Source organism: Triturus cristatus, chromosome 10 (genome assembly GCF_964204655.1).
Source record: "Triturus cristatus chromosome 10, aTriCri1.1, whole genome shotgun sequence".
In the NCBI taxonomy this organism is placed as follows: Eukaryota; Metazoa; Chordata; class Amphibia; order Caudata; family Salamandridae; genus Triturus; species Triturus cristatus.
The window spans coordinates 658,726,725-658,798,813 of record NC_140593.1 but is presented as its reverse complement, the minus strand read 5'-3'; positions in this window follow the sequence as shown (position 1 = coordinate 658,798,813).

The window sequence follows — 72,089 nt, the reverse complement described above, 5'->3', positions numbered from 1 at the left end:
CACCCCACTTCAGTGTCCTTACTTTTGGAACCACAAGCAGGTGGGCGGACGCAGAACGCAGACTTCTCAAAGGGGTATACCGTTTGCAGTATTGGCCTACCTGTGACGGTCCTAACCTATGCAAACTCTTATGTAGCACACACATTGACTTAAATTGAATCCTCGCGGATATGGGTAACCAGTGTAGTTGTTCACGAGTAATTTGGCTGATTGAACTAAATCTAGGTAAATCCAGTAGCGGCCGGGCCGCCACATTCTGCAGGGTCTGGAGTTTTTGGATCACACTTTTTTTTGCTCCAATATAGAGTGAGTTGCAATAATCAGTTCTTGACAGGATCAGTGCCGTTACAACCATTTTCCTCAAGGACATCGGAATAAAAGGAAGAATTTTCCCAAGGATTTTAACAGTGTAAAAACAGGAGGAGGTGATGTTATTTACCTGGTCAGTTAAGGTGTGTTGGTCGTCGGCTGGGGACATGGTCCTGCTGTTTCAGGCCACCAATTTGAGTACCAGAGAGACATGTCCCCTCCAAACATAACTACTTCCGTCTTCCCGATATTCAATTTTAAACAATTATTCTGCATCCAGCAGATGATCTGACTCATGCAGAGCTTAAAGCGCTCCGCCACAGTCTCTGGATTTGTGGCTAAAGAGATGATAATTTGTGTGTCATCTGCATAGCAAATGGCCTTGAAACCGAAGGAGTGAATAAGTTTAGCCAGAGGGGAGACGTATATATTAAATAGGGTAGGTGAGAGTGCCGATCCCTGAGGCACCCCACATGGCATTACAAAGTGAGAGGATGTATGCTCATCTAAAGCCACAGCTTGCTTCCTATTGTTCAAATAGGAACGAAGAACATCTGCGGCTTTGTCCTTTATCCCTATATCCGCCAAACGCTGAAGGAGTATGTGATGATCCACCGTATCAAACGCGGCGGATAAATCAAGTATTACCAGTATAGCCTTTCCACCCTGGTCTAGTTGTAGTCGTAGACTTTCAGTGGCTGCAATTAATGCAGATTCAGTGCTGTGGTGTTGCCTGAAGCCATGTTGCGCTATATCTAGTTTATTATTATGTTCTATAAAGGACCGGAGTTCCTCATTTAACACCTTTTCGAGAACTTTAGATGGAAATTGTAAGCTAGCAATGGGACGATAGTTGGCCACTTCTAGAGGATCAAGAGTAGTTTTTTTTTTAAATAGGCCTAATCAAGGAATTTTTCCATTCTACTGGGAAATACCCAGATGTGAGGATATTGTTCAATAGGGGTGTTAAGGTTTTTGCTATTGTGTTGGGAACCATGTGGAGAACCATAACAGGACATGGATCCAGGGAAGAGCCTGATTTAATTTCGAGGACAGCTTTCTCAACTCTATCGTGTGTAAGGGAGGAGAAATTTCTTAACAAAATTTTTATGTCAGATTCATCCATCATGGACTCGGCTTGACTGATATCATTGCCAACAATGGAGAATTCATCATAGACTTTGACCACTTTTTCATAGACGAATTTGGCAAGTTTGTCACAAAATTGTTTGGTTTACTTTACTGACTTTACATTGCCAAAAGTGGCCAATTTAGTAACTGTCTTGAATAATTCAACAGAAATATTTTTTGCAGCCATAATTTTCTCTGCAAAGTATCTGGATTGTGCCTTAAATATGGCCTCTTTGTATACTGTTAGTGCCTCTCTGTAGCACATTTTATCGATCTCTGAGTATTCCTTCCTCCAGAGTCGTTCTTTGGCTCGACAAATTCTCTTAAAAAATTTTAGGTCGGGATTATACCAAGGGGCTGAAGTCCGCTTAGTAATTGCCCGTGTCCGAGTTTCCAAGCTTAGCCTTTGAACCGCTTGTTCAATCCATTGGTAATAAAGTGTTACTGCTTGACCCGAGTCAGAGTCAGTGTCAAAAACCATTTCGGGTTTTTGTGAAAGCAAACTGGCTTCAAGATCGGGACTATTTATTTGTTTCCAGGCACACGCGATCCCTGTTCTCTTTGGCCCTACAGTTCTGTCTTGGAGTCCTTTTTTGGAAACTTCAAAAAAGACAGCACTATGATCGGTCCAAGGCATAAATAGTGTTTTTATAAATTTTGTCTGATAGTGGTTTGTAAAAATGCCATTGAGGGTGTGATTTGCCGTATGTGTATGGCAGGAGACAATTTGCTTCAGACCTAAACTAAGGAATCGATCCAATAACTCCTTGGTATCTATGTTATCTGATGCTTCTAAGTGGAAATTGAAATCACCCAGCACCGAAAAATTGGATTGTCCCATACATGATTCCATTACCCTCATAATGGCCTCAATGAACGTATTCCTGGGCCCTGGTGGCCTATAAACTAAACGTCCGTTAAAGACATCCGGATTTGAGATTTTGAAACTGAAGAGAATGGCCTCCTCTTTGAATTGAGGTATAGCTGAGAAGGTAGCTTTGAGATGGGAGCGATACACAATAGCCACCCCTCCCCCTCTTTGACCTATCCTATCAATTCTAAATAGGTTGTAGCCCATGGGTATCGCCACATTTAGATTCGGACGCGCTGTGGGTCTAGGTCTCAGTGAGAAACATTATGTCCGGCATATGAAGATCTGAAAAATCTGCAAATTCATGGCTATGCTTAGGGAGGGATCTAACATTCAGAAGGACAGCCATCAGGGTATACATATTACCTAAATGTTTGTCAGACCGAAAGTGACCCACCTCTTTTTGCAGATGAGGAGCGTGACATCTGTTCTTCAAGACAAAATGACATGTTGGACAGCAAACATCCTGAGGCACATTGTGAGGATAGATAGGACAACATTTCTCACTATTACCATTGTTTCGGATTGTCAATAGCGTTGCTACATCATATTTGATACAGTAATTTTGGCCAGGGGGGTGGCGCACGGCGCAGGCCGGCCGCGGACGGGCGCAGTCGGGCTTGCCTTTGGTGCGCCCACTGCGCGCGTCCGCTTCGCGGTCACGAGAGCATGCCCTTTATGGTGGCGTCAAGACAGGCAGCTCAAACAACTAGAGTGCTGACCCCGACCAAAAATGGCGGCCCGCTAACAAAGCGCGGGACCGTCCCAGAACCCTAGATTACGTGGAGGTAGCGGAAAAAGGTAAATAAAACTGGTTACAACTGTCCCTTCTTTAAAGTGCAATAGTGCGTAAAAAATGAGCAATACAGTCCACACATTAAGATCGTTCCGTTCAGTTCCAAAGTGCAATAGTGTATTTGAAAAGACAATACAGTACACACATTAAAATCGTTCCGTTCAGATTTCCGTTTTACAGTAAAAAATTGGCAATTCAAACACAAAGCCCCCCAAGCTATTCGTTTTCGAAATCAAATGCAGCTTTGGCAGCGCTGCTTGGTCGCGAGAGCATGCCCTTTATGGTGGCGTCAAGACAGGCAGCTCAAACAACTAGAGTGCTGACCCCGACCAAAAATGGCGGCCCGCTAACAAAGCACGGGACCGTCCCAGAACTCTAGATTACGTGGAGGTAGCGGAAAAAGGTAAATAAAACTGGTTTCAACTGTCCCCTCTTTAAAGTGCAATAGTGCGTTCAAAATGGGCAATACAGTCCTCACATTAAAGTTGTTCCGTTCAGTTCCAAAGTGCAATAGTGTATTTAAAAAGACAATACAGTACACACATTAAAATCGTTCCGTTCAGAATTCCGTTTTACAGTAAAAAATTGGCACTTCAAACACAAAGCCCCCCAAGCTATTTGTTTCCGAAATCAAATGCAGCTTGCGAATGTAGATCGTCGAAGTTCCAGGATTCAGTATTAGAGTTTCGTCCAGGTGTAATCTAAAGTCCTGTAGCCAGGGGTTCCTTTCTTATACCCAAGGAAGGGGTGGGACAAACTCTAGGGACCCACCTATGGGAGGGTCAGGAAAGAGGGGTGGGTACACCCATTTCCTTTGTCCAGTTTCACATCAGAGCAGGGGCTGGTAGCCCCTGCAGCTGGTTTGAGCTGGACTATGCACAGGGACACCAAATGTGCCCCCAGTGCTGAACTTCAAAGCACTCATAGAGGGCACCCACCCAGCCCCAATACACTAAAGCATGTCTGGGAGGTGGTGACACCTCCCTGTGACAGGAAACCTATTGTCCAGGCCTCCCCTGCCGGAGTTTCGTCCAGCCGCAGGAGGGCAGACTTGTGTCTGTGTCTGGCAGAATTCATTTTGTGATGCCAGGGCTCTGTTAGCTGGTACCAGGTATACCGGTGCTGTCATGTTTCTCCCTCTAGAAGGGTGGGATCATACTCTCACACCAGTTACTGGTGTGGAGGTATGATTCCAAAGTGTTTGACGCCAAACACGACATGTTTCCGTGCAGTCATCCCAAAGTTAGCATTTACCGTTTGGTTATAATGCACTTAAGAGTGTATGGTTTGGCTGCATCACAAGCAACCCCGGAAGAAAGGTTCCGAAGGCTGCAGAGGGGCTCTACTCATGCATGGGCACCCTCTCACATAAAACCCAGCACCCTGCCTTCAGGATTGGTAAGACCTGCCATAGGGGTGACTGATAGGTTTATATGTGCAGTGATATGGAGAGATATAGTGAACCTATATCTCAGTAAGGGGTGGATGCACCACCTTACCCAGGCTGCAGTAGCAGACCTGTGGTGTCATTTTGGAAGGCTTCCCAGGGGTAGCACAATACATGCTGCAGCCCCTGGTAGGCCTCTGGGGTACCTATGCCCTTGGTACATAGTATACCATATACTAGGGACTTATAAGGGTACCTCAGAATCCAATCTGGAGTGTACCTATAGTACTTGTAATCAATTTAAGGGAGAAAGCAGATAGGCTGGGGTCCTGAATAGCAGGATCCCAGCCAGACTAAGTCAAAAACCAACAAAACACCAGGAAAAAAAGTGGGGGCAACCATGCAGTCAGATTCCACCTTCCTACACAGATCACAAAATGCACATAATGTAAATAAGTCAGTGGGCTACTGCTTTTGTCAGAGAGATCCTTTTGTTTCTTGCAGTTTATAAGTTAAAATCCTAACATACAACAGTGAGCTATTAGCTTTCATCTAAGAGCTGCATACAAACTGCAAGGTAAATTAGAGCGTTATTTTTTCCCCCAGTCTTTGATTATCCTAATGTTACAAAAAGTGTTCTTTTGGACAGAAATCAATTGTGATTATTAAAGAGAACCCCCAACCGTGGTATTACGTTTTAAATTCTGAGTTTGTTTCTCCAGACCAATCACTAATAAACTATACGGCCTAGTAGTATGGTTGTCATGTGACTCCTACACCTTGTAGTCCTTAGTCTTATGTAACATTTTCTATACAGTAATTTACACACATATTGATTGTCTCTGAGTAATGTGTGTGATGTAAAGTGCTCTGACACCCTACACTGGTATGAGTGGCGCTGTAAATCAAATTAAATGCATCTGAGAGAGAGTGTGGTTATGGAGACTTGAGGGGCACAGTTAAAGGGTGGTAGTGAGGGAATCCATGCCAGAGGTGGCCATTAGGGGGTAATAACAAACATTAATGCACAGGGCACCACCAGTGCTAAGACCGGCCCTGCCCTTGAGGCCAGTCTGCCTCACCCATAGTTAGCTCCATTGGCCTTGTTTCAGAAGTGGTAGCTGCATCTCACCAAGGCTGCAGCGTAATGCAGTATATTTTCTGATATTTTATCATTTTGACATGTCCATGCTAACAATCTTTGGAAAGATTTTGCCTTATTAGTACCAGTGTAACATACAAATGCCACAGTGAGAAAGGTGATCAGTCAATCTTTGCAATAAGCCATCCACTCTGCAGCAAAACAAGTCACATTTTTATTAACTTTTGATACGTTTGAGCTATAAACAATTTATTAGTTTAAATTATCAGATCATGTAGCAGAACTTGCATTAGAAGGCAAATATGGCAGAGCCATAATTATATAGAAAACATTTGCAAACTAGAATATTTTCCATTCGTGTTTGAACTGCTGTTGTGGAAAAAGGGAGAAGTGCTGATGACAAACTCCATGGCTCGGCGACAAATGGCTAGTGCTTCCACATTTTATCGTATTTGGGACATTCTGTGATTAGAAGCATATCCAACTTTGTGAATGTGTTTTAATGTCAATAACTCATTATAACCTTATATAATCATGTGTATCCATTGGTTGATTAAACTGGGCAGTGAAATGGCAAACAAATACTAAAAATTGGGTTGTTTGCCAATTCTGGCCACACCTCTGGCTCCGCCCACTGAGCCAATCCTTGGGTTATTCCCGCCCACTTATTCTCCGCCTACAGTTCCCCTACTTTTTTCCCCCACTTAGACCACTGATATGGAGGCAGTGACACAACAGCAAAATACCAGTTGAACGGCGCACTGTGCTAAGCACAGATTTTGAGCTTATGTATTTTAAGCCACGCCCTTAATTACATCAGCCATTAAGAGACCCCCTCCCCCAGCACAAATTTAAAAAAGTTAATCACAGATCCACTAATGTGCTCCACAAATATATGAATCCATTCCAACACAATACTAATAAAGAATCCCTCAAAGTTCGAGCCAATAGAGGGACGTGAGCGCAGACAGGATGTGGTCCTCAGGATGTTGAGAGCATTAAGATAGAGGTAGCTGTGTGGGTGGATTGAAATCCACGAGCAGATGTTGGAGCTGAGTGATGATGTCGAGTGAGTCAGTCACTATGCGGAGAAGTTGGAGTTGCGCAAGTCTGTTGAAGGTTATGCGGGTGAGTGAAGAACAATCCATGTAAGTTGAGCGCTAAGTTAGGAGCTGTGTAGTATAGTTGAGAGTGAGACAGTTGGATGAGAGCCGTGTATGCTCTCAGTGGGGTGGGTGACAGTGAACAGGTGTTGGGAGCTTTTCTAGAAATGTTAGCTAGAATGGGGTGAGCGGTGGGGTAGCAGCAGAGGTGAGATGTATGTAGCTGTGCTGAGAGCCATGCTCCCTTTTTAAAATCATATGAGGTCGAGTTGTCTGCTGTCACGCGAGATCAAGAGATCGATAGATAGAGTTGGAAGCCATGATGTTCTGTTGAGAGTTGAGAATCGTTAAGAGCTATGCCAGTGAGCTGAGGGCTAATGTGGCACATTGTGAGCAGTGGGAACAGCTGACACCTAGGCACGTGACCCGAGAGTTACCCAAAGAACCATGAGGGTGATTTGAGAGCTGTGTAGAGACCTGTTCACTGCTTCATGGAGAGTTGAGAGCTGTGTGGCCGGATGAGTGGCATGGAGAGTTTGGAGCGCTACCCGGAGAGTTGGAAGCTGTGCCTGGGAAGGTGCAATGAGAGCTGCCTGCCGGAGCAGAGGCTGAGGGGGGAGCTGGAGCTGTGCTTCTAAAATGAACAATGTGTGAACATTGAAAGCTGTGCTGGGACTGGAAGGAGGCTCTGGTTGATTCCTTGTGCCTGTGCGGCGCAACGCATCACCCTCACTTACAGACCACCGTCTTCGTCCCTCCGTTTTGGGCACACTTCACTTTAGAATGTCTGTTCTCTCCACTTTCTCCCTAATCGCAGGCCCCTCCCCCCGCCGGCAGGCATGTCAGCGAGATGAAGACATCTCCCTGATGTCCCCTCCAAGGCCCCGCGGGAGCTGTCAGATGGAACAGGGACCCCCCACCCCTCCCTCCTGTCAATTAGGCGTGTCTCCCCACCCTGGGGCAAGAGCCTCAGCACTGTCCAGGGAACGTGATTAAAACAAGGGATGGCATTCCAGGCGGGGGGTGTGTGTAGGCGGGGTGGCATTGATTACAGCCCACGGGGGCTTATTTCTGACAGAAGGTTTGGGTTTTAGGACAGGGAGTGGGGTGAGCGGCTCAGACACGCCGATGATGGATTCAGGAGTGGGAAAGTTATGTCCCTTTAACGTTGTGTGTTTGCCATTTTGATATTGAACCATCTATCTGCCTTTGGTGCGTCTTTACAGAGCTACGGCCTCATAGAGATATAGCGCACAATCTGACATTTGTGTGTGTTCGTAGCACTAGAGACCTCAGTCTGTCTGCTATTAACATTTCTCTGTAGAATCTAGGCGCAAAGTTTTCTGTTAGTGTGGCCTGATCATATAGCTAGAGTCCACACCCGGGAGGGACTCGGGGTGCCCCCACCCCGAGTCCCTCCCTTCTGCCATTTCGAAGTGTCTACCCCCACCTTTGCGCGGGAGCCTCGGATGATTACAGGGACCTCGATTAAAGCTAAGAATGGTATTCTAGGCAGGGGATGGCATTCATTACTGCCCTGGGGGCGTCGGTGTCCGACTGAAGGTTTGGGATTAGGACAGGGAGTGATGAGGCCTGCTCAGACCTGCTGGAGATGAAATCACGAGTGGCGAAGACATGTAGGCAAGCCATTATAGCGACCCTGAACCCCGAAAATACAGTTTTAAATCTGGGTTTAACAACTTTTATTCAGCAAGCATACCGTACTTTTATGCAAAAAGGGTCTTGCTAATAACATTTTTAGGGAAGATGAATTGAAATGATTATCATGCTCTGTACTCGGATAGGTCAAAACACTAAATTGTATTCCACAGAACACTGCCTTGTTTTTAATACGTTTGTTGTATTTTTATAGGTAGTGTAACAAAAATGTCTGAACAGCTTTTTTATTTCACTTTTTAAATGCTTGCTATTATGTCATTGAATCAGCGGCCCAAGATGTAGAAAATTTCTACTTCTATTATGGTTATTGAGCTGCTGCTCGTCTCTCTTTCTTTTTTCTGTATTTTAAAATAGTTGTTTTTTAATGTGAATTTTGTAATTTATTTTAAAGATATCTGTGTTATATCTAAATAAAGATTATTACTAAGAGTGGTGAAGTTCTCTTTGTACAGGGCACAGCCTGCCATCGGTGCCATCTCGCCGAGCAGTAGTACAGTCTGCCACATAGGGCATCACAGTTTGGGTGTGCGCAATCTGTGCTGGTAGAATTAAAGCGCACAGTCTGATATCTCCCTGTCTTTGTAGAATTATAAGAAAGGGGGTGGCCTAGTATAAAGTTTACTAGGACTGCAATATGCACAGCAAAAAATTTTTTTTAAACATTTAATTCATTTTATGTCAGAATAAACAATAATCATATTCAATTTTACACATGAATTTACACAAAATACATGATTATTCAATATATATGCATTTATACTAATAGACACAAGTGGCTATTTGCGTGACTTTTCAAACACCCAATGCATTTCGGGACATTTGTGGTCCCTTCTTCAGGGGTAAACTGTAGGAGAAGAAAGGAGAGTATATATCAAAAATCTGCACGTTGCGTGAGCAGAAGGTCGTGTTATTTGAAATTTAAATAGGTATACGATACCTTGTCACGTGAGTTACATGTTCGTGTTTCTAAGGAAAAAATTCAAAAATATTGGGAATATGAGAAATACTGATCTCACTATTGGTTAGTGATAATAAAGTAATGCCAAGAACTGGCATTACTTTATTATCACTAACCAATAGTGAGATCAGTATTTCTCATATTCCCAATATTTTTGAATTTTTTCCTTAGAAACACGAACATGTAACTCACGTGACAAGGTATCGTATACCTATTTAAATTTCAAATAACACGACCTTCTGCTCACGCAACGTGCAGATTTTTGATATATACTCTCCTTTCTTCTCCTACAGTTTACCCCTGAAGAAGGGACCACAAATGTCCCGAAATGCATTGGGTGTTTGAAAAGTCACGCAAATAGCCACTTGTGTCTATTAGTATAAATGCATATATATTGAATAATCATGTATTTTGTGTAAATTCATGTGTAAAATTGAATATGATTATTTATTCTGACATAAAATGAATTAAATGTTTAAAAACATTTTTTTGCTGTGCATATTGCAGTCCTAGTAAACTTTATACTAGGCCACCCCCTTTCTTACAACACACGTGCCACGCAAGCATAAGGCAATATTGCACGCCTATCGGTAAAATTTCGTTCATTTTTTTAAAAATTGAGTGCGCCCACCACCCATCTTCTACGTTTGTAGAATTATAGCCATGGTCAGCCGTCAGGAATGACACAAAACTCTTTCGGGAGCCTTCAGATAACATCCCGCAAATGCAACTTTTCCATCGCGTACAACGACCGATTTAGCTTGTGATGGCGTTACATCATATATTCATCGCAGGATGAAACAGCGCCACATTTCCCTACACAATGCTTTATTGTTATTGTTCATTTGCATTTGTTATTGTATTATTGTTTGGCTTTTAGAAACACTTTAAGCAACTTGCATATTCCTCAGACGAGGTGTCACTCAAAATGGAGAGGCCCAACAATCGTTATCATTTTATTCCTTTTCATCTTTTTTTAAATTTATCATTGTAACAACTGTACAAGTCAATTTTAAATTATGTTTTTATTCTTGTGTATTTCCTACTGATTTGTTTGTAATTGTGTAACTTTGATGGTCTTAGACCGAAATAAAGATTATTTGTGTGTGTGTTATCATATCCTCATATCCGCACAATTATTTGCTCAGTCAGATGTTTTAATGAAATACAGGGAGCTCTAGTTTAAAATGGTTCGATTTACAAATTTTACATGAGACTAACCAGTGGCGTAGCATGGGGGGGGGGGGGCGCCCCGGGCCTCACGAGTTTGGTGTTAGAAATTGGACTTACAGGGAATGTCCATCTGGTTGGTATATATGGACCTTGCCAACGTTTTTGAAGCCATTGATGGTCATTTGGATCATTTTCCAGATTAATTTAGACAGTTGCTCTTTTTTATTACTTTAATTTCGAGGCTCTACTCATTCATCCTTTGCTTTTCTCTCAGACAAAGTAGCTTCTACTTTTTGCATCTCATGATTTGGCAGACTATTTCTTGGTGGTGCATATACTTTGGCTGGGACATCATTGTACATTTGCATTATTCTTTACAATCTCTAGTAAGTACACTTTAGTAATTGGTACTGTTTTCGCATCGATGACTTTTCTTTGTCATTTTTATGTGACCATATTGTTTTTCTGTAGAGTGGTTTATTGAGTACTACAGAGGGTCTTTTCTGCAGTTTTCTTGTTACTATGCCTGACTTACGAATGGAAATCCTTGATAGGTTTCCTCCTTGCTCAGTTTTTACTATTATTTCTTGCATGAAGCACTTCATCCGTTATACACTGCAGACTGTGAAGGCAGTCGCATGTCTTTATAGGGCCATTAGGAGGGATACCATATTGCCACTGGACCGACTAAAGGACCAATGGGAAGGGGATATTGCCGGACCAATAGCGGATAAGGACTGGGAGAAAGCGCTGGAACGGGCGGCTAAGGTCTCCAGAAATGCCCGCTTTAACCTAATTAGTTTTTATACATTCCACCGGGCTTATCTGACCCCACCGCGTATTAATAGGTATTTTGCCAGGGAGAACGCCCAATGCCCGAGGTGTACTACGGTGGGAGCGACATACTTCCACATGGTGGGGAGATGCACTTCGTTAGCACATTACTGGACAGAAGTGACGCTGGAGACGGCTAGGATCACAGAGAGGGTAATTCCATGCACACCAACACATGTACTGCTGGGCTTGTTCCCACATACAGCCAAAAGTAGAACCACAGACAGCTTCCAAGAACTCGCCTTTGTCCTGGCGAAGCAATAAATTACCCGCAACTGGAAAGACCCGAGGGGCCCCAGTGTACAGGGGTGGAAGCGGGAACTAGTAAAATGGGCGGGCTGTGAGAGCAGGATCCTTATGAGGAATGCGCAGCGAGGGATAGGCAGGGAGGAGAGAGCCAGGGCGTGGGAGGCGTTGCTGAACGACATACAGCGGGATGGGCAGGCATCTGACGATTCTACCCTGGAGAGGCCATCACAGCAGGAGCCTCAATAGTGGCGGAGACAGGGAGAGCATACTCAGGGGATCTCGAATAGGGGTGGACATTTAATATTCTTCCAGGGATGGGTAGCTTCTGACCAGGGCATACCGGTGGCAGAATTTCTCACACGGTCTGACACAAGGAGGGATCATCCCGAGTTATGGACATATACTGAAGACAGCAGTGCGGGTTAGGGAGGGGGGGAACCAGTTAATCGTTTGGGTGGGTGGGGGGAGGAGGAGGGGTAAAAAAGGGGCATATCCAGTGGTCCACAGTTAGACACCGAGAGGAGACGACAGAAAAACGGATTATGAAGGAAGGGACCACGGGCTGGGCCATACGGTATTTTGCCTTTGGATTGTCCAGAATTTATGAGTTTCATGATGTACAATGATTCAGCTTGATATTAAATGCCAATAAAATCTGTTAAAAAAAAATACACCGCAGACTATGGATTGCATATTTTGTCTCTGGTATATTTCACTATATCTTTATTCTGTCCCTTTTTTCTGCTCACATTGTTTGGTTATTGGTACTTTTGTACACTTTTTGCTGTTCAGGGTATCTAATGTAGAACCTACAATGGTTTGGTACTTATTTCTTTTGCACTGATTCTCATCACAACTTTCTTGTGCACTTTTAAGGTGGAGTTCGGATAGAGGCTCTCCTAGTTCTCTCCCTTCTTTTTAATGTATTTAACTATTTGTTCCTTCCAGCCTTGAAGAAGTCCCTCTGACCGAACAAATGTCAGCTGTATCAAGGAATGACTTCCAAAGTAGAGGAACACAGGTATGCTGCCTAACTCAAGTTTATTCCCAGAGTGCACTTCTGGTATACAATCACTGTATAGAACAGATGATGTGCAAAATCTAAAGGCACAAAACAACAAAGAAAGAGAGCACTATACAAAGCGCACAGTGTGCACCTAATCGTCTGTGGGTACTCGGCGTTCAATATCGCTGTCATAATCAGAGGAGTTCTGCCTTAACATCATGTACTGTAGCTCGGATATGCGTTTTCCTTAAATAAATGAAAATATGAGGCGTTTGGCAAAACATGAACAAGTTGGTTTAATTAAATGCTGCAGCTGGGAGAACCTCAACAGAGTGCGTCTGCTCAAAGTCTCTTGGTGTACAACGTTTTGGCTGCTGTTATTTACAGTTCAAGAGGTGCAATGAACAATTTTCTACATTCTAAAAAAAAAGCATTTCAATTGTAAATTAAAAAGCGCGGGCATCTGATAAAGACACAGGTGGTTCTCGACCTCGAAGACAGCTAGTGTGGGCCAGTGTGTGTTTGTCCAGATGTCTGGCATAATGATAATGATGATAAAGATAATGACATTTGTAAAGCGCAACAAATACCCGGAGGTGTCCTGGCGCTATCTAGATCCTCTGAGGCTGCTGGCGGCAAAAGACGAAGTTAGAGAGACCGGCTCATTGTGAAAAAAGCCACGTTTTTAGCTTTTCTGAAAGGACAAGAGATCCAGGGTATTTCTTAAGTGGAATGGCAAATCATTCCAAGATTTTGCTGCACCGTGAATGAAGCTTTTGCCACCCCATCAGGCTTTATTTATGCGCGGCACCAAGACCAGCTTGGCTCCTTTTGACCGCAGTGTTCTTTCAGGAATATAGCATTGGAGTCGGTGCTTAAGGTAATCTGGTCCTATGCCATGGAGAGCCTTAAAGACCAGGCATAGAGACTTAAAGCGTTCTCGACTTTTGTCTGGAAGCCAATGCAATTTATTAATATCTTTGGAAACCGAGTAAAATCTCGACGTTCCTGTAAGCAGTCTGACTGCAGCATTCTGCAACATCTGCATTTTATTCAAGGATCTTTGTTGAACGCTTAGATAGAGCCCATTGCAGTAGTCCAGTCTTGCCATTCAAGAGCCGTGACCACAGTTTGTCTGCTTTCCCGGGGCAAAGAAGGCAGCACTTTCCTCAGCATTCTAATAACGAATATAGTTTTTGACACCACCGCATTCACTTGGGGCTCGAAGGTGAGTCTCTCATCGAGTATTACGCCCAAGTTTTTTACCTTTTTGTGGGAACGGGGAGAGTGCCCATCGTGTCCGGCCACCAGTTGGGTGTCCAGAAGTTGATGTTATTGCCAAACAATAACACCTCGGTTTTACCTGAGTTAAGCTTGAGGCAATTCTTTGCCATCCAGCTACCCACTGATAGCATACACTACCGGAAGCTTCCTTCACTATGTATGGTGTGCATGTAGTGTCCTGATGTGTTGAGTGCTTCTATCTACATGTGACATCTAGCTTTGTGGTATCTTGGGGAACGCAAGCCCTTGGTCAAATGAGTTTTATTGGGGCCACTTTCCTTGGACCTGTTTGTGGTTCAACTATCTATCTGTGGGATCGATCATGGTTTTCCCAGGGTGCACATTTGTCTTTAGGTTAAGAGAGACCCCACCTGTGCCTTGGTGATCGATAGGCGTGGGTGTGGGTCGTAGGGCTTGTCTAATGACTTATCTCTCACTCGAGGTTGATGGGGAGGTCACCTTGGGTGAATTTGACAGCAATGATACAAGTTCATTGGAACTCCTAAAACTAATATGGCAGTCACTTGCATCATTTTTATCGACATCCTTCACATTATGCATTCAGTTGTCGTAGCATACATTGACATTGTTCTTACTGGTATTGACACTGTTAAACAGTGGCGGCTTGCAGCGGTAACGCTGTGGGGTGGTTAGGCGGGGGAGGGACTGGGTGGGGGGGTAGTGGAGTCCGACATACGACGGCAGGTATTTATTTATTAATTTACATTCACCTTTGCTGACATAGGTCGGACTCCACTACCCCCCACCCATCCTCTCCTCTGACCCGCCTCACCACCTAAAAGCGTCACCTCTGTGAGCCACCACTGCGGTTAAAATTGCTTAAGTCATAACGTACATCAACATTGTTTTTACTAGCAACAGTATTGTCATTTGTGCATGCATTATGACATATATTGGCCTTGGTATCGGCGCCATTGTGCAGGTACAAATTATGACATTAATTAATATTATATTGATGGGTATTGGCATGGTCCTGCAGGCCCAGTTTATGGCATACATTGATATTGCCTTTATTGGTATTGCTTTTGTAAGGGCCTGCACGTATCATGGTATTCATTGGCATCGTATTTACCCATTGCAACACTCCCCCCCTCTAGTTGATTTTTCAACTACTCTATCCTCCTCATATTTCCGTAGTGTCGGTTTCCTTTGCCCTGGCTATGTGTATATTACCTAATTTGAAGACTGCTTTTTTACAGCAGGAAATCTGCAGTTGTAGTAATCCACATAACAGAAAGACAGCGATGAGAATAGGCATATATGATGTGAATAGTTTGGATACCCATAAGGGCATCCACAAAAAGATACTGTGCAACCAGTCCTTCTCTGGGGCTCTTCCCTCCTTCTTCATGTCGGTTTGCAGTTGATGTCGATTTTGCATAGCATGGGCTAATGTCCCATTATCCAGGTTATTTCTGGGTATAAAAGTACAACAGGAAGCACCAATCTTGGCACACACCCCACCCTCCATTGCGGTCATCAAGTCCAACACATACCAATGTTGCATCACCATAAGGTGGATGACTCTTAAATCCTCCTTGATAACGTTTAGGCCAAGCTCAGTACTGTTTATTAGTTTCATCATCTCCCATCTGGTTATTTGTAACCAGCGGGCGTTCGCTTTTATTTGCATGTTGAAAAAGTGTATTGACCCTCCGGTGTTTACTTGAGCTTCTGTGAGCAGTCTAAATTCTTGTGGAATGCCTTGTACTGAGCCCAGCCAAAATACTCACCAGTTCTTCTCCTTTGAGCCTGATGCAACAGAGTTGTTTTCTTCTGTAATTGATGTTGAGACAACTCAGACAGATCTTCTCCTGGGATAACCAGGGTTAGGGTGTATATGGTCATGAGGGTGTAGAGGCCACACCATCCGGGGACGAGTTGGGTGTAGGCAAGGGCCCCACCCTGCCATTAAAGATCCATCAACGTGGAGGTGCCCCATTGCAAGCCCCGTTATGTGCATTATCATGCCGCAATTCTCATTGCTGCCCAACGGTATGGTACTTTTGCCTCTGAAACAGTGGCGGCTGGTGAAGTTTGAGAGTGGTGAGGCTGAGCTCGGCCTTTGGGGGTGGGCACGTGGGAGGCACGTTATGGGGGCCCGGCACTGAATGTTTTGGGAGTCCAATCACCATTTTCTGTGAAAATGCAATAAAATGATGTAGTTTTAACTGCATAACAGTTATGGCTCTATTCTACCTCCCATACAATAGCAAGGTTCAATGTTTCTAGGTGTCATTAGGCCCCATGACATTCATATCTAAAAACGCATTTACCATAAACATGGGGACCACCTGTCGCATAGAATCTGCTAATTATTTCCCTATATGTTACAACATATGTGAATCTCCCTGATGTTTACCTTTGCAGCCCTGCACTGTAGTGCTTATTGAAGTGATAGTTTTTAAATATGAACCATTAGTGCACTAACTAAAAGGCAATATAGTTGCCACGTAGACCCAGCAAGTGGCCCAGATTATTATAGAGGAAGTTCTGAGCAACATTAGCAATACCTTCGGATCAGAATTACTAGCTGATTTGCACAAAGTGAAACTAGAAAACATGGATAAAAAAATCAGGGCTTCTCCACATTAATTATGTGATCTTAGGCAAACATTATGAAACCATTAGCTGTGTAGCTGTGTCTTTGGGTCGAGTTCAGGCAGTTACTTTATAAAACTGTGAGAAATGCACAGAGGTAAACACCAAGAGCACACACACTTGATGATACAACATTTTTTTAGGGACATATGGAGCCATAAAATACAAACCACTCACCTCGTGATTCCCAGGGTTGAGAGTCTGCAGGTCACCATGTGGACTCTGCAAGCTAGCAACGCAGGCGCGAGTCACAGACAACTGCAGTGTACACCTGCTCCATCATCCCTCCATGCCGCCACTGGGTCCAGGGGTCTGCTCCTGGCTGCCAGACAGCCCATCGCTGTGTAGTGCCATACATGTGTGATGCTCCTACAATACAGTGCAAAATGGGAAGCAGACACCTCGGGCAAGAATCCTTATGACAAACTGCGCAGACTCAATTTCTCCACTTCCCGCCTGCCTGCTGACTCTACACAACCCTTTGCCAACTTGTCACAGAGTGGGACCAACCCCCTGAGACGATTTGGAAATGGGTGGGGTTGCCATGCCTTCCACTCCCTGATTTACGCGAAGCCCCAGCACTAAGGGGCTTAAGCCTGAAGCTCCTGGGGCTAACTTTACCCCCATGTCATCAGGGGGTGGAGACTTATCATTTGGGCAATGTGTTTGCCAAGCTGATGACCTCACAGGCCTCCGGGCTGTGAGCTTTTCGGGCCGGCAAATATTTTGCCTAGCGTCACTCAGTGTCATTGACTCAGGCTGAGTGTCAGACTGGCATTGTGCATCGCTTATGGCCTCAGCACGGAAAACAATACGGATGTTATAAAGTGCAGCCTGCATTTTTAATAACATCAACAGCAACCTTTGGTTTTATTTTGGAGATGGTGATAGGGGCAAAATTAAAGGGGGCGGAGCCCCAACACTCTGGACGAGAAACCGCAGCTGCTCTGAAACATAAAGAGTACAACATAAGTTTCCATACAATTAGGGGTTGCCCCTTCCCCTCTAACCATGTGTACCTACTGATCTCGATCTCCCAGATTTCCTGGCACGGAGTGTCTATGCTGGCATTTGATCCCCTTCCATGAGACTCATCCCCCTCTTCGTGATTGAGTTGAGTGGCCCTGCACTCGAATGCCATGCCTTGGGCCCCTTTGTCATTAACGAATGTGTCCCGGATGATGTCAAGGGCTACACTGGAACTGCAGATGGAGACAGGAGCGGATGTGTTTGTGCACTGGTGCGGTGGACTTGTTACCTCTAGGAACCTCTCCTCTACAAAGTCCCAGGGCCAAACAGTACTCTCCCATATGGTGCACTTCCCGCGCACCCTGTCTACTTCCGATTGGGTATCACTTAGCTAGGTGAAGAGATATAGTGCAGTGGGCTTGGTTTCATACTGGGTGATGTTTACTAGTGTCCTACCGGGTTGTACTCTATTGTGTTGGATTTTTCCACATATTCTCCATAGGTACAAATGGACGAGGCATTTTGATTTTTTGGGGCTATCTCCTGTGACAAGTAAAGCCTGTCTACACCTACAACATGAGATATCAGTAAACAGACATAACATGACCTGTTCTTAGTTTGTGTGCCTACATCGGTCATGTGCTAATACCAGGTGTTGTGTATGAGTGCATGGTGTAGTGCGTGAGGAATACTAGTGCTTGGTTCTGTGTAGGTGAGGCGAGAGAGGTTGCTGCGCATGTGTTGCAAGAATGTAGAAGCAGAGCTCATGAGATTAGGTATACTTTTAGCCCCAGAAGGGCTCAAGAGCACCCCGGCTAGAGAGAGCATGTACAAAAATACAAACACACCTAACTTAGGAATCAATTTGTAGCTGGGGGGTTGTCTTCAAGGGGGTTGTCTGTCGTCTGGCCTGTCATCTGTTCATTGTCGCTTGTTGTTTGTTGTCCAGTGCCTTGGCACCCAGAGGTGTTTTGTCCTATTGTGGTGCAAAACATTTCTTTTAAGACGTCTGGAATTTGCGTTAGTTGAGTGATTGGCCTTGTAAACAGTCTTTGAAAGCTTTGGTAGAAGAAATGGCTGACTGCTGCTGTGTTGGTGAACTTGTAGTTTCGATCACAGACCTGTAGCATAAGAGCTGCAGGTTTTTAGGCTAGCTGGGAAGAACACATTGGTAGGCAGTTTTGGAACATCATTGCGTTTATTTGTGAATGGTATGCTCCATGGTTTCTACTGGAGGGCGAATTTCTCTCAAACGGGATGGAGGTGATCCATTTTTGGTGGAATTATGGGGTTTTAACCAAATTTTAGTGGGTGCCAGTATTTTGGGGAAAATTATATGACTTTTAAACTGGTTTAAGGCAATTCATATTCTGGGTTTTCCTCCCTCTCCTTGCCACAGCGGGGACAGTACTCCTCCCTGCGGGCCACCTCGCTTAAAGGTGTGATGTTTTACCCAACATGGTGGTGTCCTTTTGACATGCATGAGCAGAGTGCAATTGTGAGGAGAGGCGGATATTTAATTTTATGACAAGTGTTTCCGTTGACATGTGCGCATCCCTTTGGTCTCTGCATGTGGCGTGGAAGAAGGTTTCTTTCTAATTGTGCTAGGTTACTGGGTCACGCCCTTCTTCTGCAAGGGTTCAGAAGTTTTGGGTTATTGCCAGGCTGTTTAGTGTGTGTCCTAGGGGGCGGTTACCTGTGGTTTAGGGCATTGCTAACCTTAACAAGGGATGCTGGAGGCTGTGTGCCAATCGCTGTTGGTACCTGCAGGGGAAAATTCCTGCCACTATGTTGGTTTGCTGTGTTTTTTTTGGCAAGAGTCAGGGTCTCGTTGTGACTTTTATGTGTTCCGTCTGATGGAGTTGGTGCGACTGAATTCAAAGGATTTTTCCCTATGAGATACTTTGGCCGTTATGGTCTCTATGACTTGGATGTGGACGTGGCTGGGGTCACATGGTTATGGGATCCCGTGAATGTCATTTCGACCAGCTGGGCACGGTTGGTGAGCCTATCCCTGCACCCCAGGTGCAGGCTGCAAAGTCATCTGTGGAGACTATTTTGCTCCCCTCGCTTCCCTCTCCCTCAGACCCAGGATGTTCCGGTTTTGCCGCACCGGGTGGAAAACAGAGGCTTCCTACCCAGCCTATCCAATGGGTGAACAATAGATGTTTTGGAAGCTTTTAGGGGAGAGGAGGATGTCGAATGATTTGCCTATGATGGGAGTCAGGTGGGAAGCCGGGGCTTGCCGCGCTGTGAGTAAGTGGGCCAAACTGGCTACTTGCCTGTGTGGATTTTCCCACTGACTTGATGCCAGATTTGTGGAGGCCTGAAAGATGTTGGAAGATAGGACCTTTCAATCTGGGGTGTGCCCTAGTGTTTTTGGGCAAAGGGACCTAGGTGCTTGCTTTCATGCACCAGTGAGGGCACGCCCTTCTCCCTCGTCACACTGTCCTCACCCCAGGGGCATGATCAGCAAACCCTTCCCAAGGGGACCATCAGCGGAGGGGGCCCTGATCTGCCTGCGGGTACCCAGATGGCGAACTCCAGCATGAATTCCCGATCAACATAGCCTGGCTGCCTTGAGGTTTTCCTGTTGTAGAAAATAAAAGCTTGAATTTTCCCAGTGTTGTGTTGCTCCTCTTTATGTTTACAGTGAGTTTGCTCAAGTGGGTGTGTAGTGGGTGCTGGTGCTGAGGTTCTGGATTCACTGCATGTTCGGGGGGTTCTGGGGTTTGTTCTGTGTGTATGGATTCTGTGGGAGCAGCCCTAATTACCGTGTATTCCGTTCGTGGTACACGTTTAGGTGACAATAGGCAGCCTCGTGGTTTCTTTGGAGACAGTAGTGGCATTCTATGATAGTTTGAGGCCACCCACCCTTTGGCTTTCTGGTGAGAGCACTCAGTTGGGTTCCCCTGGAGTCCCGCTGCTGAGTTCTCTCCCAATCAGGTGCCACCTGTACATTCGTGGTCACCCTGACTCCTTTGGGGGTGCTTCCGCCAGTTTCTTGGTCACTCCAACCGAACCAGGGAGTGGAAGATGTAGGCGGTAGCCTGTCCACTCTAGGCCCAGGGATTTCTCCCTTGCGACCGGCAGGGACAATTCCTTGAGGCAGTGTCCTGATGGTTGGACCTGTCGACTTCCCTGCCGCGTAATTTGTCTCGGCCCTGTATCAGGTAGCAGGGATGGGGATCCCAATGTGGGAAACTTGGCCCTTGGACGGGGGATGCTTCAACTGGGTCGCCTCCTCTTTCGAGGAGGTGCCAGGGTGGTGACGTAGCCCAGAGTGAGGCTCCCCCCTAGCTTTGGGGGATGTGATGGTCCTGTGCGTGTCGTGATCCGTGGTCCCTGGTTCCCTGCATTCCCTACATGCTACTGCCTTGGCCGTTTCTACCAAGCGATGGTGTGCATGGCTGGCCAACTGTCGTGCTAGGCCATACAATTCTAAAAGATTTTCCATATAACCCCAGACTGCTCCTCTGCGGAGCGCTCAATGGTCCGGGGTTAGTCTGGCTAGCATTCCCAAGGAGAGGGCGGATGTTGTTGGTCCGCACTCAAGGGGGGAAGCTCCAGGAGAGAAGCAGGCTATAGCTCAATTTTAAGTGAACTGGATGGCATTCTTAATATAGACAATAGTTCCTGTCCCAATATATTGATCGGTTAGGAGGGATAGTACAAAAACTGTTCTCCGTTTTTGCTTCTTCCTATTTCCAGTTCGAGGGGTTCAATGTGAGGGACTTTGGCCATGGCTCCCGAAATCTCCTGTAACTCTGCTGCGGTCTTTGATATAGGGGCTGCTTCTTCCCGTAGGCATGACCTAGATGCCGCTGTATCCACCAGGAAGTTGTACGGCATTTTGCTTATGAGCATTGTGACCATGGGGCCCTCCTTAAAGCTGTCCAGGGTTGCCAGAGGGTTGAGCCTGTTCTTATGGTGGAGAAGTGTGGCTCAATGGTTAGAGCGGCAGACCCTGATGCAGAGATCTGGCCCGGGACCAGGGTTCAATTCCTGCCTCGGCGGGTCTTGGGCTCAATTTCCTTGGACCTGATATTTCTCGCCTCGGTGCCTACTCTAATCATGGGTCCCACTCTGCAACTCTGGGCAATAGCTCGCTTAATCTCCACAACGGCCCCAACAGCGCTGGGGATGCCTGGCTTCACTTTGGGGGTGCCCAGGAGTGGACATTTCACAGGGAAAGCCAGGAAGGGTTCCACAGCGGTATGAGTACAAGCGCCAGGACACCCCGTCGCTGGGGCAGCAGTGCGCTATACAAGTATAAAATTTCATTTCATGGTCCTGGATGGTCTTTGGCAAGCGCTCCCCATCTGCCTCCTTGGGTGACAGGCCCCATTCTCGGTTTTCGCCTTTGTTGTCAGACTCAGAGGAGCTGGAGCCATCCTCTTTTCTGTTGCTACCTCTGTGGTCATGTATGGTGCATGTTGGGGTGGCCCCTCGGTCAGCTCAAATTCTTACATTATTTGCATGTCTCCCTCTTGGCCCTTATGTCTGGTCTGAATGAAAGTTTTGGTAAGCTCTATGATGTTGGTATCAAATGTTCCCCCCTCTGGCCAGGGGAATGTATGTGTCCTGGTAGACGCTGTTCATTCACTCACCTGAAGACCATAGCCTTGTGATTGATACCGCAGCTGATGTGACTTATCCCCACGGCTGCAGGCATTTACTGACTCATGCTCCTGATGGAGCAGGTAGAACAACATTTTGTATACCCCCCTATTCTGCATGTTTATACTAATTAGAATAATCTATTAATTATAATATTATTAATGTGTTTGAGTGAAGTTTAACCAACATTACTAATGTACGAAATATACGTGGGATTTGTATTTTGCATGGCTAAAATAATTTGTAATTAACATATGTACGCATACGAATACTAGGAAAATAGAATATCGCATGATATATGTTGCTTTTGTGACAATATCGTATGTTGCACCAGATGACATCAATGGGTGAATATGAACGCTTTAAATGTCGCCATATGCTAGATAATTACAAGCACATAGGGGAATTAGTGAGGGTTTAACGTTTTATTTGTTATTTCTATGTTTAATTACTTTTTTGTGTTTGTTTCGCTTAAGTTGTCCTTTGGGCCTAAAATCAAGATGGCCGCCTGACATAACTCGACGCGATGGCCACCATTCCACGAGGTTTCAGACAAAGTGCGCATGCACCAACCCCATGTACCAGTGGCCTCGACATGACCCTAGACTTGCTGTGCCTTAGCAAAGTCACGATGGGATGCTTGCCAAATATTCAAACAAAGGACTTATGCAAGGAACCGGATGGATCATGCCTGACGATATGACCTCATGAACTGTGTGAAACTTCACCGGACGATCTTAACGGACCAATGGATGATGCCCAAATCTTTAAAAATGTATCTTTTATGTTTAAAACGTTTTTATTGAAACAAAACAAACCATGGGGGAGGGGGATAGGAGGTTAGGGTACATATAATACAATCAAAGAAAAAGGGGGCAACTCAAGAGGGTTGGCGATGGATAGCTCGATGGGCCAGGGGAAAAGCACAATAAATGAAAGGCTAGAAATGCAATCTGTGGAATCCCTGCGTGCATATCCAACACCCCAAATCTGAGCAATGAAAGCCAGCATCAACTCAACGAGGCACAATCCACCCCCCCCCCCATCCCCCAGCCCCCCAGTAAAGAAAGGAAGAAAGAAAAAACAATATCCCACCCCCCCCCGTCCTATGGTCCCGCGCCAGATTAGTCCTCACCAAAAAGCCCCGCACCCCCCCCCCCCCCCCCGGAGGGCCCCGTCTCCCATGTGATCTAGTCCGCCGGGGTCACCGGCGGCGTCAACCTGAGAAGCCTAAGATACCTCGGGCAGGTGAGCTCCCGGAATTCGGTGGACAGCAGCGCTAGAAAGGGTTGCCACAGCTCTTCAAATTGGTCTATCTCCCCCGCCACCGTAAGCGACAGCTTCTCCATTCCCAGCACATGCCAAAGCCTATGCAACCAGCCCGTGATGGAGGGGACAGTGGTGGTGCGCCAGCGGATAAGGATGTTCTGGACCGCAGACCCCAGCGCAATCGCGATCTGCCTGCCCCTGCGGGACTTCAGTGGGTACATTAGGTCATTGGGGAGGCCCAGCAGGACATACGCCGGGAAGCGCGGCAGCTCTATCCCAAAGTGCTTATCCACCTCGTCCAAAACTTCCTTCCAGTAAGCGGTCAGCACGGGGCAATCCCAAAGAATGTGTGAGAGGGTACCCTCCTGCCCGCCGCCCCGCCAGCACCCCTTGTCAGTGTGTTTATGCATTTCATACAGTCTCTCCGGGGTGTAGTACCAATAAGTGGACACCTTGGTAAAGGTCTCCGTAAGGCCCGTGTGATACGCAGAGTGCCGCGCCCGATACGCAATTTTGTCCCATTCCTTGTGGCTGAGTGTCCTACCCAATTCCCTGTGCCAGCGCTCCCTCCCCGGGTTGTAATAGTGAAACGGCGGGGGTTGTAGGTACTTATACAGATCGGTAATTAGCTTAGCGTCGGAGGTCCGGGTGGCCAGCCACCTCTCATACGGTGTAATTTGACGAGCAGCGGTGTCACGCACTTGGGGCTGGAGGGCCCAATGCCGAACCTGCATGTAGCGCAATCTGTCCAGCTCCGTCAGGCCGAACTCCTGGCGGAGTTGCTGAAAAGGAATCACTCCCTCCGGGCCATAGACCTGGAAGAGCGCCCTGCAGCCCGCCTGCACCCAATGGGAGAAAACTCCCGGCTCCATCCCTGGGGAAAAGTCCGGGTTGCCCACTATGGGTGTGAACGGCGAAGGGAAGGTGGTGAGGCCCCGAGCCTCACAGACTGCATCCCACACCCGCAGGGGGACCCGCGTAACGAAAGAAGCGTAAAGTTTAGGGGGGCGATGCGCGCGGCGCAAGAATGGAACCTCTTGTAAGGTGCGGCCCGCCACTGCCTGGTCTTGAAAGAGCCAGTGTTTGTCGGACTCCCACCTGCTCCACTCCACTAGATAACGCAGCTGTGCCGCCTGAAAGTACTTACGGAGGTCCGGAATGCCGAGACCCCCCGCCTCCGGAGCAAGCGTGGAGAGGACCCTCTTCATTCGTGGCTTGCGGCCCTGCCACACAAAGCGGGAGATGTCAGCCTGCATTTGTCGTATCCAGCGCACCGGGGGCTGGAGAGGGAGGGCCCGGAAAAGATACAGTATCTGGGGCAACACCGTCACCTTAACCGCCGCGATTCGCCCCAACCAGGACAGTAGGCCCTTGCTCCAGAGACCAAGCTCCTCCTTGATCTTCCTGCTGAGGGAGGCATAATTGGCCGTTACCATCTCCGGCAACGTGGGCGCCAGCAGAATCCCCAGGTATGGCACCGTGGACGAGGACCACTGCATGGGGAAGAGTCGCTGAAGGTCCCTCCTGGTGTCCGCAGCCAGGGACACGTCTAACGCCACTGACTTGCTCATATTCATTTTGAAGCCGGCCGCACAGGCAAAGGCGTCCAGTTCCCGGAGGCAAGCAGGCAGCGACCTCCTAGGGACGTCCAAAGTCAACAGGACATCGTCCGCGTAGAGACTGTCAGTGTGGACATACTGGCCCATCCGGACCCCAATAGCGTCCGGGTTATCGCGAATCCTCTGAGCAAACGGCTCCATGTAGAGGGCAAACAAGAGCGGCGAGAGGGGGCCGCCCTGCCTCGTGCCGCGTTCGATGGCAAATCCGCCGGAGCTACACCCGTTGACCCGTACCGACGCTGAAGGATGCTTATAACAGTTGAATACCATGGTGCGGAACTTATCCCCGATCCCCAATTTCTTGAGAACCAGCTCGAGATACGGCCAGTGAACTCTGTCGAAGGCCTTCTCTGCATCAACGGACAGCAACATCCGCTCCCCCGGGACCCGCGAGGCCTTCTCCAGAACATGCGTCACCCGCTTGGTATTGTCAACCGTCTGTCTGCCGGGTACAAAGCCAGCCTGGTCCGCCTCCACCAATCCGGGGAGGTGCGGACCCAGCCGGGACGCAAGAATCCCTGTATACAACTTGAGGTCGACATTTAAAAGCGAGATGGGTCGATACGAACCGCAGAGGGCCCGGTCCTTCCCAGGTTTCGGGATTACCGCGACTGTCGCCCTCAGGAGATCCGGTGGGATGGCTCCCGGTTCGGAAAAGGAATTAAATAGCCGAGTAAGGACAGGGGCCACCGCCGTGCAAAAAGTCTTGTAAAACAAAGACGTGTACCCGTCTGGGCCCGGGGCCTTACCATGCTTCAGCCGCGCGATAGCGGAAATCACTTCCTCAACATGGATATCCCGCTCCAAGTGGTCCGCCTGAACCGGATCCAGCACCGGAAGGGTCACCGACTCCAAGTAGCCTGTGGCATCCCGTGGCGAGGAGGGCTCCTCAGCATACAACGCCTCGTAGAAGCCGCGGAAAGATTCCGCTACCTCTGCGTCCCCGGAGACGGCCACCCCGTCCGTGCCCACCAGTTCCTTCACGACGCCACGCTGCTGCGTGACCCGGAGCCGGTGTGCTAGGAGCTTTCCACATCTGTCCCCCCCAGTGTAGAAGGCATGTTTCAAGCGCAGGGCGGCATACTCCGCCCTATCAAGATCCAGTGCCGACAGGAGCTTCCTCGCAGCCTTCAACTGCCTCCACACCCTTGGCGCCCCCGTGCGGCGGTGGACCTGCTCAAGCTCCCGGACCTGAACGGTCAGCTCGTCCCTCTTCCGTTGCCGCTCCCTATTTTCGGCTGCGGAGATAGAGATAAATTCCCCCCGGAGGACTGCCTTCAATGCCGCCCACTGTGTCGCCTGCGAAGTGTCGGTGTTGCTATTGTGAGTTAGGTAGTCCTGTATGACCTCTCCAATGCGCTGCACTACAGACTTTTTGTGTAAAAGGGTATCCCGGAGGCGCCACACCCCCCGAGAGGGGGAGGCCGCCGGCCACTGGAAAACGCCGGTGACTGGTGAATGGTCAGACAGGGTCAGGACCCCGATGTCCGCCGCCGTGGCAGCGGCACGCATCGGTCCACTCACCAGAAGGTAGTCCAGCCGTGAGTAGGTGCGGTGTGCGTGTGAAAAGTAAGAGTAGTCCCTATCCGTGGGGTGCATGGAGCGCCAAAGGTCGTGTAAATCCATTTCCGCAATCCGGGCCTTCACAGCCTGGGACAGTTCCCCCGTCTGCGGGAAGCGCTGCGCCGATCTGTCCATCACAGAATCGAAGACAATATTAAGGTCTCCCCCCAAAATGACGTGGCGGTCGGGAGAAGCAGTGACATCCACCAACACGGAGTCTAGGAAACGTTCTTGGTGGTCGTTTGGGCTATAAACAGAGCCGACCGTAAACGCTATGCCTCCTAAGCGCATGCGATACGCCAGAAGCCTCCCCTTCTGTTCAGCACACTTATACAAAACCTCCCCCCTAAAGGAGCTCGCTAGAAGAATGGCTACCCCCGCCGTCTTGTTCGCTGCCGAGGAGAAGAACTGGGTAGGGAACTTAGCAGAGCGCAGCCTATGGCAATCCCGGGACAATAAGTGGGTCTCCTGCAAAAGGCAAATGTCCGCCTGCGTCCCCTCCAGCAAAGATAAGATCGCTCTGCGCTTCACGGGGTTATTCAGACCCTGAACATTAAGGGTCACTACCTTTAGGGCCGACATTCCTCTCGGGGATCGGGAACGCCGTGCAATGGGCAGGGGATCAGCGGGTAGGGCGCGCGGGGCAGCCGCGCGGGACAAGCCAAAACAGACCAAGCGTGGGCATGGACAACATCGGACGGGACCTCCCCAACCCCAGAACAACCCCTACACCCCCCCAAAACACAACCCTGGCAACTAGCCAAACGCAAACTCAAACACCCCATTGTCCCAGTCAAGCCCCAAAACGGGCAAGTCCGTAGAAAAGAACGAAGTGGACGTCCAGCCACTCACCTCCATCTGCTCCCCCCGACCCCCCCGCCCCGTACCCAGCAGTTAAAGAAGCTAAAGGCATCTCCCCCCGGAGTGAGTGTTAGGCCGTCAAGGCCACGCCGGTGGAGCCGGCCGAGTCCCTGGCCGCCGCCCTCAAAGCGTCGGCCATGTCCGCCCTGATGGTAGGGGAATCAGGACGCCCTGCGCTGGCCGCTGATCGTCGCCTCGTCGACCTCCGCCGGCTCCGTCTCTCCGAGGGCCTCCACGACGGTGTAGCTCCTTCCTCCTCCGCCGCCGTAAGCCCAAGGACTCCACAAATGTCCTGCAAGGAGCGTAGCTGGTGTAGCACCCCATTCCACTGGAAGATCAGGCGGAAGGGATGTCCCCAAGAGTATGGCGTCTCGTGTTTGCGCAAAAAGTCAGTGGCAATCCTGAAGGACCTGCGTTTCTGCAGCGTGATGGCGGAGAGGTCCTGGTAAAGCGCCACCGGCCGCTCCCGGAAAGTCAGGGGCTGTTTCCTGCGGGCCTCAGTCATGATGCGTTCCTTCAGCGGGAAGTCGGGCAGGAAGGCCAAAATGTCCGGCGGAGGTGCCGATGACTGGCGCTGCCGGCCAACCCTATGTGCCCTATCAATGCTAATGGGGAAGTCCGCAGCTTCCCCCAGTATCTCTCGGAACAGGTCCCGCAGGTAGCCCCCAAGATCGGACCCCTCGTCTGCAGTCGGCACACCACGCACTCGAATGTTGTTCCTCCGCGATCTGTTCTCAAGGTCCTCAGAGTGGGCCTGGAGCTCAACACATTGCTCCCGGAGGCGGAGAACGTCCTGTTGAAGATGGACTATCTCCTCCTCTCGGCGCTGGGCCTCCGTCTCCACCGTTTCAACGCGCTCGCCAAGGCCCTCCACTTCCCTGCGCACTTCCCGGACCTCGCTGGCCACCTCCCGCTTCAGTGTCTGGAAGTCCTCCCTGAGGGAGCTAAACAGTTCCTCCATAAAGGTCCTCGTGACGGGTGGCTCCCCCCCAGTCACATCCGCCGAGGCCCGGGAGGGCCCCGGCGAAGGCTGTGTTCTGTCCCGCAGTTGCTGGGCCCTGCCAAGCATGTCCGGCAGGGTGCGGTCCCCCTTCTTCGAGCCGCCTCTTCCAGACATCGCAAGCACTGCGGTCGGGCACAGGTCCAGCCGCCCTAGGGATGCCCAGCTGCTGGCAAGCGCTCGACGTGGGTGTCCCCCCACAAGCAGAGTCGCTGCGTCACAGGTGACAAAATGGCGGTCCAGTCCGGTCCCCGCCAGCCGCGGGTGCCCATCCGAGACAGCAATGGAAGCTACAGTGGGGGGCTCCTCATCAACACATCCCCCAGAAAGTCAGCCCGGCAGCAGCGGCGATCACAGACATCCACCAGCAAGGGCTCCAGTGAAGGCCAACACCACTGATCCCTCGGGGACAAGATGGCGGCAGGGCGGGGCAGGGCAGAACGACCAGACCCGGCGACACCACCGGGGCCCCCAAAACGCACAGCAATCAAAGAGGTTCCGCCACCGGTTTCAGTCTGCCACACGCAAGGGCCCAGACGGGCCGACCCCAGCAGAAAGTCCGCCGTACTTCGGTCAAGGGACAGGGGCCCCGCAGTGCGAAGTGACGCCGACACAAGTCTGAGTGCCAAAGCGTCCGTCCTAAGGCTCCCGCACCGTCGGGTCCCCCCCCGCGGCTCCTTCACCCTCCGTCGAGCGACGGGCCAGATTCCCTCCAGATCGCAACTTTCAGCACCAGGCCCAGCCGAGGCGCACGGACAGCACTTCGATGCGCTCCGCCTCCCAGGCCTCCATCGCTCCTCGAACTCGATCGGACTTTTTGGGGACTTCCCCCGAGGCGATCCGAACCAAAGCGGCAACAATGTGCGCACCAGGTGCTCCGCCACGCTCCTCTCACACGCTGAGCCAGAAAGACATACAATGACAATGGAATCAGTATTAGAGACACAAAGGGACTCAGAACGAAGTAATGTAGAGAAACCAGTAGGTCCATCTTCAGAAGAATTGAGTGAATGGTTGAGAAGCTTTCAGAGAAAAGACAAAGAATCCCAATCAATAGATGTGGCCAAATTACGAATGGTACTGGAAGAGTTAATAGTAGGAACTATCCCCACAGAGAAATTAAAAATTTATCAGGATGAGGAGTTATTGTTTTTATGCAAAAGTGTAACATGGAGAGCAAAAAATCTGTATGAAAGACTAGAAGAAGTAGCAAATGAAATTGGTATAGCTATTGAAAAGGTGAAGGCTTTACAAAAACCATATCAAATAGATTTTACTGAAAAAGATATTGAAAATTTGAATACTAAAGGACGGATAAGTCAGATTAAGGAGATAATTATTTTGTTGAGAAAATGGGGAGATGTAGATAAATGGAGAAGCAGGTGGTGCCGAAAACGAGATGATGCCTCAGACAAAACATTTGCAGCATTCCCGGTGAGAGAAAAGGAAAAGGCAGTAACAGAATGCCCCATGAGAGAAATTCCAGGAGGAGGATATGTACATATTCAATGAACTAGACAAGATATTTTGTCATTTACAAATGATTTTCCTCGACTACGTGAAAAGCCTGTCGAGTGGTATAGGCAAGTGGACAGATTTGTGAAGTTATCTAAAGTATTATGGATTGATCTGAATAGCCTATTTGACATAATAGTACCAGCAGATTTATGAACAGAGTGCAAGCTTATGATAAATTGGCCAACACAGGAATACCCTAGGCATCCAAAGACAGGAGCCCCTGATCCAGAGGTTATAAAGAAATATGAACAGGTTATTGCCTTTCTGAAAAATAAAGTACCTCCTAAAGAAACAGATTGGGTGAAAATTGACAGAACTCATCAGGAAAGCAAGGAGTCGGTACATGCCTATTACGAAAGGCTGATTTTGGCCTTTAAACAGTTCAGTGGTGATGAAAATTTGAGTGAAAAGGATTTAAGTCATTTTGTATACAGATTTGTATATGGTCTACGTCGAGAAGTCAGTGAAATGATCAAAACAACATACTGTAGATTGGCAAAATAAGAAAATAGATGCAGTATTGAGACAAACAAAATATTTCAGTGATGAGATTGAAGCAAAACAGCGTAAATTAAAAGTGATAGCTATGTGGGCACAAGTAAAAGTGGCAGAGAGGCAGGAAGCTCAGTTAGCAGAACAAGCGAATAATACAGGCCCCAGACAAAAATTAGTTCCTGGGAAAGGTAAGGGAAATTTTAATATAGAAGAAACTAAAAAGAAATTCCCATGTCATAATTGCGGTAGAGTAGGGCATTGGAAATCCGAGTGTAAATTTCCCCCAAATACTAACAATGAAAATGTATCATTGAATCCACAGGTGCAGAATGAGGTGAGTGGTCAACCGCAGCGACAACAGCAGGTTGTTACCCAACAGAATCAGGTGCCAAAACTGCCTTTTTTTCACAAAGCAAAAACTCACAGAAATACAGTAATGAGACAGGATTCTACAACGAAGAACAGGTAACCAAGCTGCTGCGCGCTAGCGCTGTTTCGCAGCGATGAGAGCGATTCAGAAGAAGGTTATTGACGGTGCCGAGGGGAGGAAGAAGAGTGCGTACTTTGTGCAACTCTAGAAGTAGACCAGACAGGCCCATTTGTGGATGGGAAGATAAATAATGAAAATATTACTTTCCTAGTCGATACTGGTGCTACTCGGTCAACTGTTAGGTCAGCTGATGTTAAGAATCTTCCTCTCTCGGATGAAACGATCCAAGTAGTTGGTGTATCCAACAGACAGATTAGAACTTATCTTACAGAACCAGTGAGCGTTAGTATAGGGAAATTCTCAGAAATGCACCGTTTTGTCATGTGCGATACAAGTCCTGTGAATTTGTTAGGTAGGGATGTGCTGTGCAAAATGAATTGCACTATATTCTGTACCCCTGATGGGATAGCATTTGAAACTCCCGATGAAGATGTGCTGTATAAAATGACTATGGCAAACAGGGAAACTGAGATTACTGAAGCCTATGCTGTGTTTAACCCTGATGAATTACCAAAAGGATTAAAACAGACCATAAAAGCAGAAGTCTGGGATTTCACAGGAGAAGATGTGGGACTAATGAGAAATGTGGACCAATAAAAATAACCGTGAAGGAAGGAATACGCTATCCAAATGTCCCTCAATATAAATTGACACCTGAGATAATTGAAGGAGTTACTCCTGTGATTGAAAAGATGATAAAAACAAGGCCTTCTGAGAGAAATAATGAGTAGTCCATGTAATTCCCCGATTATGGGACATAACAACCCTAATGGAAAATTCCGGATAGTGCAAGATTTGAGAAAGATAAACAAAATTGTTGTATCATGTTGTCCCATTGTACCAAATCCATCTGTGATTTTGAATCAGATTCCTCCTGATGCAGAATGGTATACAGTGATTTCTATGCCATGCTTTCTTTTCCATTCCATTACACCATGACAGCCAGCAGATTTTTGCGTTTCATTTTGTCGAAGGTATTTTGGCTTGGTGCCGAATTCTACAGGGGTATACAGAAAGCCCCTCAATATTTAATCAGATATTGAAGAAATCCTTAGAGAGTCTAGAAATGCCCAAAAATTCAGTGTTAGTCCAATATATCGACGACCTTCTTGTGGCGTCGAAAACCTGTAAAGCTTGTGAAATAGACACTATAGCCTTGATGAATCATCTGGCTGATGCAGGACTTAAAGTGTCACCATCAAAATTACAATTTTGCAAGAAAGAAGTACATTATTTGGGCCATAATATTGAAAAAGGACTGAGAAAGATAACAATAGACAGAATCAGGATCATAAAAGGAATGAGAGCTCCCATGACTCAAAGAGAGGTGAGAATGTTTCTTGGAATGGTTGGATACTGTCGCCAGTGGATTAGCAATTTCTCTCTGATTGCAAAGCCTTTGGTACGTTTGACAAGAAGTGATGTGAGAGATCCCATTGATTTGAACAAAGAAGAATTGGCAGCTTTTAAGCGATTGAGAGAGTTGTGTGAAGCACCTGCATTAGGTATGCCTAATTATGAAAAGGAATTTGAGTTGTATTGCAGTGAGAGAAATGGATGTGCACTCTCTGTTCTAATACAGAAGCATGGAAAACTGAGGAGACCAATTGCATACTTCTCATCAATGCTAGACCCAGTAGCGGTAGCCTTACCTGGGTGCTTGAAAGCAGTGGCTGCTACCTGTCGGAGTTTGGAACAGAGTGAAGGAATTGTGATGGGATATCCTGTGAAAGTGTTTGTACCTCATGATGTGGCAATCCTTTTAACAAGGAGTCGCACTCAGTACATGACACATAGTCGGCTGACTAAGTATGAGAAAGTCATATTAGGTGCAACAAATGCAAGTCTTGTGAGATGCTTGAATGTGAACCCTTCAACGTTGCTGCCTGATGCTGAGAATGTGGAAGTCAGAGATGAAGCAGATCACGATTGTCTGGATGTACTCGATTTCTGTACCAAACCACGTCCTGACATAAAGGATGTACCATTACCAGAAAGTGATTTTGTGATGTTTGTAGATGTGTCTTGCTTGAGAACAGATGATGGAATGTTGAGTGCAGCATATGCAGTATGCACAGTTGCAGCAGTAATGGAAGCATCCTACCTGAAAGGAGTAAAATCGGCCCAAGTAGCTGAACTTGTCGCTTTAACTAGAGCATGTAAGATTGGGAAGAGTGTGAGAGTGACCGTGATAACTGACAGCCAGTACGGATTCGGTGTGGTGCACGATTTCAGCCAAATATGGCTACAGAGAGGGTTTTTGACATCAAGTGGAACTCCCTTTAAGAATGCTGAGGTGGTTAGAAAATTGCTTGAGGCGATACAGCTGCCTAGACAATTGGCTGTTGTGAAGTGTGCTGCCCACAGTCAGTCTGGTGATTACATCGCCATCAGCAACAAGTACGCCAATGATATGGCTCAATACTGTGCTCGTAATCAGAATTCGATAAACAGGGCGAAGGAGAAGGAAGTGATTTCTTGCACCTTGATGTTTACTAACACTTTAGGTACCTGGGAAGAAGTAAGGTAATTGCAGGAAGAGCAGGAGATGAGGAAATGAAGCAGTGGGTAAAAGCAGGATGTGCACCAAGGGAAAAGGACCATGTGTGGGTTTATCAGGATGGAAGACCAGTTATGCCTGATAGCATGATGTCTGCCATGGCACGGATATATCATGGCCAGGGACACATAGGGAGAGATGCTATGATCAGGTCGTTCAAGCATACCTGGTACAATGCAAAATTTAGACTTGTAGCTGAGAGTCTTTGTCAAAGATGCCTTATATGTCAGAAATACATCCCTGGAAGAAAGACAGTAGTGAGCCTAGGAACAATAGGTCGAGAAGGAGGGCCTTCTACCAGAATGCAAGTGGATTTCATTGAAATGCCTCCCTGTAACAGGTTGAGGTATGTTCTAGTTATGGTCTGTTTGTTTTCTAGATGGGTGGAAGCATTCCCAACAAGGAGAAATGATGGAATCACAGTGGCAAAATTACTTTTGAGGGAATTTATCCCTAGATTCGGGTTCCCAGTAACAATTGAATCAGACCGAGGAAGAAATTTCCATAATGAGATCATAAAATTGATTTGTGAAGCATTGAATGTACAACAAAAACTACATTGTGCCTATCACCCAGAGGCTTCTGGTGTGGTGGAACAGATGAATGGTACTATCAAAAACAGGATAGGGAAAATGTGTTTAGCCACAGGTATGAAATGGCCTGATGTCTTGCCTCTAGTACTCATGACTATTAGATCAATTCCAGACAGAACTACAGGGTTGAGCCCCCATGAAATCATCATGGGTAGAGCAATGCGTCATGTGTTCATACCAGTCAACAAGCTGATGCCTATAACGATTGACATGGTGTTGGATTACTGTAAAAGCCTGGCTGACGCAGTTCATTCTGTGTTTCATCAGGTTGGAGCGATGCCACCACCCTTGAAAAGAAGCAAGCCCATGATCTGAGCCCGGGGGACTGGGTAAGAATCAAAGTACACAGAAGAAGAAACTGTCTGGTTCCAAGGTGGGGAAAACCACGACAAGTAATTTTGACCACAACAACAGCTGTGAAGTGTGCTGGACTGAAAAACTGGATTCATGCAAGTCACACATTGAGAATTCCAAATCTAGTGGATAGCACAGAAAAGGAATATTTTGATGAATCAGAATCTAGTACTGAATCAGATGACGAAGAGACAAGAACCAAAGAAAACCCTCAAAGGGGGGAATCAGAGTCAAATCTAACTTTCGTCCCCAGAAGTATTTCCTTGAGAAGAAGGCTACAGATTTCTGATACCAGCTCAGACTCAGAGACTGAACAAGGAACTCAATGTTTGAGAAAAGGAAAAGACAGTGAAAAGACAAGTAAAGAAATTACTGAGAGAGAAGTTCCAGATGAAAGATTGAGAGAAATTCCACCTGAGATAACCAATTTAGATGGACAGGTACCAGATACGGAGAGAGAGGGAAAGATTTCTGCGGAAGACCCCTGAGGAGGTGTAGGGAACTCCAAACATCCAGTTAGAAGTAGGGACAAGTAGTCAGCAGGAAGATTGCGTGCCGGAGATTCGAGGAGGGACAGAAGTAGGGAAAACAAAAGAAGTGGCGGAAAAAGAAGCTGTTGAAAGTAGAAAAGCAAGTTGAAACAGAGTCAGAGGAAAGCGAAGACGAAGTACCTGAAGGTCGAGTTCTAAAAAAGAGAGCTTGGAGAACTGAAAAGAATGATAAAGGAAGTAAATTGAAAAGAGCAGCAAAAGACGAAGTTTGGCTGAATAAAATAAAAAGACTGAGATATCGACTGACACGAGTAAATTCACCAAGAGCTGAACAAGTGAATGAAGTAACGAGTCAAAAGAAATCAAAATATGAAGAAATAGTTGTAATTAAAGAAAGCAAAAGAATGAGGAAACCTAACCAGAAGTAAAAGTCGCCAGAATGGACGTATGTGGCTTTGCCTGAAGTAAAAGAAGAGGTGGATAGCCAAGGAAATCCAGAGGTGACTGTACCGGAAGTGCTTGAGGAGGATGAAGAATCAGAAATCCTGAGAGTTATCTTGTCCGATATTGGAGAAGAAGCGGATGTTCAGGACATTCTGTACTCAGATCACGAAGGAAAGGTGAAAGATGATGAGATGCCAAACTGAATGAGACAAGAAAGCTGCTAATGGAAAGACAATAAAATACGGGAAAAAGTTAAAAACTGGTAGAACCAAGTAGGTGCTTAGAGCCTTGGGTTAGACAAACTAGTTGTGAAGTAGAAGAGGCTAAGTCAAAAGACACTGTTCATTTTAACAAAAATGGCAAACACAGATAGTAGAAAGGGTAGATGTATATTTTTGAAAAGATGGTGTAAAATGTGTTGTTGTACAGGATTACTAATGCTTCTGTGGAGTATACTTGCTCTAATGATCTCATTTAAGGTTACTATAGATACAATAGAAGGACATAGTGAAAACAAACTAATATAGAAAAGATTCAAAAGGTAGTTCCAACTAGTAGAGATAGAAACTATTTGCATAAAGACAGGTCAATAACTGATTTCTCTAATAATGTATTTTCGAAATTATTGTATGAATATGTAAAGACAATGGACGTAAGGGACTGCTACGTTTGTATGCAGTTACCTGCATCTGTATCGGAGGGAGTGACTTATCACCACCTTCCTGTAACATATGGAATGACATGTAGTGTAATAGCTAGTTTATTTTATCAAACAGGGAAGTTAGAGTATTATTTTTCAGATGTAGATAGCATATTTTCACAAGTACCATCAATTAACAAGCTAAACAAGGTAAAACCTGCAAAGGTATTAGGTGAATTTTTCTTAGAGACTAAACAACTAACATTAGAGTATATATTTAGAAACAATTTGACTTGCAGTTTAAAGAAAGAAGAAAATACATTTTTGGATATGGTTGAAGAAAGGAGATTGAAAATGCAAATGAAGGCAACTGAAGGAAAGGTGGAGAAGACAGTCTGGGATGTAGAAATGGAAAAACACTTGAAAGGAGAAGCTAGTCCAACTATGGCTTTAGATTGGCCTCAGATAGGGAAATTGTGTATTAGAAGGAATCAAACTGCATATGATAATTACTTTGTAGGTAATAGTGAGTGCCATGATACATACCGAATCATGGGTGGATAGGGATTTAAAGGAGGAAATGATCCAGTTTTTCCTGGATTATACTTTATTTGCGGGAACAAGGTGTATTATCGTTTGCCAGACCATTGGTATGGTACATGTTATGTAGGCCTGGTTTTTCCGAAGATTTTTCATATGGGAAGAGGAGAAGATGGTGTACATAACTTAGGTAGTTATTTAGCACGTAGGAAGAGAGAATCTTGGTCAGAAATTGGGGGTGATATCTTTGGAGCATTGATACCAGCAGTGGGAATATCTCTGAATGCAAACAAAATTAGAAGGCTATCAACAGTAGTGGATCGCTTGTCAACAAGCACCGCTGGAGGATTTTTATTGGTAAACACTGAAATGGTTGCCATGCGTGCCATGGTAATGCAAAATTGACTTGCCCTTGATACAGTATTGGCAAAAGAGGGTGGAGTCTGTGGAATGCTGAAAGTTCAACATTGTTGTACTTACATTTCAGACGAAAGTAAAGATTTAAAAATGTATATTAAAAATATAACTGAACTGCATGACGAAATTGCACCACTGGAGGTTGAAGGTGTTTGGGAAAAGATTGGAAAGAAAATATCTGCTATTAAGAATTTCTTAGTAAACCTAGGTAGTACCTTTTTAGGTAAAATCTTATTTCCATTAACATGTGTGATTTTCCTAGTATTCATTTTAAGATTAGGGTGTCTTTGTCATAAAAAGAAGAAAATTCAGAAAAAGTTAAAAAGAGAAAATTTAAGGAGAAAAGATAAGAAACAAGAAAGGGAATTTGAAGAAATAGAATTAGAAGAAGTTAAGGAAAATATGTATAAGACAGCAAAAAGAGAAGAGACTGGGGAGACTGAGTTGTGAATAAAAGCAAGAACTCACTTCGACTCCATGAAAAGTAATACAACATTTTAATGGTGTGGTGATATAACGACTGTGACGCTACGTGACGGCTGCGTTCCTGAATCTTTTTACAGACTGAATTGCTGCCCAATTTCTTGATGAACTAAAGACTTCTAAAATCTATGGGCACTAATCGATACTTGCACGTCTCTGGTCCTTGACCCAATCCTTGGGACTGTAGCGTGCTGACGACTAAATTTGATGACTTAGAGGATGACGGATAGCCAGAATAGGTAAATATGGTGTTCTGTGATTTGCGTAACGATTAATAAATTTACTAGATGGAATTAGAATTCTTGCATTATTTATATCAACAAAAATATTGATTAACAAGAAAATGTGTTTGGTTGTTTATTGAAAAGGGGGTAGATCAGGATCTTTGAGTATGCTTTAGCTGGAGTAAATCATCAATACCAAATCAACTAATTGATCCATTGATCACGTGGGAAGAGTATCTTAATGTTATAAGTTTATGATGTGTAGTGATAAGGATATTAGTGCATAGAAGTGTAAATAATTTTCTCTCTATAGGTTATAAGGTATTCCTTTCATGTCAGCGCTTGGAACATTTATCTCTCCTGTAAGTGCAGACCAGTGAGAAGAGAAGTGTGAATGTTGGTGTTATGGGCCCCACCAATGATTGTAGGAGTGAATGTGTTAATGTGATATTTGGTCTGTGACGAAGGGAGGATATTAGGTACGGGGTTTTGTCCTGATTCCCGTTACCCAGGTTTCAGCGCTGTAACACTCCTACCAATCATTCCTGATTGTTCCACACTGTTGCAGCCCTCTTTATCCCTGACCAGAACCTAACCCCCGGTGGATCGTTCAATCTAAGCACTCGTCAGCCCCTTGATTGTCATCTCCTACTGGCTGTCCCCCTGGTCCTGAAGAAGACCCTGCCGTGACTCTACGTGAATCACGCACCTCCTGGGTCAAAATGTCGATGTGCCAACACAATCAGTTCCCTACTTTCTCCAGTCCATGTGAAAAAACAGAATCTTGTATGGATTGGAGATTCATTCATATAGGGATTGATGTCGATTGATTGAACGTTTTATATATGTACAGCACTATAAATTTGTATTCAACCCTAGCACCTTGTCACTTCTAGATCACCTTAACACAGATTAACTTACCTTGTGTCGTATTGTAATGCTATGTTTCTCGCTGTGACAGCCTGATAATGTCATTTCTAAAGTCTATTGTATGAAAGATGAATTAATTTTGCAAAGACAATTTCTTTTGATTACATCAATCCAGGTGTGTTTCCGTTTGTTTCTTGTGTGTACATATCTGCCAAAGTTAAAGTAATTATTTCTTGCACCGACAGAACCTACCTTACTTTAGATTCCTGGTATGGGCATGCCACGCATAGCAGTATCTCTCTTGTCTCCAAGCTGGTTGGGGAACTTCACTCATATGTAGTGTAATTAAAGTCTCCATGATGGATTGGGAAGTTTGTTTGTTTTAAGGACAAATTGATTGTCTCAAGAGGGTTTATGAATAATCAAAACTTTAGTCTAATTTTTGGGATCTGTGTACACAAGGTGGTACTGAAGACCAATCTACTTGGTCATGAGCTCGATAAATACCAATGCATCAAAGGGATCAATTAACATAAAACAGACACAAATATGCAGTGAAATAATAACAAGTTATAACAAAAATTCAATTGTTATTTCAGAGCAGTAATAGTTTGTAGCAGTACACTAGCAATCATGAACCTTTGATCCGGAAAAAAGTTGTTATTACCTGAAGCATGGACTTTCTAACATGGCATAACATTTAAATATGCAGCATGATTTGCAAATAACAGCATCACAACATCAATAAGTGCATAAAAATGGAGAAAAAAAACTAATAGAGAGTAAAAAGGTTGACAGAAAAAATAGTTATTTTGTCCAAACAACGAAGCCCTCTCCTGTTGCCTATAGCCCGTGGAGAGGGGATGCTCTGCTCAGTAGGTGGAGCTAGGTGAGCCTGATAGTCTGTGTAGGAAGCTGGCTCTGTATACCAAAGTAGGGTATAGTGTGGACAGAGCCCCTGGATCCCCAGAGGTATACAGAGGCTGAAGTAGATAATACTAAATGCTCTTTGTGGTAGTGTGGTCGAGCAGTTAGGCTTATTAGAGGGCTGTGTTAAGCATTTGTTGTGTACACTTAGGCAATAAATGACGACACACACTCAAAGACTGAATCCAAGACCAATTGTTTTGTATAAAACAATATTACTTTGTTATTTTATTTTTAGAACCAAGAGGAACTCAGTTGCTAATACGTTAGTGAGTGTCTGTCAAAAGTAATAGGAATACTTTACAGTATGAGAAATACTTTCATGTTGTCAATCAAAAACAGTAGCAACCTTAGCAGTTGTAAAAGATAGTTGAATGCAATAGGAGAAATACAATGCAATCATATGGGAGGAAAACAGTTATATGCATTAACAGGTAAGTTTCCGACTTACTCTTCCAGTCTTCGGGGGTTTAGACCAACACTAACAAAGGATCAGTTTAAGGTTGGTACTGTACCAACAGTGGCACTAGGGAGGCCAGGGGCAGAGGTCACTAGACCCAATGTTAGTCACTGCAGACTGGGGGCACCGAACAAGGTGCAGGTTGCAGATAAGTACACGTGGTTTCAGGGCACAGGTCCCAGGGGTTAAGGCAAGCACAGGGGGGTCACAAGGCAGCACCAACCTTACACTATCAGCGGCACAGAGGCTGTCGGGTGCAGGGTACAAATCAGCATCAGGCTCCCAAAGCTTTTCAATCAGTCGCACAAAGAGGCTGCAGGTCTGGACCAGGAGGCTGGCTGAAGGTGACCACTGACAAGGCAGGTAAGTTGAGATGTTGAAGGAGGGCTGGGCACTCTCGGTTGGGCTCCCCAAGGTCAGGGATGAGGATGCAAGGGTGCCTTTTGGTGTCAGATTTCCTTTACCCGAAGTGGTCGCTGGACCACTCGTGTAGAGGCTGCAGGCAACTTCGTGGGGCCCAGGAGAGTCAGCCACCATTGGATTTGAGGTCCGGATCACTGGGGAGACTTCACTAGACAGATGAGCCACTCAGACGCAGCTAGTGAGCGTCAGGAGAGGAGTGGACAGGGGTTGCGGATCCACCTGGATTCGGCATCCTTTAAGTTGGAATTGTCTGGAGATCTGGTTCTTGTTAAAGAGTGGCTGTTTTTCTAGGGGTTCTTGGAAGTCACTCGCCACGGTACAGGTGTCTTCTTTGCAGGCTCTTTCAGCTGGAGACAGGCTGGTAGGGCTGGTCCCAAGTCCGTCGTCCTCTTCAAGCTTTACTGCATGGCCACTTCTTCGTAGGTTGCATGAATCTGCTGATCAAGGTTCAGGAGTTCCCATAAATACTGAATTTAGGGGCCTTACTGGTACTGACAGATGGTAGCCAATGGGCTACCTGCCATTTAGGGTGACTACACCCTTAGTATGTCCCCTCCCTTTGGGGGCACAAGCCTGTTGGCTAAAATCCTTCCATTCATGATGGAGGATTTTCCAAGGAGGAGGGTCATCTTGGTCCAGGGCACCTTAGGGGTGGTCCTGGCAAAGAGGGGACACACTTCTCCTGACTACTAATTTTACCGCTGACTTTCCCGCCATAAGTGGTGCTTGGTCAGGGGGGCAGGCCTCACCACTAGCTGGAGAGGCCCTGCCTAACATATCAAAGGGCAAGGAGCCTTTGAGGTTCACTGCCCTTAATGCTGTTCCTGCTTGGGGATAGGTGTGAAGCATATCCACCGCAAGTAGCCTTTGTCCCTGACCCACAAGAGCACAAGGTCTTCCACCTCAGAGGGCCTGAAACATGTCTTTGTGTGGCAGGCCTGTGCAGGCCAGTCAGCTGAACTCGAGGGAGTTGATCATTTTTCAGGGGATATCTCTCAGATGCCCTCTGAGTGCATTTTGTAATAAATCCAACACTGGCATCAGTGTGGGTTTATTGTGCTGAGACGTCTGATACCACACTTCTTAGCATTCAGTAAAGCCATCATGGAGTTGTGTAGTTCGTAATGACAAATGTCCAGCCCATTTACTCAATACGGCTTTACTGCACTTACAATGTCTAAGAATGGACTTAGACACTGTAGGGGCACATTGGCCATGCAGCTATGCTCTCAATTGTGGTATAGTGCACCCTGCCTTAGGGCTGTGAGACCTGCTAGAGGGGTGACTTACCTATGCCACAGGCATTGATTGTGGGTATGGCCAAAATGGATGAGAGCTGTGTCGACTCTTAGGTCTTGTCTGCACCAAAACACACAGTCTGCAATGGCAGTGTGTATGTGTTTGGTGAAGGGTCACCGAGGGTGGCACAATATATGCTCCATCCCTTGGAGACCCTCTGTAGTCCCCAGGCCCTTGATACCACTGGTACCTTTTACAAGCGACTTACATGTGGGCCAGAGGCGTGCCAACTGTGGAAACAAAGGTACAGTTTTGGAAAGGAACACAGGTAGTTGGAACCTGATTGGCAGGGACCCAGTGCACGCTCAGTCAAAGTGCATCAGATATCAGGCAAAAAGTGTGGGGTAACCGTGCAAAAATGGTCACTTTCCTACAGTCTGTCACTATCGGCTCAGTGGTCAAAAATTAGCAACAGTTTAAGTGAAGGAAAAAGAATAACCTGATAACTATCGGCCCTCTGTGGCCTAACACAAGCTACACCTGATTCACCAAGGTCCGAATTTTTCTAATTTTCGAATTACACGCTATATCACACCCAGGGGCTGTGCGGTTCATTGCCTAACACCCAGCGATCAAAGCGGAGAGAAAAAGGGGAACACCTCTCACTTCTGTTAGATGCAACCAGCATCGATAGCACTGAGAAACTTTTGTCACTAAGGGACACGTGTATCAAGCAATTTTGAGTTTGCAAACAGGCTGATTCGCAGAATCGGCCTGTTTGCAAATGCAAAAAAAGGCTTTTACCATGTATTAAACCCTATTTTGCGATTCGGTAACCTGTTACTGAATCAATCCAGTATTTGAAAGGGGCGTGTTTATAGCGTCCCTTCCAAATACCAAATCTCAGCGGTATGTATGAATGTTTTGTGACCCGGAATGTGGTCGCAAAACATTCATATTTTACCACCAACTTCAAGTTGGTGGTAACCCATTCGCAAATGGGAAGGGGTCCCAAAGAGACCCCTTCCTCTTTGGAAATGGTGGTGAAAAAGTTTTTGAGACCAGGCAGTGGTCCCATAGACCACTGACGGCTTTAAAAAAATGAAACAAAAACTTTTAATTTTTCTATTTTTTAAACGCAACCCGTTTTCCTTTAAGGAAAACAGGGTACATTTAAAAAAACTGATTGCTTTATTGAAAAGCAATCATGGGCATGGTGGTATGCTGACCCTAACAGGCCACCATCCCTGTGATTTTAGCAATTCCTCGTGGGTCGCAAATTGCGACCTACCTCATTAAGATTGAGGTAGGTCGATTTGCGACCCACAAGGAATCGCTAAATGAAACTCTTGGAGTTTCATACATTAGGAATACCGATTAGGTATTTGCGATTCACTGAAAATCGCAATTAGGAAAACACTTTTCCAAATGTTGATACAAGTGGCCCTAAAAACAATAAGTTTGAGATGATAGCTCTATGTCAAACCCAGAGCCTATGCGTACCAACTTGCCACCAAGCCCAGCGGTCCAAGCTATCCCTTGATAACATCCGGGAACGAGCCGAACCCTGTTCCTCAGCCAAGGTCAGGCTATCCCTTGCTAACACCCGGGGACGACGTGAACCCTGTGCTGTATGCCCAAGATCAGGTAGCTAGCTGCCTTTGCCTTCTTCTAGAGTGCTGACTAGGGGAAAGAAAAAAAAGGTCTACATGCTTGTCCTACTTTGCCATAAGCCACAGGTTGGGCCTAAGAATCCAATGTTGTCTCTTACCCTATGACAACTGTCTCCTGATAAACCTCTGCCCCGTGGATTCATCAGAACTTCTAATCAATTATGGCGTCTGCTCACCGATCTTTTTGCACAGATCAGTCTGTTTGGGCCAAGGTCCTTCCTTCGACAGCAGTCAGGTTCGATGAACCAATCTCTTCTGGCTGGCTCACAAAATGTTGTTTGGATCTGTGTTTTCCTTAAATAAATGAAAAGACAAGAGGCATTTTGCAAAACAGGAACAAGTTGGTTTAATTAAATGCGGAGTCCGGGAGAGCCTCAACAGAGTGAATCTGCTCAAAGTCTTTTGGTGTACAGAGTTTTGGCCGCTGCTATATATAGTTCATGAGGTACAATAAAACAATTTTCTACATTCCACATATACATCTCAGTTGTAAATCAACTAGCGCAGGCATCTGATAAAGACACAGATGGTTGTTGACCTTGGGGAGAGCTAGTTTGGGCCAGTGTGTGTGTTTCCAGATGTCCGGCATGAGGAACTTGTGATCACTACGTGTGGTCTGTATGTTATGTCCTGATTGGTTGAATGTTTCTATCTACATGTGGCATCTAGGTTTGTGGTATTTTGGAGAATGCAAGCCCTTGGCCAAATGTGTTTTATTGGGGTCAATTTCCTTGGACCTGTTTGTGGTGCAGCTATCTCTCTGTGGGATCGATCAGGGTTTTCCCTGGGCGTGTGTTTGTCTTTAGGTTAAGAGAGACCACACCCATGCCTTGGTATTCGATACGCATGGGCAAGGGTCATATAACTTGTCTAACCACGTATCTCTGACTTGGGGTTGATGGGGAGGTCACCGTGTGTGAATCCAACAGTACTTATACAAGTTCATTGGAACTTCTAAAACCAATATGTCAGTCACTGGTATCATTTTATTGACATCCTTAACATTGTGTTTACAGTTGTCATATCATACATTGACATTGTTCTTACTTATATTGACACAGTTAAAATTGTTTAAGTCATAACATCTATCAACATTGTTTTTACTAGAAATAATATCATAATTAGTGCATGGATTATGACATACATTCCTTTCCTTAGTACCGGTGTTGGCACCATTGTGTGGGTACAGATTATGACATACATTGATATTATATTGACGGGTATTGGCATGGTCCTGCGGGCACAGTTTATGGCATACATTGATATTGCCTTTATTGGTATTGCCGTTGTCAGGACTGCACATATCATGATGTTCATTGTCATTGTATTCACCCATTCCAGCAGTACCATCAGCCTTCTTTTGCACTCTTTGGAATAGGAAGAACATGTCACATATGTAGAGGACATTTACCTAGTCTAGATGTGGTATGCTAAGGGTGATTGTGACCTATAGGGGCTGTAAAAAGTCTAGATGATGGAAGAGCTATTGAAGAGTTAGTGTAGTGTAGAAAGTAGAAAGAGGGTGACCAGGAAAAGGCTGGATTATGTGATCACTCTGAGATATCTTTCTTCAGTTGTTGTTGTTAGCAGCAGGTCTAGTTTCTGTGACCAGTTGTTGTATGTCTGCACTTTTCCCATTGTCCACAGGTCAGGATCTCATTTTGAAAGAGCGAAGTGTATATTTAAAATGGTTACTCATCATACATTGGTTAACAGCTCATAGTCAGTCATCAAGACCTGAGACTGATAGTTCCTTCAGGTTTTTCAGCTTTGAGGTGATCTGTTTGTCAAAAGTTTACCTGCAGCAAGATAGTTTGAAGGAGTTTGTGAAGAGCTCTTGTGGAAGGGTGAGGTTGAGTTAGCAGTGGTGAGGTGGTTGATGCTTGAGGAAGGCTACAGTCAGTGCAGAGAGGGTGTGTTGTAAATAGGGGTGGCAAGATTAAGCTGAAGTTTCCTCAGGTGCCAAGTTCTTCTAGTATCAGAAATATAGTCTGTAGTACACAGTACCAAAAGCAGCTGACAGTCCGGACAATCGTAGTGCTGATCCTCCACCTATTTCCTTGTTGTTTTCCAGTCACCCAGATGGCTAACAGGCAGGATTTAGCGTCAAACATAGAGTGAAAGAGAAATACATATATATAGAGAGAGTTGCGACCTGCAGGAGAAATGCTAAGCTTAGGAAAGTCCCATTTCCTACCCATCTGATAGTGCCTGCACTCAGACTTCAACACGCTGCTTCTCCCTGATCGACATTTCTTTCTGTGGGGCCCACAAGGAGTGCAAACCATTACCATATAAGCTTGTATTTGTCATGAGTAATACCATAACCTCAACATCTTATCCTCCTTATGACCTTTACATTGTTGCTAATGCCTGACCCCATTGTTTTATTTTCTTTTTCATTCATTTTCTGTTAATTGCATTTATTTTTAATTAAATTAATTTAATTGAATATAATAATTGAATGTGACGCAACTAACTAAATTTATCATATTTCAAATAAATCCTATAGGGGCATATGCATCAACCAAACCAATACCGATTCCTTAATAGCGAAAAATAAGGAATCGCCATTAAGGAATCGGTAATTGGCATGCATCAACAGATTCGGTAAAATTTAGCGATTCCTTAAAAATCGCAAAATTTACCGATTCCTTAATAGCGGGGCACGCAAACGGCCCCACTAGCAAATAGCGAGTTCGGTAATACCGATTTGGCTAATAGCGAGTTCGGTAATACCGAATTAGCAATTACCGAATCGGTAATAGCGAAATCGCAAATTGCCGCGTCGCACCGGGAACAGGCTGATGACATCACCAACCAGGAAATACTGCTGCCCCACCCACATAGCCTCGACAGAGGAGCAGACAGGAGCTGGAAAGAAGGACAGGCTGTGCAGAGTGAGGCCACACAGATTCTGCCAGTCACAGCACACATCCATCATGTCGCAGGAAGTGCCATCCAGCGCTGAATCTGCACGCAAGCGCAAGAAGAAGTTTTCAGACAGGGAGCTGGAGTACCTCATCGAGGGAGTGGCCAGCAAACACGACCGCCTCTTTGGCAAGCTGTCCCTCAAGGTGCCTGAGTCCGAGAAGCGGCGCATCTGGCAGCGCATCCGTGAGAGGATCAATGCGGTTGGCGTCACTAGCCGCAGTATCGACGATCTCAAAAAACGGTGGTATGACCTCCGGAAGCGCGCAAAAGAGAGGATTGCTGAGAGGCTCCGGGAGGCAAGAAGGACTGGAGGCGGAACAAGCACTGCACCATCCAACACAGCCCTGGAGGACCTTGTGGAAGGGACGATAGAGCGGGAAGCCGTCGTGGGGGTGATCCAGATGGACACGTCCGGCGCAGCCACAAGTGCCCAAGGTAAGATGCATGCCTGTGCCACACCCAGCATAGCGTAAATCCATACCCATGCCCCCAGCCCAATCTCAGTGTGTCTGCAGCTCTGGCACAGACAGTTCCACACATGACACTACTGCATCTTGGGAGTTGTAGTCTAGTCAGCCCAGAGTGCAGGCACAGGCGTAAATCCTCACACAACACATATGTTGTACATGGCTGTAGACTGTTCATTTGTTGGACCACAGAGGGACATTGATGGGTACAACACTATGTAGGTGTAATCATCCCACTAATCATGCACTGTTTCACACACAGATGCATCACCTGGGGACTCTGACGACAGCGACCAGCTGATCATCTCTGAGACACCCGTGGAGTCAGACCAGGAGACTGTGCAGGATGCGCACGCACCGCCAACACCTGCCACCCCACCAGCACCACCTCCACCAGCGCCACAATCATCGGCACCAGCACCAGTGCCACAAGCCAAGGCACCTGCGCCACAAGCCAAGGCACCACCACCTGCGCCACAAGCAACGGCACCAGCAAGCCAGCCTGCAGCCAGTGCAGCCACAATACCGCAGAGGCACAGGCACCAAGTTGCGCCCTTGCAGGAGATGGCAACCACCCCCCCTCAATTGGCACCCACGCAGCGCACATCCACACCACCTGCTGCACCACATGGAGGCGCAAGACACGCACGGCGTCACAGGGCCCGTCGCAGTTCCGTCTCCTCAGCTGACCAGGATGTCCCAACAACCTCTGCAATTGAGGAGAGGATGCTGCGCACACAGAACCTGCAGGGAAGACATGTGGCTAGCATCAGCTGCAACATCGTGCGCCTAGCGAGGGAGATGCGCGCCATGACTGCAGCAGTCACCGACATGGGCTCCGCGGTCAGGGACATGGGCACGGCGGTCAGGGACCAGACCACTGCGGTTGCTGATGGCAATGCTCAGCTCAGGGAGGAGGTACGTGAGCTCACCCGTGCCATCAGGGAGGGCCATGAGTCCCAGAGGAGGAGTAACCGGCAGCTAATGTTGCGTTCTGCCGCCGCTACCAAGGCCATACAACGGCACAGCAACTGCACCGCTGTGTTGGCACGCCGCACAGTCTCCCTGCAGGTGGACCTTGGGCACTTCTGCGGTGATGTTGCCAAGTCACTGAGACACATCACCACTGCTGTGGAACAACTTCAGAGCAGCACATGCAGTGCTGCAGCATTGGGAGGGGATGACACCAGTGAGGCTGCCTCCAGTGTCAGCAGCGTGTCACTGGCAGAGGCCAGCACCAGGCGCCGAAGTTCGCGTGCCTCCACGGGGACAGGCCGTGGTGAGGGTATGGATGCACCTGAGCGGAGGCTTGGTGTACGTGGCAAGCGGCACTAGAAATTTGTACATGCTGCAGGTCCATGGTGGAGCAACCATGGCCATCCAATTATTCTGTTTGCACAGGCCTGACTTTAAGGAACCTTTTATTTACATTTATGCAATCGGAGCATGATTCACAATGCTAGTTCTGTTGCACATTCCTCAGTGCTACTGTGCATTAAACAGTTGCACCCAACACCAACTTGTAATGTCTCATTTTACCCAGGGTCAAAAATGATTTCGCGTTATGTCTGTCCGCCTCCTATGGCCCTCTGCTGTGTTTGGGATGTGTGCCGGTCGTCGTTGGGCGGGTGGTTGGTCAGCCTGGGGGTCGTCATCCCTGTCCACCTCCATGGGTATCCCCCTTCTGGTGGCAATGTTGTGCAGCATTGCACATACAGCAATTATTCGACAGCATGTGTTTGGTTGGTATAGCATTGCGCCGCCAGTCTTGTGGAGGATACGGAAGCGGCTCTTGAGAATCCCAAAAGTCCGCTCTATCACATTCCTCGTGCTGATGTGTGCAGCGTTGTAGCGATGTTCCTGCGGGGTTGCTGGATTTAGGTATGGGGTTAGTATGTATTCCCGCAGGGCGTAAGCACTGTCACCTAGAAGATGGAAGCATAGACTTAGCATTGGTGATGTACATACATGTGTGGTGTTGGTGTGGGGAAGCGTAGTTCTACTTACCTAACAGGAGTCCCTCTCCAAATTCGCCATTGAGTAGTCGCCTGTGCATTCCACTGTTGCGGAAGATGTATGAGTCGTGTGTGCTCCCTGGGAATTGTGCCACTAGGTCCGTTATGATGTTGTTGGCATCGCACACAACCTGCACGTTGATCGAGTGGTATGACTTGCGGTTCCTGAAAAGGTACTCATTTGCTGACGGAGGGCATATGGGGATATGCGTGCAGTCGATGCATCCAATCACATGTGGAAATTGTGCCACCTGGTAGAATGCCTGTTTTGTGCGGTCCAACTGCCGTGGGGTTGTGGGGAAGCTGATGTGTCTGTGGAGCATTGTCAGCATGGCATCTAGGAATTTTTGGAAGAAGCGTGACAGTGCGCTTTGCGAAACACCTCCGGCAACCGCAATTACCCCCTGGAAACTCCCAGAGGCCAGTAGGTGCAGGCTGCATAGTACCTGAACGTGCGCAGGGATTGCATTTGTCCGGTGGGTCTGGTGCTGCAGTAATGGTTCCAGGTCTGCAATCAGGCGCATGATCATAGCGCGATTGAGGCGATATTTCTGGTACACCTCGTCCTCATTCTGGCCGAGCAGGGTTATGCGCAGTCTGAACACTCTCTCCTGTACCCTTCTCCTGCGCTGTCCTGCTGCATTGATCCGCATCCTCCTTGCAAGCACGTAGAGGGCAGCCATTTTGGGGGAGCCAACAGGGTCTCCTGGGCCAAATTTAAGGGTTTAGTGATTGCCTCAATCATTTGCACATGTAGGAATTTTTTTTTTTTTTTTTTTTTTTTTTTTGTGACTTTACCTCCAGGTTTTGATTCCCCTTATTTAGCTCTGGCAAAATAGCGATTTTTGGGATTTTCGGTATTAGCGAGTTTTCTTGCATTGGGGTGCGATTCGTTATTTGCTATTGGCAATTTCCGGGAGCTAATAGTGATTTCGGTAATTGCGGATTCGGTATTTAGCGATTCGGTAAATTAGCATTTTTGGTATTAGCGATTCGGTATGTTCGAGGTTATTTATTTAGCGATTCGTTATTTGCTCGGGTTTTGGGTTGATGCATTGGGATTGGGTATTTTTAACACAATACCGGGAGCTATTACCGAATCGGTATTTTACCGACTGGATTTTGGCTTGATGCATAAGGGTGCTAGTCCCTAAACTTAATACTATATCTAATCATATTAAATATTTACTTATGTTTTAATAAATTAAATTAAAATAAAATAATTTTTGGACCCTTACCTTCACGTCAATGATGGTTAACACTAAACATAAGCAGTATGAAGAATTTACTATTCAAATTAAATTAGGAGAGGTCAGCGCTCTTCATCTGTAAATGTAGCTGTTATTTATATTTTACTACCATCCTCCACAGCACACGTAATAGAAAAGTGAGTCAGCCCACTTCAGCCATTTGCTCTTTTGCACTGTGGGTGACTGGATTTTTCCTGATCACCTGTGTACATCTGCCGGAAAACTTGCACTTCATTGCCCAGACTTGTTGGATAATACATAACTTTGCCCATATTTTTTATTTTATTTTTCTAATACCTTTTTATTTTTTAGTCATACTTGTATATTAAAACCATAGCTACAGGAGGTAATTCAAAGCCAATAGTACTCTTTATTTGCAAGAATCACAATTTCCTGCAACGGGGATTACAACTTTAACTATACCCGCTCTATGGAAACATGTGTGCTAAGAAGCACACACTATTCTATTAAAATCATATAAAATGTTTCATTTATTTTTTAATTTAAAAATTGTGTTGCAAATTTACGGCTGCCACATTTAGGCAGTGGCATGATTTTTTCAACTTTTTTTTTTTGTGGCATTTACGTCTGTAAAAAATAAAAATCTAACTATTTCACCAGCTATTAACTTTCCGAATGCTATTTCAATAATAATTTTCAGCTGATCTAATATATGCTAAACGCGTTTAACCTCACCGTCTAAATTTATATTAGTATACTATTTATGTTGATGTTTCATTCATTTCATGTTGATTACATTTCATTACAGTACAATAAATTACAATTAATATAGTCATTATTTACTTACATTAACTCTTTTATTGCAGGTAATCTTTCACGATGTAATTGCAGAAAAGTAATGCTATCGAAGAGGTAATGAGATTGCTGTAAAAGTCTGGAGAGTTAATGTTATATCTCCCCCACATGCCAGAGAGGGACATGGCAGGAATCATTGCTTTACGCTAAGAGGTACACTCCCCTTCCTTTATTTTTCAGTTTTTTCTTTGCCTCTTTCTATACCGCAATTCTCCCAAAATCTATGTTAGCATCTTCAGAGCACCTACAGAGGCGGATGCCGTTTTATAGTGAACTAACTGCCTTCAATGACATGGGTGTTGAGGAGCAGAGGTTCCCAGGATGCTGGAGACTAAGCCCGGGCACACAGGTGAGAAAAGGTGGCCTGGACAGGGCTTCTAGAGTTTAGGACCTCATTCTTGACTTTCTCAGAGAGCTGCAGCAGTGAAGCTCATATATTCTTAGCGCATCAACAGTTTGAGGTTGCATTTGAGTGCCCTCTGATTGCCTGAAAGGGTGCAGGGCACACATTATAGACAGATTTGCTCTCCGATCGCAGCATCTTTGTTTTTTAGGTCTCGCCTGGCGTTAGCAGCGCGCATGGGCTGCTCTCGCTATGTGAGGGCTTCTTGGAATTAATACGGTTCCAGAACTCGTGTCTCAGCTCCGCCTGCAATTTTCCTTGGCGTGCGTCTCATCACTAATTATGCTGAACATACTTTGTTGATTGCCCTGCAGGGTTTCTAGTCCCTCCTGGTTGCCACCCTGTCCTCTTTAGGCCACGCCCACCGGAATTGAATGTTTTACTGGCAGCGTGAGACGACAGGTTTAATATTTACCCTTGGCACTTTTTTTTTTTTTACTATTGCATGCGTCTGCGTGTGGGGTGCATTTACTACTATTGGGTGATTTTTCACTGAATGTTTTGTTTGATGTCGGTTATGTTATTTGAAATCTTTACTATACGCTTCAGGCGTGGTGTGTTGCGTGTGGAATGCATTTTGTTCATTAGAAACTATCTTTTTAGTATACGCTTGAGGTGCGGTGGCTTGCGTGTGGGCTGCATTTTGTTACTTGCAACATTGTGCTCTATGCTATCTTGTTACTATATGTCGTTGTCGTAACGCATGAAGCTTATGGCGATAATTTTGTTCATTTATTAGTTCCCTTGTCCAGCATTTGATTCTGTCCACATGCCAATGAGGCAATATACTGACCAGTCGCAACTATTCAGTTGCCATACTGTCTGTCTAGTACCTGGAGACCGTCCGTATCGCTCTGTACAGTCCCAACCATTCAGGTTGCTGCCTTTCATGCTTTTGTCGGCACCCCGCAGTGAGCATCTGCGGGAATAACAACAGAAAGCCACTTTGCATACCGATGAGCTGCTGAGGCATGGCTCTGAAACCTGTCGTTTGTCACACGGTGGGCTTCATTTCCTCTTTCCATGCTTGGGTAGCTCGCCCAGGCCTGCTTTTACTTTGCATCCTGGGATGTGTAGTTCCGGTGTTATGATGACATTCTCAGGACTAAGCATCGCAGAATGCAAAGAAAAATACCTGCACGGGTTGTGCTACTTGCGCACGTTGCTGGGCAACGTCAGAGCTCTGCATAAACAGGGGTTTGAAGGGGGGATATGACGCAGATTGCTATGTTCAGTAGGAGAAATGTGTCGGTAACTCACGTCTACCAAGCGGTGACCCTTGACCTGAAGCAACCATTGGGATTTTTTTTTTTTTACTTTGCCCGTTACATAAAACAGCATTCTGGGTATTGTAGTTTAAAATGGGTTGGACCTTTTTAAGAACACGATGAAGCTGTCAAATGAAGGACTATAACAAAACTTCGAATGAAGCAGCCAAGGAGGCTGTGATCACAGAGGCAGCACTCTGGGCTGACAGCCTGCAAGCAGATAGGCACTCCTTGCTGAAAACGCATATGCAAAGCACAGAGGCATAGCTCTTTACTCAAACTGACATCAAGCAGTCAGCTCTGTGCAATCACATGAAGCAGGCAGCACTTTACAGTCACATGGATCACGTAGTGCACCAGGGTGACACGGGGCAAACAGCACTATACACTAATCGACACAACCCAGGCAGCACTGTGCTCGGGTGATGAAGGCAGCACTTTACACTCACATGAAGCAGGCAGTACTGTACTCCCATGTGAAGCAGACAGCACTTTACACTCACATGAAGCAGGCAGTACTGTACTTCCATGTGAAGCAGGCAGCAGTTCACAATCACGTGAAGCATGCAGTACTATACTCTCATGTGAAGCAGGCAGCACTTTACACTCACATGAAGCAGGCAGTGCTCCATGGTGACACAAGTCAAACAGTACTATACACTAACCGACACAAACCAGGCAGCACTGTGCTCTGATGATGCAGGCAGCACTTTACACTCACATGAAGCATATGGCGCGAACTCGACCCAAAGTTATCATAGCGCTTTTCATGAGCATCAGTTGAAGTAGCACAATGGCTGCAACACGTTTGTTTGTATAACAGCTGCCACTTCACCTCTTCAGAGTAATCGTGTGGTGTGCTCACTCTTCCCCAGCACCCACAGAAGCGTAACAAGTTAGTGTTGTACAGAGCTACCCACCTACAAAGCATGGATCCCCTCACAGATGCTCCCTTCCTCCACCGCCATGGTCTGCATTTAGTCACAGCGCTTCCTCGAACACTTCACTGCCCTTGGCCAGTAACACAGTGTGGAGCCTCTTTAGTACCCACCCGAGATCGTATTTCTTACTGGTCGGCGCAAGAATGTTCTTTTGACTCGTTAACTGCTTATCTGCTGCTTGAAACCCGCCTCGGGGTAGTCAGGCACCCTCTGGGTTGAAGCTCTACTGTCTCATCACTGGGAAGCCATGTGAGGAGTTATTGCTCTGTTTGCCCACATGTATGGAGACAGTCGATAATGTGTCATTTAGTGTAGCTCGTAACTTGTCAGCCCAGCTGTTGAACTGCACCAGCAAGGGAGATGATAATAACGTCTCTTTTCTCCAGTACTTCATACCTCACGTCTGAATTTGGATTCTCTGTATCTAAGCAGGTTTTTCCCTCACAGCCCTAGAACCTCCCTGACCTTTGTTGTCACATAACCTTCTCAACAACCTCACGTCATCATTTTACTAAAGATTTCAGGAAGGATGTGGTAGGTTCTAGGGCTGTGTGAGTTAAGTGTTCGGGCTTGACTAAAAAGTATAGACAAGGCATAATGTTGTTACAGAAAGCAATGTGTCCGGAAGAGACATCATACGCATCACATGGATGAACAGCCTCAATTTTGCAGCCAAAGTTTGGGTACAATCTTCACAAGTTAAAACATTAGTGTGTATGTGTGCAAGGACATACTCATGTTTGGAATCACAGGATGTTGAGCGGACGTCAGGCTCGAACACTTTTGACAGAAAATAAAATACTGGCGCTTGAGAGAAAGGGACCGGAAGGAAGCAAAACACCCTCATAAAGCTCTGAGCAAAAGCATGTTTGTCAAAGGACAACAAGAACGGAAGCATTTTCAATATAATATACTGTGAATTCATAGTTGTTGCTTATGTACCTTATGCAATTTACAGCCATAAAGAAAGCCAATAGTGCTGGCTTGTTGAAGGTGCAATGTTACTTGTGTTATATATCTGGCTGAATGGACTGAAGCAGCAAATACCAGTCAGGCGGCACACTATGCTAAGCACAGATTTTTAGCTTAAGTGTTTTAAGCCATGCCCTTAAATTACATTGGCCACGCCCCTATGCAATAGGTCTCGCATTTCATTAAGTTAAAGCCATTTGCTTCGCTATACAATACCATTAGCAAAGCAAATGGCTTTAACTTAATCAAAGTCGAGACCTATTGCATTTTCAATGCTTGTGTTAACTAGCAATGAATTAGTGCACAATCTTCCCTTAACCTCTGGAGAGGGAGTAAGTGAGTGAATAAATGAGTATTGACTATTATGGAGAGAAATAAAATGACTGGGGTGCCTGTGGAAGGGGAAAGAGGAGCATTTCAAACTGTGAGTTAGTGAATGAGAGAGTGACGTATTGAGAGTATGAATGAATGAATGAACTACCAGGATAAGGGTTAGTTGCTTATCACCTTTCAGTTAGAGGGATCTATGCAGAAAAGGACCTCTTTTTGTATGATCGACCACCAAGTTTTTGGACTGATTCTAGTTTTTAGGTCTCGCTGAGCCAGCGCATTCGCTGCACTGCGAGAAATTTAGTGAGTGGCTTTTGAAAGTGCTACCAGAGGCTTTTCCTGGCCTCAAGCTTGCGTGCACGTGTGCGTGCATGCTCTCAGCCGACATGTGGGTTTCTGTCAAGGCTCATTAAGCCTTGCGTGTCTCTCTCCGCTCTTCAATTCCCTCCCCCTCCCCCACCACAGATCGCGTCACTCTGCTGGCCTCCACTCCCCCCGCTCACACCCACTGCCACACCATCCCATCCTCTGTCCTGCTTTAATTACCACCAACATTCCTCCCTCGACCCTCACGTTGCTTGTCGTTGATATTCTATAGCCCGTGCCCCTGCATACATATTACAGTATCACTGTATTCTCTGAGCCCTGTCTTGTCATGCCTGCATGCCTACAGTGTCTCAACAGCAGACAGGCAGCATACGAGCGCTACATCAAAATTTTTAAACAAACAAAACAGTTCAGACACTCTTTGTCACTCCTGTTCTTTACAAAGCTGCCCTTATGTGTTCGAAGCCAGACCCCTAACCCCCAACCACACACATAGCGCCTAAAAACATTAAGAGGAGCTCAGACCACCAGTACGGTAATAGTGCCAGAGGTACATGAGGCTGAGGGTGAGTTTGCATGAAAATTCATTTATTTCCCTGTGTGCCTCGCTGCGCTTTGTTAGCATTGAGTGCGAAATTCTAGTTTCACAGAGCACTGTATAGACTGGATCGCTTCTGGGTGCTATATTTAAATGTAATGCTACGAAGGATGTCCCAATGACAACACAGGAAATGAAATTGATGCAAAGTAATTGCAGATCACACACTTTTCAGGTTGGGCAGGTCCAGTCCTCTTTAGATTCATTTCACGCTTTGCATCATGGTATTCGTAGTCTTTCAATTGTCAGTCATTCCTTCTCAACACTAAGTCTTCACAAACATATGTTGATTTTTCTTTAATCTTTGTCAACAAAAAAACATCTACTCACAGTGTAAACAATGACGCAGTTCAAAGGGCAAGGGACAGAATCGCCTTTTCGGGGGCGCACGCACCCACGCGCTGGAAGCCAGGCTCCGACAGACCACGTTCATATGCTTGAAAGCGCTAGAGATACCCTGACAAATCAGCTCGTTCAACATTTAAAAGTGCTCGGCCCCCATTGAGGGATTCATTTCACCAGAGGCATTAAGGGACTTGTAGTTTTTATATTTTCCATTCATTCCTGATTTTTCACCATTGTAGTTCACAACATGTACATACTTTGTATTTGTATTTGTATTTGTAGGGAGATTTATATAGCGCATGTATACCGACAGGTCTCTTAGCGCTGACAGAAGGAGAGTTGCAAAGTCAGCCCGATAAAGACAGTCCTGGTCATAGGAAACTTAGAAGCTGTCTCTAAAAAGCAGCGTTTTCAGTATCTTACGAAAGGGGAGTAAGCCTGGTTCTTTCCGTACGACGTCCGGCAGTTGATTCCAAAGGCGATGCAAGATCACCGAGAAAGCTCGCCCGCCCTTGGAGGCCAAGTTGCTTCGGGGACAGACCAGATGGAAAGCGTCTGTAGAACGAAGAAGGCGTCCCGGAATATACCTGGCCAAACGATCCTTAATATAGCTAGGAGCGTGACCATAGAGGGACTTGTGGGCAATACATAGGGCCTTGAATTCAGCGCGTTTTCTAACGGGCAGCCAGTGCAGCTTTAGAAGCAGAGGTGATGCATGAGACCTTCGAGGAAGGCTAAAGACTAACCTAGCAGCATCGTTCTGTGCCACCTGGAGCCGGTTGGTGAGTTTCTGCGGAAGACCTACGTACAGCGCATTTCCATAGTCAAGGCGAGATAGAATAGTAGCCGAGACTATGGTTTTCATGGTAGAAATGGACAGAATGGGGGCCAGTTTCCTCAATTGTCTCATAATACCCGAGCAAGTGCCCACCACAGAGGAGACTTGATGGCTTAGTGAGAGTTCTGCATCAATCTTGATTCCCAAGCTTTTCACAACATGTTTAAGCGGCTTTTACGTCATCTTTCTTTTTATTGGATACACATTTATTTTTTACTTTTGCACTTTCTATTGCTACCGGTATTACCGGTCCGGTAACAATGATCAGGGAGTGTACAAAGTGTAAATAGCGCTTCACACCACATAGGCGGTATGCTTGAACACAGAAGCAAACATTATTTGCACCAATTCTTAGGGAGCAGCCAGCATCTGAATTAGAAGTGGGCAGTCTAAACTTCATGCGCCTCACTATGTGACCTCAGCTGAGACAGCCCACGGAGTGCAAAGAGGAAGCCGAGCCACTGCAAACAAACATTGGCAAACCCAATGTATCTGGACTTGGCAAGCTGTCGCAATGGGTATTTTTTATTGCAAGCGCCACAAAAACAAAAAGAGAAAACAGGCAGCTACCTGACCAATTCACTATATGCTTGCAATAAATATTGTGAAATTAAAAATAATTACATCTGACTGTTTTACTGGTGATGTTTTGTAACAATAGGTCTCTCCTTTGGGACCTTATAAGTTTTGAGTTATGCAGCACAATATCCTTGGTGCAACAACATCAAGTGTTGCATGGCTAAACACTTATAAGGTCCCAAAGTCGAGACCTATTGGCTATGCCAATGCTTGTTTGACTATGTAGTGCACTGGGCTCTGCTATCCAGGTCTAAGTGAATGTGCACTGACCCCAAATGTATGCACACAATTGGCAAATACCCATTTGGCTCATTCAACTTACTTATACGTCCCTACTATGTGGGACAAGAGGTACCAGGGCTAGTAAGTTAAATGTCACTATAGGGCTTCAGCACTTTATTGTGCCACCACTACAGTGACGAGGTCGAAACATGACTCTAGGTCTGCCACTGAAGTCTAATCAGTCAGCTTTAACCTCTTCAGCGCTGCGCGGATTCCCGCGCAGTGCTGAAAGTTCTGAGCGCGGGCGGGGCCATGACGGAACGGTTCCGTCATAAGCACAGCCCAACCGGCATGCATGACGGAACCGTTCCGTCATCGGCATCGAAGAGGTTAAGCCAGCCAACTCCACATGGGAAACACGAACTGGCCGTTTTCACTGTAGCAGTGCCGGTGCTCCTTTTGGCTAACATGGAGTTTCACTAGTTACCACGCTAAGTGCTGACTTCCATTTGGGACCACCAAAGATGTTACTCCAAGGTATGAAATTAATCATTAATCATTGCTGCGATTGGATTTAAGGGAACCTATAATAGGAAGGTGACTTTAGAGAGTCACCACTTTGGTGCCCCAATGTTTGGTAGCCTTTCCTGTCTGCCTGCAGCAGTTGTCACAGAATTGGTGAAGGAAGAAGGTGTGAGCACCTTCAGCAGGATAACTAATGGTTGGCGGCCACAGATTGCCCAGCTTTAAGGAGGCTACTGCCTCAGTGAAGCAAATGGTGATCACACCTTTCACTGCTCGCTCCTTTGAGGAAAACCAATTTCAGAACCAGTCTTCCAGGAGGAGTGGATCATTTTGCTGGGTACACAAGGGTGTACAAGGGTGTGCCCAGGGCTCCTCACAGAAAAATAATGCTTGTTTCATCTTGGACAGGGTAGGGAGGGGTATCCTGGGATTGTTTGGTGGCAACCCCCAGAAAGTGATGTAAAGTGGGATGGGTAGCCTCATGGGAACTATTGCCCCATTAGCTAGGGAGTCCATCCCTCCCTCCCACAAATGAGAAAAGGCCATAAACATGGCACCCCAGACCCACAGTCCTCAGATCACTACAGGACTGGAAGAAGACAGAAGAAGGACTGCTCTGCTGCTCCCAGGACCAAGCACAGAGAGGCTGCACCAAAGACTGGACTGCACCCAAGGGACCCGAAAAGAGAACTGTGCTGCTGTGCTCATTTGTGGAAAAGAGTTCCACTTGTGCCAGCACAGGGGTGACTCAAAGGGCCAGGCTGCTAGACTCCTGTTATGCTTCAGGGCCATCCAAAAGCTAAAGAAATCTGTCGACAGTCCACCTGTCAGGAATGTTAGGATCTTTCTAAGGTGTGCCTAAGTCTGTGAGATGTGTAGCCAAACTCGAAGTGGACTCTGTGTGCTGTGCAAGAAAGAAATACTCTCCTACAAGCAACCTCTTTAGACTCTTGGAACTGGGGGACTAGTAGACCAGTGGTGAGTGAACCTGCACTGGACTCCCACACCTGCACTGTCTAGACTGAGACCTGGGGGCAGAGACGATCCATGATGTGAATGGATACCAAAGTGGCCCTGGCAATACTCACTGCAGCACCTCCACCATCTTCAGCATCTGAGCATCCTGCATCCTTAGCATAAGGATCACTTCTTGGGTGGACCACGTTAAAGGAGAAGAAGACACTGCAGACCCTATGACTGGTGAAAAGGAACAGGTGACTGTCTTCCTGGACTTAAGTACCTAAGTGGTCACTGTGAGTGTCTTCCACTCTATTGTGGCCAAGCTAAAAGGAGTATCTCTGCTAGCCAGGTGGCTAGGAACTGTTCAACCGATTACAACAATGTATTGCATCTTTTACAATGATTTACTTATCTTTGAAAAATAATATCTCTGGTTTCCCTTGATATAGTTTTGTCATTTTGTGTCGAATTTGGAATAAAAATACACTTTATTTTTATAAATTGGATTTTTATTCTGTTATATTTTTGACTTACCTGCTGTTCTGGTACTTCTAAATGCTTTACACTAGTTCCTTTGATTCTGCCTGACTGCTCTGTGCCACAGCTACCCAGGACTAGGCTAAGGATTTACCTAATTAAGCCTTACTAGACCTGATTAATATTGTGACATTATTACATGGTTCTCCCCCACACCACACCACATAATGATCCACTTACCTACAAGACAACTGTATTGGGGTAAGCCCAGATACAACAAGTGGTTGACGATGGACTGATCCAAGTGGAATCCTATTCTGCCTATGAAGCATAAATTGAATTATAGTTTCCATATCGATGCACTGAATGCAATTATATGTGCACCGTGCATAGCTAGATCAGACTTTCCATAGCAAGAGTGTTTTTGTTTTACTAATAATAACGTTGGCGCCATTTCACAAATCTTTACGAAACTTTCCAAAAGAACAGTTCATTTACCTCAGCTATTTCCTGGAAAGGTTCATGGTGAACCTTCAAGCAGGGGTCGAGAAAAAGAGGAGTGGGGGGGGGGGGGGTCTCAAAACACAATTTCTCCATTCAATTTCCATTGGGAACTTTAGACAGCTCTTCAGCCGAAGAGTGCTTTGTATGATTTTATGTAAATCTATGCAGTAGTTTTGGAGACATTTTGGAGAAAGGCTCAAAATGGATAGCTTTATTGACAGTTGGGTTGAAATTCAAAAATTCACGCTGTCTGATTGGCTGAGGCGGCTTTATTTGGAGCAAGCGCTCTGATTGGCTAACTGCAACATGTACAGAAATGTTGCAGCAGCCATGCCAGGACTGGGATACTTGGTCCCTTGTCCTGAAATAGTGTTAATTAAAGGAATAAAGGGCAGGGTAAGGATACCGGCTCCCAACTAGGGACCTAGAAAATGAATTTAAAAAAATGTGTGGGGTGGGTGTCTATGGGGGTTGGCCAGGTGTTAGCAAAAGGCCTGGCTGCAGTCCTGGCCCTGCGATCAACCTCATGCCGTGCATGACAGAAGGGGAGGCCTTGTGCCCAACTCAACAGTTTGCGTGGCTGAATGCCATGTGCAGTGGGAGGTGGTTGGCTACCCATGGGGGTGGGTTGGGTATCGTTATATCTTACTTTACATTAAACAAAACCTAGAAATTCAATGAAAAATACAAAGGTTAACGTGACATTATAGTTAGGTATAGTATTAATAGGTTTCTTCACATAAAAAAACCGCAAGAATTCACTGAAAAAACATAGGTTAATAGGACTTTGTAGTTAGGTCAAAACACCACTTAAACTGCAACATTTAAAACTAAACAAAAACACTGAAATTACCCAGTTATAGTTCACTGAGCTGACTAGAATGTGTGCCCCACAATGCTCTGCTTATGATCTCATAGACTGCATCACTCATAACATTTTCAATGACATCATTGATGGGTTCACTGATAACATCTCAAATGACATAATTGATGGCAACACTGGGCATTCACATCACGCGGCATTTTGTCCAGAGTTTTCCCTGTAATATCTCTGCATACGGATTGAGACGCTGACACATTCTGCACTCTACGGAATGGTGGGTGATAGCAAGACTAGAATGGCTTGCTACTCCCTGTACACAGCCATGGTGCGCAGGCGACAGATATGCTCCATACATTTTATTTGCCCATTCATCTAAGGTAAAATATCTTGTCCTGTCCTCCATCCTCACATATCTTGATATTGCCTCTGAAATGTAGAGGGTTGGTCTCGAAGATGGCCAAAAAGAAGAGCATCATCTGGGTCCTTATCCAATGTTTGAGCACTGGTCCTCTGAGGATGCGCCCCTCCAGTTGAAGAGCCTCTTTGCTTGTGAACAACACATATATTCCTCTGTTAGACACAGGCCCCTTTCTGAGGTTTGGACATGTTGATGCATGTCCTGGACTCATCCATCAGAGCACCCTGCAGTCTATGAAGTGCACCTAGCCTTGTGATGCACTGCTACTACTGGAATGTTGCAGCCCTATGCTGTCTGAAGGGCCTTGAGGGGTGTTCAGCACTAACATTTCCTCGGCGCAAGGCCAAATAATTAAGAGGCCTAAGTTCTCTTGCATCTTTCTGGGGTCACAGGCCGAAGTGCATTCATCACTTCCCTGAAGCTAACAATCTGCTGAGGTCACTCTAATTAGTCTTTTCCCTCACCCTAGCCTGTCCTTACAACACCTTGTTTAACAAAGAACACTGATTAGGCCTCAGAAAGTGCTGAAAACATGAATAATCGAAGCACAAGAGCACATGTGACTCGTGAATAGATCGCCCTTGAATATCATACCCACAGCATGTCCACTATCAGGCTAAGAATGTGCCTCTTCCCTTCCACCTTCCTTTATTCCCATGGGCCATAAGCATACACTCTGCATAAGCAGAAACACAACAAAATATATTGGAAAGTACTTTGTTTGCCAGGTTATGCTCAGAAGTTACATATATTCTGCACCCTCCTGTCTATGTTTTTGGTATCCTCCACATAATCATGACTGGAATCCGAGGACACCCACTGAGTCATTAGTGGAAGCAGGTGACCCCAGCTTGAGAAATTTTGATTATGCAAACAAATACAAAAATGATGAAATAATTTATTTAATTCACAAACAAATGTAAAAAATTAAAATGGTCTTTTTATGGGAAGTTTGGGACTTTTCTGAATTCAACTGAGACCACACATCTTTCATACTTTATTCTGTTTGATGCATTCTCATCGCTCCCGCAAATCAATTTGTGAGGATACCAACTTAGTTTTTAGCCTCCAATTTTGAGAACACCTCACATTTGCGGAATATTTAACATTTTTCGATTTTACATATATGTTATTTATTTATATACACTTTAATATTATGCTCATACTAGTTGATACTTTTCAAAGATTTGTGGACCCCCTGAGTGGGTGTTGCGGACTCCGAGGAGTCCCCAGACCACAGGTTATGAACCACTGATCTAGGAAAAAGTCGATAGTTCGGTCACCCTCAACCCTACTAGACGTCTTACCACAGGTCACACTCCTGGTCCCATCCCCACCTGCTGGGTTTCCTCCCTTTTCACATCTCTTCCAGATTACATTCCCCTCACAGGCCATGCACAACACAAAAGGGGCCATAGCATAAGTACAACGCCTGCAGCCTCGACCACGCTGTTCTCAAGAAGAAACTGAAGACGTGGCTTTTTATGCAGTCAGTCTAGGCATCTAGGTCTAGTGCCCTTAGTCTGAGCGCCGGGGCACTCTGCTGAGTAGCTGTGCACTGTACAAATTGCTATAACATAACACTCTGTGATACCCTGCTGTTTCAATCATACCATTTCTCAGTAGCCTTGACACATTCAGAATTAACTCTTGTACTTCCTAATCATTCCACTGTTGAAGAAATAGTTATGTTGTTAATCTCAAAACACCTTCTGAAATCCACGTAAAACATTCAAATTGCTGAAAAACAAATTTAAAGGGAAAATAACATCGCTAAAAGGCTTACCTCAAATCCCCATGATGCATTTGGAAAGATCTGCATATTACTGAAAAGAAATTTGTGATGCCTTGCATAAATCTCAGAAGTAAGCTGTTCTTTTCCCAGTCCTTTCTGCACGTGCAAGGGACAGCATCTAATAAGCAGACAATGTAATGCAGTAACAAATGGCGATTGCAAGAGAGAATAAACCTTAAGATTGGCAGCAGCAGAAGATTAATTTCAAAATGGTATGGGTCCTTAGATCTGTCTCTGCAAATGGCAAATGTACGTGTAAACAGCAGAGAGATTCCGCAATGAAAAACGCAAAAGATCATGAAAAAAATAATGATGTTGGGAAACACTGCTACTGCTTTTGTTACAGGGGGCCAATATTGCAGCACTGCTGCAAAACCTGCCCCCAGTAACAAAACAAGCATTGGCATAGCCAATAGGTCTCGCTTTTGGGACCTTATAAGTATTTAGTTATACAGCACAATATCCTTTGTGCAACAACATTAACTGTTGCATGGCTAAACACTTATAAGGTCCCAAAGGCGAGACCTCCAAATATTTCTGGTGTAGGGGACATAAAGTGTTAAGTATGATGGAAAGAGAGGGGAAAAGATGAAAAGAGGCGGAGCTCTGAGTAATAAAGCGAATAAAGACATGACAAAAAATGAGACATAAGATAACAAAAAATTCAATAGTGCTAGATGAAACAGAAACGTAAATGATTCAGTAATAACGTTGGTCAGCCAAGAGTAAAATAAAATGGAATAACGTGGAATCCAAATAGCTTAGGGAACAAGCTGGGATGATAGTGAGTAATCCAGGAAGGTTAATGAAAACGCGAACGTTGCTTGGCCTGATGAAATACAAGATAACACAAAACAGCACAAAATAAGTCTGATGGCATAAAGAAAATGTGGGTGAAGGGGTCACAAAAGAACCGTGGCGCAATTCACCGCACAAGGAATGCAGTGCCCTGAGTCGGTAGAAAATACAGTCTGACGGAGTTCTGCCTCTAATAGAAGTCAATAGCGCGTGGATACAAGTCCCGCTAGGTGTGGATGAGAACAGGAATCCTCAAGTATCACAGCTGATAATAAAGTAGGAGAAGCGTTAAAGCGTGGCGGGTATGGGAGTCCCTAAGGAGAAGGTGAAAAAGAACAGTGGCATCATGAGGTAGAGGATTGGGAGGTAAATCCAGAAATAATAAATTCCTGAATACGGAGCACTAATGAGGAAAGAAAAGACTCCTGCAAGTGTATAGCGTCACCTTGGTAAAGAGATGGGACTCTGCAGCAACAAAGTTGCAGTTTAGGGCGTGGATTCAGCCGAATCCAGTGGATAACAGACAGCGGGGGCAAATCCAATGACAGCGCTCCAGCGTCTGTTAAAAAGAAAAACAGAGGGGGGGAATCAAAATATTAAATAACGGAATCCCTGTGAGAGAGGAACAGGTGCAGGGTCGTCCTCAGCAGCTCGGTGGCAGACTTACTGATAAGGAAGATGAAACAGCACTCAGATAATAGGCTGATACAGAGTTCGGGGCTCCGGGTGCTCGAGGCTCGAAAAAGGGAGCTTTAAATATACCGCAGGTGAGTGCCTAAACGAATGACGTTATGGCACATGGGTTATCTACGGCCCCAGGTGGGTTGGTCAAAGTAGGGGGGGGGCAAAGAAAAAAAGAGAAAGTAACTAACGCCTCAACTAATGACTTGGAGGCACAGAACATTGTCTCAGCCCCCTGGAGATTCCTTCGAGTAGGGGAGGTGGATAAACGTGAAGGCAATCGGCTTCCAAGCTGCAGTCAAGCACAGTAGTAACGACTTTGGATGGACTCCCCTCCTGATCTACGTTGCAATAACGACGATATGTCCTGGCTTAAACTAACAGGAGGGAGATGGTGGTAAAATTAAACACCAGAAACACCTTTCTTTCCAATAAAGAAGACTGTGTGTGTCATATTGTTCATTATGCACATGCTCAAAGCCAAAACACCGTCTCTCGCGCATGCGCGCTGACACGAGAGTGCGCACTAATAACAAGTCAGCTCACAGCACAAGCTCCAGATGGCGCCTCAGGCGCTGAAAGCTGCCGGCTGCGCGCGTACACGCTCGCGTGAACGCAAGCGCTAGGCCGTGTGGCAGCACTTTGAAAACCCATACACTAAATGTCTCGGCCAGATCAGTGCATGCGCTGGATCAGGCGAGACCTAAACAGCTCCTACTGGTCCAAAACCGCCCCCACCCTTCCGGCCCACCAGGAAATGCCCGCTCCCAGCTACGCCCAGTCCGGCCCTGCTCCCTGCCCCCAGGCATACATAGAAACCCGTATTTTAAAAACTTCAAGTGAAGTGTCAAAGCGCTAGTGCTTGAAAGACACCTAGGTACAAAATGGGAAATGAAGTGAGGCCCTCATTTTTTTTTTTTTTTTTTTTTTTAAAACCTTTATTTCGAAATTCAGGACACAGCTATTCAGCCGACAGCCCGAGGGTTCGGCAGCATTGCAAGTTAGATACAGTGATGTGTCCCCAATACAGTTCGATGAGTAATGCAAAGGTCCAATTTTAAATAAACACAGAAAAAACACACAACAAACCCCAGCAAGGCAGAACATTGAAAGCCCATGGCGAGAGCCCCCAGGGGAGGCAGGACCCCACTCATCTACTAAGTATAAGACTGTGTGCGGAGGAAGAAGGGGAACAGCAGAGGCCCAGAACGGTTACTAAAACCAAACTGTGCTGGAAAGTAGGTCAGGGGGAAAGCTGTTCCTCGGGAGGTTCCAGGTCCGGGGCAAGACATATTCCCCCCCTGTATTGGTTCCACCGCCCCCAGATGGCATGCCACTTCCGGGGGCGACCTCTAGAGCAGTAGACCGTCTTCTCCCTAAACATGCTCCAATCCATGTTCTCCTTCCACGCGGTCAGTGTAGGGGGTCCCGAGGAGCCCCATAATCGCGCGATATCCCTTTTAGCTACCATGTTACCCAGAGTCACCCATTGGGTCTGCGCCTCATCGAGATCAGTGGGCCCCCAGACGTTCAGGAGGCAACACCGCGCCTCCGGCTGTACCACAATGCCCGTCACCTCCCCCATAACTGCATGGACTCTCCTCCAGAACTCCACAATGACACCACATTCCCAAATGATGTGCAGGAAAGTACCCACCATACCACATCCCCTTCTGCACAGGCCGTCCTCCGAGAATCCCATGTGGACCAGCCTTGGCCCCGTAACATACACCCGGTGCAGTATTTTAAGCTGCACCAGCCTCAGACGCGACGGGATCGCAACCTCCTTAGGCGAAGAAACCGCTGACTGCCAGTCCTCATTATCCAACTCAAGGCCATCCCTGGTCCACTGTTCTCTCAGCCCCAATAGCAAGTCTGCCCAGACGTTTATCAACTTCTTATATATGAGCGAAATCGTGCTCTCGGGCATATGACCATCAAGGACTCGGTCCTCAAGGGGAGAGGACTCCGGCACCTTCTCACCCTCCACGAGGACTGATCGGAGGGCGTGACGCAGCTGGATATACCTAAAATACTCTGAGGGCCCTAGCTCAAACTCAGTCTGCAACTCCTCGAAGGACTTCACCCTCCCCTTATTCAGCACATCCCCACCTTGGATATACCTATCAGATCCCACTTATCAAAGCCCTTCGTATGCCAGAGTCTTCCCAACCTTTCCGATTCAAACAATGGGGTAGCGAGGGTTAGCCTATCCTTCCAGCCCAGCGAGTCGGTCGCCATCTTCCATACGCGCACCGCCACACCTGTGGGCCCCGTGAGGGACGAGTCTAGGGACCGCGAATACAACGCCCTGTAGTAGTTGCCGCCGCGCAGCAGCCACCTATCCATGGCATACCCAGGGCTGAGGGCAGGGCCGTAAAACCCATGGTTGATCGCGCTCAGCTGCGTGGCCCAATAGTACCGTCGGATGTCTGGGAGCGCAATGCCCCCATCGTACCATGGGAGCGTCAACTTTGAAATAGCTATTCGCGGCCGCCCCTCCCACAGCAACGTCCTTTGGAGGCCTTCGACCTCCCGAAAGTATTTGGCCGGTACCCAGTCCAAGGTGTTCTGGAGGGCGTAGAGGAAGCGGGGAAGAGACATCATTTTGAACAGGGCCGCACGCCCAACAAGGGAGAGCGGCAGCCTCCGCCAACCTTCAACATCTCGCCTCAAGCGTGCCAAGGGGGGGAGCAGGTTCCTCTCATAGCGCACAGCAGGATCCATGGATATAAAAATCCCCAAATACACAAAACCTTGCTGGGCAACCTGTATCGAACATGTTCTAGGGATCGGTGGGACCTCGCCACTAAGAACGTACAAGTACGATTTGCCCCAATTAATCACAAGCCCCGAGTTCCTACCGAACGATGTGAGTACGTCACAGACCACTATAAGTGACTTCTTAGGTGAGGCAAGATACAGCAGGATATCATCGGCATAAAGCGAAATACGGTCCTCGTGATCAGGCGACCACCGAAGGCCCCATATATCCGGGTGCCAACGTATCCACGCAGCCAACGGTTCAAGGGCGAGGGCGAACAACAGAGGCGACAGGGGGCAGCCCTGCCGAGTACCCCTACCAAGCTGAAACGGAGTAGATGCCCGACCATTCACCACAACATTCGCTAGTGGCCCCTCGTACAGCAACCGGACCCAACTCACAAACCCGCGACCGAAACCAAACTTGGCCAGCACGGCCCATAAATATGCCCACTCCACCGTGTCAAAGGCCATCGTGGCATCAAGAGATGCCACAACAGCCGGTTCACGCAGCGTGCCCGCCCTGGCGATGACGCCATGAAGACGCCTAAGGTTCAATGCTGTGTTTCGGTGCGGGATAAAGCCAGATTGATCCGGGTGGACCAGATCGCCAAGTACCCTAATCAAACGGGTAGCCAGGAGTTAGGCCAGAATTTTCGGCTCAGCGTTGAGGAGTGAAATGGGCCGATAGGAGGCGCATCTATCTCGGGGTTTACCCTCTTTGTGTATGACCACGATCGACGCCAGCCGCTGATCCAACGGAAGGATCCCATCCCCCCGCGCCTCCAAAAACATGGCGCGCAGGTGAGGGGCGACCCTATCCGGGAACAGTTTGTACAGATCGATCGGCAGTCCGTTCGGTCCAGAGGCCTTACCCGAATTCAACGCGCGAATCGCCCCCGCCACCTCGTCAACCGTGATGTCGCCATCCAAATCGTCCCTATCTATGTCAGAGAGGCAGGGCAACTCGATATCACGGAGGAGATCAGACGAGTCTTCGGGCGGCCTGTCCGACACAGAGGAATAAACCCTATGAAAATACTCCGCGAAACACTCCACAATCCCCTCAGGTTCCACAATCGCCTCTCCCTCCTCTCCAATCAACTCTGGCACCACTCTATTGACCCGTTCCCTCCTGTCCAGCCATGCCAGGAGTTTCCCTGCCTTATCCCCAACGTCATACAGGCGGCCCTGTTGTTCCCTGCTGAGGGTCTTGGCGGCGTCCGTCACCAGGTCCCTATACTCCGCCTGCTTCAAGCAAAGCTCATGCAATGAGGACTCTGTGACCTCCTCCTCCATATCCCCCTCAAGGGCCGCAATCTCCTCCTCCACTTGCCGCACTTCGCAATCCCTCCGATTCTTGGCAGTCACCACCAGGGAGAGGGCCTCCCCCCGAAGCACGGTCTTAAAAGCTTCCCACAGCGACACCGCCGAGTCCACGGTTCCCAGATTGTCCTTAAAGTAATTATCTACCTTCTTTACCAGGGCGCTGCGCATCTTGGGGTTTCGGAAATACCATGGGTTGATGGGGGCCACCCTCCCTCCTCCCTCCCGACCTAGATCCAGCCGGATCCACACTGGCGAGTGATCAGAGATACCACGTGCCATGTGCCTCGCCTCGGATATCAACGAGGCATGTGCGGCCAGAGTGAGCAGGTAGTCAATCCTGGAGAGGCTACCATGCGCCCCGGAGTGAAACGTGTATTGACTCTGTGTGGGGTGCCGGAGCCTCCAGCAGTCTATCAGGCCAAACGTGTCCAGGAGGTCTGGAAGCCATTTCTGAGCCCCCCCTGTGTCCCTGGGCGGGTATCTATCCAACAGTCCGGAACCCACAGCGTTGAAATCCCCTCCCACTACCAGCATGCCCCCCGGGAGAGTCAGCAAAGCCCTGCCCAGTTCAGCAAATGTGGAGGCCTGCAGGGCCGGCGGGACATAAACCGAAACCAAAACCAAAGTCCTTCCTTCCCACCGCCCCGCCACCGCCACAAACCTCCCCCTATCGTCAACAATGGTGGAGTCCACCTCAAAAGGCAGCGATGCTCTAACGAGGATGCCCACACCCCTGGAAACAGAAGAGAATCCCGAGTGTGCAATGAATTTATACCCCTTCCTATTCAGGGCATAGCACGTATTGCCTATGAGATGCGTCTCCTGCAGCAGGACAACGTCTGGCATTGAACGTTTCAGAAATTGCAAAACAATCCCCCTCTTAATGCGATCCCCCAAACCATTAACATTCCAGCTTATAACACTTAAGCCTCTACCCCCCATCCTCAAACGGAAAGAGGCCCACCCCACACCCGAGGCGCCACCATGGAACAGCCCTGAGGATAATCATCATGCCTTGCAGAAATAAACCCCCCAACAACAAACTCAAACTCCCCATAACTCCCCCCACCCTGCACCCCTGCTGTAGCTTAAAAAGCCCCCCCAACTTGCAGTGTGCCTGTCGCCCTACAAAAACAAAAAACTACAAAAAGTACCCTAAGGGAGGAAAAGAGCACCCCTCGTCCTCCCGCAACCCTCCACAGTTACTGCACTCTGTTCAAATCTTCAAGTATGGTCAAATCAAGTCAGGCCGGCTTTGAGATATCAGCCCTGTCCATCCCGGCCACTGTCTCCATGCTCGGCTGTGTCGTCCCCGGTCCGTCGCCGGGGCAAAGCGTCCAGCCATTCGTCGGCCATAACAGGAGAGTCAAAAAAGAATGTCCGATCTTCATGCACCACCCGTAGTCTGGCGGGGAAAAGCATGGCATACTTCAGGTCCCGTTCCCGAAGTCTTCGCTTCACCCCCAGGAAGCTCTGTCTCTGTCTCTGCACCTGCTGGGTGAAGTCCGGATAAAAATTCACCGACGCATTCTGGAAGGGGACTGGGCCCGTCACCCTCGAAGCTTGCAGGATAGCGTCCCGATCTCGAAAATGAAAGAGCCGGGCGACAATCGGCCTTGGCGGGGCACCCGCCTTGGGCCGTCCGCCCGGCACCCTATGGGCCCTTTCCACCGCAAAAAACTTTCCAAGGCCCTTAGGCTTCAGATGATTGAGGACCAAATCTTCCACAGCAGGTCCGTCGAAGCCTCATCCGAGGACTCCGGGACCCCGATGACGCGCACGTTGTTGCGCCTGGACCGGCTCTCGAAGTCCTCCAGCCGGCGGGCGGCGAGGTCACTCTCGGCCCTCAGCTTCCGGACCTCGTTCTGCAGATCCGCAACATCATCAGTGAGGCCCGTGGTCTTGTGGTCCAGGTCCTTAACGCGTTCATTTGTCTTGCCCAGGTCCGAGCGGATCAAGTTGACATCCACCAGGATGGCATCCACCTTATGCGCCAGGGCCTCGAATTGCCTCCCCATCGAGGTCTGCATCCCATCAAGCGCGCCCATGACATCCTGCAGGGAGAGCTCCGGTGTCCCAGGCGAGTCCTCCTTCTGGGCATCCGGCGCCTGGCTCGATCCACTCGGCGATGTCTTCAGGAGGGCGTAGCGGTCCATACTGTTGACTTGGGAATACGTTCCCCGCCTGGTGGACTTAGTCTTCAGCCGATCTCCTTCTGCTTTGCCCGACATAATGGACTCCAGGCAGTCCAATGCAGTGAAGACCGTTCCCTCTCAGAGAGAGGTATAAAGAGTGAGCAGGTCCGCCTTGTTCTGCCAAAGTAGCCCGCCGAGCGTCCCTGGGGTTATAAAGCCACCCAGAGCTCTACAGTGTCCGGGCAGACAAAGGGAACGAAATCGAAAGTGAAAGAGCGAGGGCCTCCGTCCGACAGTTCACACCTCACCAGGCCGTTGTTGATCAACTAGGAGTCGGGCATCCTGCCAACTCTAGCCCCTGGCATCTCCGGGAGTTAGGCCGCAATCTTTCGCCAGTCATAAGTCCGGTTCCCGATGGGCGATCCGACCGCGGGTAGCATCAATCGCCTCCCTGACAACTCAGCAACACGGTGCCATGCATACCATCAGGATTAGAGACAGGATAGTCCGGCCCTCATTTCTTGATCACTGAACCATCAGAAAGAAATGGTGGGACTATCAAAAGTATTTGTAAGTCTGACATACGCTCACAAAAAACACTTTTGTTATTTTCAAAATACATTTTGCACTCATTAAATAATTTACTCACTCAGTGATATATGTGTGAGAAATGTAATTATCCATTGTTAGGGTATCTTTCATAGACTCACATACATGAATCATTTGCCATCATAGAGATGGGAGTCCCACGGTAGCATAGTCAAGCAGGATTTAAATAATGCCATAGGCTATAACGGCCCTGAGCCATGTTTTACATAGCCTATCTCTGTCCTTTAAAAGAAAAAAGGACTAAATGTTGAATGCTGCCAATCATCTACTACCACCGTCTAGAACTCTCCTAGAAGAGGCAGTTTCCCTCAGATTTTCACCACACGTCATGTGTGAAGGGAGTCTCCCTGAGTTGTACTCAGTTTTCTTCTACAAACTTCTGGAATTTATGCCTGAGATCTTTTCCTTCATTATTTCTGATTAAAAAAGTCCTCTTCCGTCCCTGCAAGACCTGTGGCAAGAAGAGGGTTCATGTGTATGATCCTCACAAGAACTGCATTTATTGCCTCCACCCAGCCCATGCGGTAAGGCAGTGCAAAATCTGTCACACTTTCTCTTATAAAACTCTAAGAGATAGAGAGGGGAGGCTGCTTTTGTGGCTGCAGTCCACTAAGCACCAGGTATCTTCTGAAGAGGACAGTGATGGATCATCCAGGCCACACAAAAGAGCCAGATCTCATGAGGAAGACTATAGAGAGGGCAGGAAACACCTCAAACCCT